A 54,583-nucleotide genomic window follows, 5' to 3' on the forward strand; every position below is an offset into this window, starting at 1 on the left:
ATTAATGTAAACTCAACTTTTTGCAAACGAGCAAAAAAATGACTAGTTTGTCTTGGGGAACTTATAAATACCCCATCAAACTTCCCATTGAGAAGTTAATGAGCTTTTATTAGTATATCCACCAACATTAATTCTCAATCTCTTAAAATTATTCCTAAAGTGCATTTTTGAGAAAGTCTAAGCCAAAACATGCAAAATTCCATTTTTTTTCTCATACCATCTCTTAGCACACATCATAGTTAGACTCCAATATTCTAAATTGTCCTACAAAGGATAGAAGTTTGGATCTCTCAAAGGAGAAAATTTTCGCTCCAATTGAAAATGGTGTGAGTTTTTACCTTTCTTTGTATTTTTCATTTGTGATAGATTCATCGAGAACCTAGTTAAATTGTGATTGAAAGGGCCTTGCTAGAGCTAGAATCTGGCTAATTTCTTGGGAAGATTGAATTGTAAATCATGTATTTGAACATACAAATGGCTTAAAAGAGAGTCATAATTTTTTTCAAGTAATTCCTGCTAATATAATAAAATTTCCCAAGCACGGGTTCTTGGGTTGTGAATACCAATATCGAAAATAAAACATTTGGTATCAATATTGTGGTGTGTTCATTTCTAAGCTTATTGATCATGTTTATTTGATTTATTATTCCACGACTTAAAGTTTTTAAACATGTAATTCTCAATGCACCTTGAGATGCCACCTTAGCCAACAATTGGTATCAAAGTAGGACAAAACTTGATTTGAGTCAAAATCCACTTGATTTTGAAATTCGATTAAGATAACATCTTAAGAAAAATTGCTCCTTCCCGAAAGACAATCCACCAATCATCCCCCTCTATTCAGTGGTGTAAATTATGAATATTGGAAGATAAGAGTAAAATTCTTCCTCCAATCCATGCATTGGGACATTTGGCATGTGACTAAGGACCATTTTGAAGATCAAAAGTTAGAAAATGGTACTCTAGTCACAAAAGGACTTCATTGAGCTGACTAAGGAATACAATGAACTGCTCAAAACAAACTCCAAAGCCATCAACTTGTTGATGTGTGCCTTAGGACCAAATGAGTTTAATCAAATCTCCTCGTGTAAGATTGCAAAAGAAATATGAAAAATTAGAGGTCACACTTGAAGAAACCACTAGAGTCAATGGCTCTAGGTTTATTTTGTTGATTGCCTAATACAATGAATTCAAGATGAAACCGGACGAATCAATTGCTTAGTTGAACTCTAGGTTCACTCATATTATAAACGAATTGAATGAGAAGATTTCCCTCTATATTTTTTACATAATTTTTTTATTTTACTTTGAATTATATTAGAAGACATCAAGAAAAACAATATAAAATTTTTGTGAGGGCGACATAGAGATGAACTCTAGGTTTAACGAAGATAAACCTTAATCCATGACTTAATCTTCCTCTCCAATAAATTAAATTAAACAGAAAAACCTAACTCCTTCCATTAATAGGGATAATCCCTAAAGTGTAAACAAGACCCAACGTTGGCCGATGATGCCACGTAAATAGAAAAAATCGTGTTTGTTATCCATTGCAAGTTGGATTTAATCCGCTTCCACCCTGTTCGATAATCCAATGCTGACGTGACGTGGTTCTATAAATAATGCTCGTTCCCCTTCGTCCCCACGGAGGCATCGACACCGTCTTCCTCCAGAGAGCCTTTTCTTCTCTGCATCAGAAAAATAAAATGGGTAATTTCTATGAGGAGAAGGCTCTTGGGGACGAACCCTTTGCGAGCCTGGAAGAGAAGATTCTGTCATATTTTTCCGGAACTCTCGATACGGACCGTTTCGTCGACCATGCCGACGAAGATGATGTTGAGGAGAACGACGGGCGATCGACCGATGATTCCTCCGAAAATTCTTTCTGGAAAGATCAAGAGAGCCTGCTCCAGGTAACCGTCTATAAGATTATATTTCTTTGATTTCTTGCGCTGAATTTCGAATTTTCCGCTGGTTCTGGAAAGTGAATCGTCCAAATTGAATGCGTTGTTCTTTTTTTTCTACTTTGGTTGCTTGGTTTTGACGATCGACGTGATGCATTATCCTTTTTGAAGAATTGTAATATGTTAAGGTGTTTGTTGAAGGATTTTCTGGTGCTGTACCTTTCTGTACTAAAACATTACGAAGAAATTATTTCTGATCTACTTTTGTCGCAATGAATTCTCAATGAATTCAGAATGAATGCACAATAATCGAGCTTTCCAGGTTAATGACCCTTTTAAAAATTTAAAGAGATCCAAGAAAGAAAAACAAAGAAATTTGATTCAATTTTAAACATACATATATACGGATTAAACAACTAAATAATAAAAATAGATTAAACCTAACAAGTTGATTAACGGACCTGAATAATTACAGGGTTACGAGAACTTGCACACAATCTGATTATTGATGAGGTTGAATCACATTGTGATTATTAAGTTTTTTCTATCTTCTTCGTTTCCATCCAACCTTGTCTGTGAACTACTAACACGAAGAAAGTCTGGAAAGGCAAAAGAAAAGCGAAAAAAAGGAAAACACATTGAAATGAAGTGAATTCTTACCGTCTCTTCTAACTTTTTCCTCAGGAAGTCTTAGCTCGAGGTAGTTCGATAGAATCAAGCCTCTCACGAGCCGTAAGACAGGCCAAAGAAATGGTAACGGAGACGGGTGTATGCCACTGCAATACTCTAAACCCTAATAGTTGTGATGGCTGCTTGCGTGAAGCTATTATTGATCACCTTCGTGCACTTGGGTATGACGCTGCTTTCTGCACTTCTCTGTGGAAGGCCTCAAGGGACATGCCTGGAGGTGATTATATTCTACAGTCACGTGTTGAATTAGAAGAGGAGTTTTATTCATTACTGAGAGGAGTTTCTTACAGTTTAACTTTGTTTTTGTCAGGTAAGCATGAGTTCATTGACGTCGTCATCCACGCGACGGAGAGGAAGAAGGAATCTCGGTACGTGATTGAACCAGAGTTTCGAGCAGAGTTCGAAATGGCAAAAGCGTGTGACCATTACAGGAAACTGATGCTAGAGCTGCCGGAGTGCTACGTCGGGAAGCCGGAGCACTTGAGTGCGATGGTGCGATTGATTTGTAATGCAGGCAAGAGATCAATGAGGGAGAGAAAAATGCACATGGGACCTTGGAGGAAACGGAAGTTCATGCAAATGAAATGGTCAGGACCTTACCGGAGATCATTTTCAGGTCCATCTCCGGTTATTAGACAAAGATTTCCCACGGAAGTAAAATTTTCTGCTTCAACGTGCGACTCATCTTTCTGTCCTACTGTGACGATCGCAGTTATCTGAAAGGCCACACGTAAGAGTTCCACCCAATCTACTTGCTGAACATCTCTTTAGGGCTCTGTGAAGATTTTGCTCGTGGATGTTAGTGTGATCTACCTATAGACACTTTGGTATTTCAGCTAGAGCAGCTCTCTCCTCTCTGGTTGCTTCATAAACATTTGTTATTGTAAAATCCCCATTCAGAAAGGCATTGCTAGTATCAAATTGAGAAAAAGAGCATCATTTTGATATAATAAGAAAACAGCTGGTGTAAAGGTTTCATCATAAACTAAATTGACAACTTGACAATGGCCTGGGACAGTGAATCGTGCTTTGAATTTAACCAAGGAGTTATCAGAAGCTTTGTATGAAAACCCCATTTTGAGCCTAGTAATATGAACAACCGGTGTAAAGGTTTCATCATAATCTAAATTGACAACTTGACCATGGTCATGGCAGGTCTCATTTCATTAACACTTGTTATTGTAAACCCCTATTCAGAAAGGCATTGTTAATATCAAATTGAAAAAGAGAACATCATTTTGATATAATAAAAAAATTACCGGTGTAAAGGTTTCATCATAATCTAAATTGACAACTTGACGATGGCCTTGGGCAATAAATCGTGCATTGAATTTAACCGAGTGATCAGATTTTAGCTTTGTATGAAAAAAAACCCATTTCAAGCCTATCAGATGCATATTAGGACTATATGAACAGCCTCCCATGTGTGATTAGAAAGCAAATCATTATATTTATCTTTCATGACTTGCTTCCAATGAGGAAGGAGGCCAACTTTATATAATGTGGGTTCTTGAAGACTTTAATGAAGTACCACCCCAAGTTTATCTTGGGTGGATATTTGTGGAGAGGAAAGGATATAGATGAAGGACTTGGTATAGAGGGGGGACAAAGACGGTGGACTAGGGCAGTGGGTTAAGGGTGTGTCATCCAAGTGATGAAGAACAATGTCTTCAAAAATAGGTTAGGATGGTGGTCAAACAATTAGTGAAACCACAGTAAATTTATTATAAAAAATCAGTGAGTTGTCCCAAAGGAAGAAGAGGGAAAGAAAACTTCGATGAATCGGTAACCACACCCATTATTAGGGTATGTTGAATTTAGGACCCCATCATTAGAACCTCGAGCAAAGTAAGAGAGAGAGAGAGAGAGAGAGAGAGAGAGAGAGAGAGAGAGAGAGAGAAGAAGAAGGGAAGAAGAGGAGAAGAGAAGAAGAGAAAAAGAGAGAGAACTCAGGTATAGAAAGGAGAAAGAGAGAAAAGAGAGAGAGCCTTTAAGCTAAGAGAACTTGGACGAATTTGGAGAAGGGGAGAGAGACTTGATAGAAACCCTTCAACCAAACTTTTCCATTACATATTTGGGGAAACTCCTCAATCAATTAGGATTTCTAATTACATCAATCAAGAAAGATAAATTACATCAATCAAACACATATGACAAAGAAGATCACCAAATCTTCTAGCTTATATGATGACTTATCTGTTAGGAATTAGATGCCCTAATTCAATACTAACGAGAATAATAATAATCATAGAAGAAGAAATAATCAAGCAAGAAAACACAAGATTTATACAAGTTCGCCTCAAGGTGAGACTATGCCTTGTCTACTGCCGCTGCAATAATTCATTATGATGATGATGTAGTTTATAAGAGTCATCGTACACACGCAAATATTTTTCTCTAACCTCTCTCTACAACAACTGATGATCCTCAATGATAATCCCAATAGTGATGCCTTCAAATATAAAGAGATGTTCAATTTATAGAAAAGAGAAAAACTTCATCGACTTGATGTAATTAGAGTACATAAACCCCTATTTATAATAGAGGCAAGTAGTAGAGTCCAATTACAACCTTTGTCCCAATTACACCCAAACTCTAATACTTAAATATAAGTCCTAACATAATTAAATAACCCAATATAAATAGAAGAGTAACATGACTAAAACACCTTTAAACTAAAACTCTTATGTGAGACCTGCTTCCATACAAATTATGGCTTTGTTAGACTTCTTATTGTGTAAGACTTTTATGCTACCTCACGTGATCATGGTGGGTCCATATCTTATGGGTTTGGACCCATCTTCCAACTCTCTAAGATAAGTGAGCCTTCTTCGGTCTTATGGGCTTGGGCCCATCTTCCAACACACTTGGATATATCGGACTTCCTTGGTCGTGTGGGCTTTCGGCCTATCTTCCAACACTCCCCCTCAAGCTGGGGGTAAGAGAACATCATGAACTCCCAGCTTGCTGCAAATGGTGTATAGGATCTTCTTGTATAAAATGAATATCCTCCATATCTTCCAACACTCCCCCTCACACTGGTAATCTCTTCCATGAGGCTCAGCTGGCATAAGATAAGTGAGAGTAATATCACTCCAAACCATATGACATCACTCCATACGTTAGTCATAACTCATGCTGGAAGTAGGGCACACTCCTATCATTCTCAGAAGTGTAGTAAAACTACTCCATCTCTGTGTTCCTCCACAGGACAACGACTCTCAAGTGGTAAGAGTAATAAATGTCAATTAAGGGGGGTAACATATATGTAGTAATAAGATCCTCCATCACGGTGTGCCAACCCGAGCACTGACTCTTAGAGGTAGAAATAGGTGATAAGTGGGTAATATCTGTCATTCACAAGACGGCGATAAAAGATCCATGGGTATATATATAAAAAGAGCTCAATGGACTTAAAACATCCGTATATATGTACATGATGGACTTAAAATCCCAACCAAAGCAACACTCAAAAGATTGGCCCAAAGGTATGTGAGAGTCAAATAAAGGATGGTAGGAGAAAGGCAACCAAATAACCAATGGATAATGGGTAAAGAGGAAGATAGGATGTTGAGGTCACCACTTATTCAATAATAAGGTCTCATCCAAAGAGACATAATAGTTGCAACTGAAATGGGTCTGGGCCCATATAACACGAACCAAAATAATAAAAATCCATGTAAAAAGTCCCATGAAATAATCTGATGTGAGTATGTGCACCAAATAATATGTTGACCAAGGAATATGTTGCGAATTGATGATAATACAAAATGTTATATTTTTATCCCTTTTTATTAAGCTTTTATAATTATTTGGTGCCTAAATATACTCATTATTCTTATATTTTGATTTAGGATGCAAATGGAGGCGTTAAGTGCAAAACGAAGTTAATTGGGCGATTCTGGACAGTTTTGACATTGCTTCATAATCTGGGCATAACTCTCTCATTGGAGCTCTAATGGAGATATTCAATATGCTATGGAACACCAAGAAAATGTTCTACAATTTTTATACTTAGAATTTTGAGAGATATTGGCTGCATCTAGGTCGAATCCAGGCTTGAAGTTGCGACATGTGCATTGTGACCCAGACCGGATGCACGAAAAGAAAAACCCTAAACCGGGAGAAAGAAGGGGAATAAAAAGGAGGCACAAGGAGTGTTTGGGAGGACACCCCCTCTTGGTCCCTTCTCCTGATTTTCATCCTCTTTTCTCTAGTTTTTCCCTTAGCTTTCTTCATGGCCCTACAAGGCTAAACTTTCAGACTTGGTCAAAGGAAATTGAAGCCATCAGAATCAATAAAACTGTGAGATCTGATTAGTTTTCATCGTTCAATTTATGTTTTGAGTATCTGATCTTCTGTAATTTTCTCTCATGATTGTCTCATTTAATCACTAGGAGGCCTACTAGTTTATTACACGTTGCAATCTATTGCTAGGTTAGATATCAAATCTGTAATTGTTCGATCCCTCTAACCTATGAAACAATTGAGATTTGATGATTTGTTGCGTCAAGAATTATTAGATCTTGAGAAGAACGTTGGACTAAATTAAATGCAGCTGCTTGTCCTTGTGTTGTTTAGCTTCATCGATCTCTCTAATTCTTAAGGTTGCGGCTAGATTAAACCCATAGCCTTTGTCTTGGGTTGTTTAGTAGTTAGGGTTAATTGGATCACTTGTTTTCTAATTAACTAAAAAATGAGAGATAGGAAGATAGTTCCAACGGTGAATATTCTAGTGCGAATTGATATATGCTTGCATCGATGATCAGTTGTGAAATTTCGATGGTGGATGTTGACTTAGACCAAGGTTTGTTCTTTTGATTGATTTCAACTCTTTTAATTTGAATTATTTCTAAGTTGTTTTCGTTATATTCAACCCCCCCCCCTCCCTCCGTCCTTGTTCATAGATCATAAAAGTAGACTAATCACTCTTAGTAGGATTGATCCTTACTCGCACTACTACATATATTTTTAGGAGTATAGGTTTTATTTTTGGTTGTCTGCGATAGCACACCATGAATACTTCAAAATAATAATCCAGCCAGAGAAATTGAATCGAGTTGAGCCAAGTCAGGTATCACCAATAATTACCACAATTATTATTGCAAGTCGGGATTCTTGGTCTTCATTTTTCTTTGCTTTTTCTTGTACTACTTCTCCCCCTCAAGCTGGGAGGTAATAGCAGTGATCCCAGCTTGAACCAAATAACATAGATGTAGAAAATTTGTAATAGGATAGCAGTAGATAACCGGTAAACGATGAAAGTCCTTAATATTAATAAGGACACATGAAATAATTTGGCTTCAATTCGAATTTTTCACTGCAACATGATACCAGCATGACCTTTGATTCTTCCAATGCAAATATATCCCTAAATACATATCAGATTGACATGAAATTTTCTCCTTCTGAAACTAGACTTAAATAAATTTCATCCAAGTATAACTTCTCTTCATAAAATATACTTCTATTGAGTTATATAACCAGTGCTTGCCAATGAGTAAGTTGTGATTTGTGCATATATTGACTCACCACACTTACTACATATGATATATCTGGCCTTGTTACATAGAGATAAATGAGTTTCCCCCCACAAGTCTTTGATGTTTGTCGATATTCACATCTTCTCCAATGCCTACAAATAATTTTGTATTTGAATCCATAGGAGTTTCTACGGTCTACACTCATCATTCTTGTCTCCTCCAGTAGATCAAGGACATACTTCCTTTGAGGTAGTATAATCTGATGTTTGGACTATAGCACTTCAAAACCTAAAAAGTATTTAAGTAATCTAAGATCTTTTGTCTTGAACTTTTCACATATATTTTCCTTGGTTTTTTTAATGCCCTCGAGATCACTATTGGTTAAGACAATATCATCAACATATCTATGGCCAAAAGCACTTTCCTTTAAGTGTGTTTTTAAGAAACACGAAGTGATCTATGGAGCATCTGTGAAATCCTGCCTGTATCAGTGCTTGGCTAAATTTATCAAACCAAGCACAAGGAGACTGTTTTAGACCATAGAGGGATTTCTTCAATCGACATACCAACTCCCCCTCAACCACAAATCTAGGTGGTTGTTGCATATAAATTTCTTCCTTTATATCCCCATTGAGGAAAACATTTTTCACATCAATTTGATAGATCGGTCAGGAAGAATTAGCAACAAGGGATAATAAGATACGTATCAAGTTCAATTTGGCCATCGGAGAAAAAACTTCCACATAATCGATCTCATAGCATTGAGTATAGCCTTTGGCAACAAGGTGAGCCTTAAGGAGAGCAATTGAACCATTCGGATTATGTTTAACCGTATAAACCCACTTACAACCGATGTGTTTCTTACCTGAAGGAAGAGGAACTAGATCCAATGTCTGACTGTCATAGAGTGCTTGCATTTCTTCTTCCATTTCCGCCTTCCACCCCTGGATCTTTCAGAGCCTCCTAATAGGACTGTGGGACAGAGATGGAGGAGATAGACGCAAGAAATTGACAACATGAAGAAGATAAATGATGATGAGACACAAATGACAAGTAGATGACCTAGTGCAAGTTCTGGGTTCTTTCCTTAAGGTGATTGGTTGAGTATCTTATTGTGGTCCAAAAATAATAGGAGAAAATGGACTTACCTCAATGGGATCTGCAAACCCCGCTAGTGTGGTGTCAGCCAATGTGTTAGGGGTTGAATAGTTACCACAACACAGGGAGAGGTTGGTAAAGAGGAGACACTTGGAGGGGCATTTTATGAGTAGTATGAAGAGTCTTTGAAAAAAGTCACATACCTAGACACAAATAAGCTTTGGAGAGTGGGACTGTAGCAAACATAACCCTTTTGTGTGCGAAAGTATCCTAGAAAGATACACTTGATAGATTTTGGATCAAGTTTACTACGTTGTGGTGAGGTAATATGAACAAAACATGTGCACCGAACACTTTCAAGGGAAGAGAAAAAGGATTAACATGTGGAAACAATAAAGAATATGGGGGTTTATGACCAAGAATGAAAGAGGGAATCCTATTTATAAGAAAGCACACAGTAAGGATAGCATGCGGCCAGTAAAATTAAGGTACTTTCATGGTAAATAATAAGTCATGAGCTACCTCGAAAAGATGACGGTTCTTTCGTTCTGCTACACCATTCTGTTAAGATGTGTAGACACAAGATGTCTACACATAATGCCATTTTCTTGAAAATAAGTCAAGGTTAGGGGTGGCATCGAACCAAGTTGGTTCACGAATAGCTCAAGCTCGGCTTGGAACCAATTCGGTTCGGCTCGATTCAAAAACATTTCGAATCAAGTTGAAACAGTAGATCATGCTCGTTTAAGTAACCGAGCCAAACTCGAGTGAGCCACGGTTCGTTTCACAAGCTCGCGAGCCAGCTTGGTTACTAAATAAAAAACCCCCGCCTTTTGGGACTCGGCAGCGACGGGAGTTGGGAAGGAGCTTCGCTTCGAATTTCCATTTCGAACTCTTTCGAAATCGAAATGAAAAGTCTCAGAAACTCTCTTCCAAAACCGCTACCAGGAATACTAAAGGTGTTTCGCTTGATCCATGAGATTTTTATCTATTCATCGCACGTCTGCTTGTTTATTTTTTGTAATTTATTCAATTTTGATGTTGAGGTGTTGTTATCTCTCTTGTTAAACTATCATTTACGAATTTATTATATTTCCCCCTTGTTTTGTCAAAGTAGGGATGTTGATTTATTGATTCATGATTTCCTTCCCTTGCTTAAAGGATTTCAGAACAAATTGAGCAATTTAGCTGATTTTTCCTATTAAATCCAGATTAGGCAAGGAATTGTGAGTCTAATTGGTGAATTTCAGGTGAGTTGAGGAGAGATTTGCCTAGAACAAAAGCGGCAAGTCTGATCCTGACCTGCTGAGTCGTAGGTTCATTTTTTTAATAAGGAAAAACACTGATATCTACAAATTGACAAGATAACAACAAAAGGAGGTAACTAAAACCACTATATTCGGCCCAAGACTTCAAGCAATTCCTATGATACTTTTGCTGCAAAGTTTGCAACAAAGCATTCTCCTTGCTCTCTCACTTCCTTCATTTTCACCAGAAGACACATGATTAGGAGCAGATAAACCTTGTTCTTCTCTGACAAAGTCTTGACTGTTGAGCAACTTCTCCAGAAACTTCCTAAGATAACAAAAATAAATGTTGCTCAAGCAAAGTTATATACAAAAAACAAGAAAAAAGGTGGAAAAAAGTGGAAATTGAAGATTTTCTTTTGCCCTTGATTAGACTTACTTATGAACCATTTGTTGGTTATGAATATATCTGCAACTTCTGAATTTGCATAACAATACCTGCTAATGTGAGTATACTTTTATGATGATGGAAAAGTCACCATGTGGTGGCTATTATGTATGGTTTAGTCTCTAATGGTTGTATCTTTGTAATAGTGAGATATTGTTCTAGTTGACCTACGAGAGGGGCCAATCAATAAAATTTTCAATTACCCTTTTACATCATTAATTTGGCTATGTGAACTATTTCTGGGACAAAATCATGCTTGGAATTGTGACCTACTCTATTACTATGATTGTATGCTATTCATTTGAAAGTTAAAATCTCTTAGAGCCTGCACTTTCGGATACCTTTTGCATGGGTATGGTCATTTGGATCTTTTATTAACTTTTATCAGTGTGGATTTTATTTCGGGAATGGATAGTTGGTCAGATGTGTGTTGTATCACGTGGTTGTTGGTTGCTATTGGATATACTAGATTTGTAGTTTTTTTTGGGTGATTGTAAATTTGATATTGAAATTTCTTTTAAATTTGTGTTTGATTACTAAATAAAGTTTATACATAATATTAGGCAGTGTTTATAAACAATTTTATGCAAGGTTTATGTACAGAGGTCATGCCCAGTTTTATGTAGAGGTTGTGTCGAATTTTTTTGTAGATGTCATGTCCAATTTTATGTAGAGGTCATGTCCATATTTTAGTAAAATTTATGCATAATTTTATATACAATTTATTTGACATGTACTTTATGCAAAGTTTTAAATGTAAGTTAGAGCTCAAACTCGACTCAAACTCGGTTAAAATTATTGGACTCGAGCTCAATTCCAATTTTAGGCTTGAGGTTGGGCTTGGCTCGAGCTCGAGTTTGAAATATTTAAATCAAACCCAGTTCGAACATATGCAGGTTTGAGCTCGGCTAGACTCGATGTCATCCCTAGTCAAGGTCACAAAAGATATATTCTTTGTCATTATCTAACCGAAGTACTTTTATTTTTTTACCGAATTAAGTGGCTAACATAGCATGAAAGAATTTGAAGATTGATGATATTTTAGATCTCTCTTTAGAAAAAATAGGCATGTGATACGAGTAAAATTATCAATGAAGGTAATAAAGTACTTAACTCAGGAAATATTTGAGATGTTCAAGGGTCCCTATACATCTATATGAATAAATGAAAAGGGAGCAACACCTTTAAGTTCAGGTTGAGGAGAGTATGTGGTCCTCTGGTATTTTCTCAGTTGACACACATCACAATTTAAACTTGACTTGTTTTTAAAAGTAGGAAACAAAAGATGAAGAGATTGGGTGGATAGATGTCCCAAACGATTGTGCCATAGACCCACCTCGATGTGCTTGGCTGAGATGGCATTGATTTGAGGCACGTCTAGGTAGTAGAGCCCCCCTTGTTCATGGCCACCACCAATCATCTGTTTCGTTGTAAGATCTTGAAACACACAGGAAGTAGGTGAGAAGGTGATGGAGCAATTAAAATGTTGAGTAAGCTGACTAACAAATCAAATATTCAAGGGAAAGGTAGCAACAAAAATGATATCTGTGAGTGAAAGTGATGGCATAGCAGAGGTGGATCCTTTCCCAAGAACTTTAGTCTGGGATCCATCAACTATGGTAAAAAAATTATCCGAGAGACAAAGAGAGACAAAGAAGAGTAGACTTTTGTTATCTATGAGATGCTCAGAGGCCCCTGAGTCAATTATCCAGGATGAAGAGGAGGAAGTGGCAGAGAGCATACCTGAAGCGGTGGTGGTAACAACAGTGGAGGAGGAACTTGGAGGAGAGACCATCAGATTTTTCATTTTCTGGAATAAGTCATACCCATTATCAGTAAGGGTCTTCTTTTCTATTGGTTAGGCGTACATTTTCTCATTTGTACCACTTGCTGAGGCTTGATTAGCCTTGGCCCATTCTAGGGTGCCATTGATTTTCCAACACTGATCAATAGGGTGGCCATATCTCCCACAATGGGTACATTCCTTGCCTTCTATTCTGGAGGAACCATTCCTTCCAACTCTTCCTCGGCCTCCTCTATATTTTCTTCTACAACCTCGACCACGATGAGTTGATGTGCCCCTATTACCGGAATACATAGTTGATGATACTTCAGTAGGAGAAGGGGAAAAAGACTTTGGAATGCGGAGTAATGTGGTACATACATCAAAAGTGGGAATAACAGATGCGCTAAGGGGGGTTAGTCCACAATGAACTTGAAATAAAGTGAAGAATTTAATTCATCTTAAATGAATTGATTCAACTTCAACTCATCCTTGGGTGTTAGTGTAGACGATTTCAAGTTCACTGGAAAACAAATTTCAGTGTTAGTGTCCCCCAAATGAAAAGTATGATATAAAAAAGAGAATGAGTAACCTTTTATAATATACTTAAATATAACATATACCTAAATAGATAATTAACAAAAATAAACATGGTTACTACACTTATAAGTGATTTAACGTATAGTATTAGAATATATTAATATCCTAATTAAAGAAAAACTATATTATATTAATTAATAATTATAGTTTATTATAAATCAATACAATAATTACATGTGACTAGAATAAATTAATAAAAATAAAAAATAACATAAGCGAATATAATAAATATATAAATTATTTTTTAATAACATAAGCTATGTTTTAAAATTAAAAACCACTAATTTAATACAATAATAAAAAAATATAATAAATATATATATTTATCAATAACATAATATATATTTTAATGTATTATTAATTAATAATATATTATCACAAAATTTAAAACCATTGGTTTAATTAATTATAGCAATGGGACAATTAAACCAAAACAAGTTATCAAATATTTATTTTAAAATTTTAATTATGACTATTAAATCACTAATTTAATATAGTAATTATAAAATGAAAATATTAAATAAATAAAAATAATTATTTTATAAATAAAAAATATAAATTATTATTCTTATTACGATGGTTTAATTTTTCCTTAACTTAAGAAAAAATAAACAGTCGTCTTCCTCACGGCGCGTATCGTCTTCCTCACAGCGCGTATCATCTTCCTCACAACGCGCATCGTCTTCCTCAACGGCAGGAGACTACAGCGACAGAGGCAGCGCTCCGACGGTATGTCGAGAGGGAGGCTCCCGTGCTCAGTGACGGAGTTAGAGAGGGAGAGGAGAGGGAGGTCGAGAGTCTCGGCCTGGGGGGGGTGTGAAGGAGCAACGCGCGTGTGTCCCACTTGCATCATTTTTTTTATTCGCAAAATAGGTTAGAATCCAAATTACCCAATTTTTGCCTGAGAGAATGAATTGACGTGATTCACTTGAAGAGTAATTCATTGTACACTAACCCATTTATCTAATGAATTAGGTAATGCAGGGGGGATTCATTCCACTTCATTTTGGACTAAGGAGTTGAATTTTAGTAACCTGGAGATACGGTTTAATATTTGCTAGACAAATGGCAGTGGCTAAGGCTTCCTTCTGCTTATCTAGGACAGAAAGATCAGCGGAGTTGGGTTGAGGTAGCTTCCATTTTTTAAGAAGGCCTTTGAATCGAGCCAAATACTCGTGAATATTTTCTCCTTGTTTAGTATTAAAATGCTTTGGACAATATCATAAGGCCTTTGAAAGTTATATGAGATAGAATACAACTTAACACATGTGTCCCATACTTGTTTGGCTGTATCCAGGTAGACTACATTATTAGCTACTTTCTCTTCTATGATATTGATGAGCCAACTAACCACCAAGGTGTTATTTTTTTACTTATTGCAAATGTGATCAATAGGTCAGTTTGGTTAGATGTCCTAGTAGGTCTTGGGTAATAAGATACTTTTTAACCGATTTGGACCAGCTCAAGTAATTGGATAAACCTCTTAAGGGTATAGTGGTAGTCCTAAGAACATCGTTCTTATGTCCAATATGTTCTTCAGTCATGGGAGGCAAATAAAACTTGTAAAGGATGAAGGGAGAAAGTAATTTTCAAGCTACCTGAACCAAATCAAAAAGATCCCAAGGAAGTGTCAACTTGAACCAACTTGGCTCAAAGAAGAATTTGAGCCCAATCTTCCAATTTCAACCGGAACTCAATGATTGACATTAGTCAATTAATCATGCACTGAATTAATTAAACTCTTGGCTGGCCAAAAAATCATAACTTTCTTAAGAAAGTGAGAATCAAAGTATCCACCAAATCATGATCTTTAGAAGATCTTTCACAAATCAGCCACTTCCAAATATAAGTATGAAAACTTTCCCTCGTAGTATGGTACCATTTACCAAAAATTAATATTTCCTTGATTATAATACTCAAAGATATCAAATTAGATTATTTTAATTTTTCCAATGACCAACAAATCTCAAAACAATTGTGGCTCGCCAAAGGAGGTTATAAAACAGGAAGTTTCCTTCCTTGAATGGTGAAAAAATAGCCTTTCTTGCCTTTTTTTTTTCTTGAAATCCTTGGGCAAGTAAATCTCCTATGATCTCCAATGTGGGAGGGAGAGAAAGGAGTAATAGAACTTATGTCTTTACCATTAGTTTTGAATAAAAAAAATGAATAATCTTGGTTCTTTAAAAAACAGCTATTCAAAGGAGCATTGAGTGAGGAAGAAAGTATCATGCTTTTCCTCAAAACTTCTCAAAACTTCTCAAAACAAAAAAATATCAAAATTGGATCATAAAAAGTATGAGATAATTTATTTCAAATAGACAAATCTTGCATGCATGAACAGTATCTTCTCATGCAAAAAAAAATCTCAACATAATCGATTTCAGCCAAAAACTTGCAAACCCACTGAAAAAATCCAGCCTTTACAAGCTTCTTCCAAACCGAGAGATATGAATCTCAATATTCTCATAGAATTATGAGGATAACCTATAAAACATCTTCCATATATAAAAAACCGGGATCAAGTAGCCATCAATAGATAATAATAACAAGAACAAGAAAGCTTCAATTTTGCTTCACAAGGAGCCTTGCAAGAGTAGCTTTAATCATAGAACTTTCAGAGCATCATCTTCACGTGGGGATCCTAAATTCATTAATCTAATACCATGTTGAATTTAAGACCCCATGATTAGAACCTTGAGCAAAGTAAGAGAGGGAGAGAGGGAGAGAAGAAGAGAAAAAGAGAGAGGAGTCGGGTAAAGAAGGGAGAAAGAGAAAAAAGGGAGAGAGCCTTTAGGCTATGAGATCTTGGACTAATTTGGAGAAGGAGAGAGAGACTTGATTAAAATTATTTAACCAAGACCCCTATTTATACTTTTTCCATTACATATTTAGGGAAACTCCTCAATCAATTAGGATCCCTAATTACATTAATCAATTACATAAATCAAAGAAGAACACCAAATCTTCCACCGCTTGTGATGACACCTCGTGAAGATTTCAGTTCATGTGATGACTTTGTCGGAAGATGGGCCCTAGCCCACATCACCAAGGAAGACCCACATATCTAAGAGTATAATAAGATGGGCCACACGACCAAGGAAGGCCCAAAAAATAGGCCCAAGCTCATAAGAAGTAAGACCCACCATGATTACCACAAGTTGGCATCCTTATCACATAAGTTGGAAGATCAAGACGGACTCACAAAGGCATCTTTATCTTAAGGTCATATCCTAGAAGAGTTCTAGTTTTATCTATATTGAGTTATTTAATCATGCTAGGACTTTCTTTAAGTGTTAGAGTTTGGGTGTAATTGGGACAAAGGTAGTTTTATTATAATTGGACTCTACTAACTTCCTCTATTATAAATAGAGGTTCATCTACTCTGATTATAATAAGTTAATGAAGTCAATGAAGTATTTCTCTTTTCTATAAATTCAACATGGTATCAGAGCAGGTTCTGTGAGTTGACTTAGTCAACCCACAGAGATAATGAGATCCTTTTCTCTAAACCCTAAACCCTAAGTCTAGGTTCGTACTTAATTTTTTCAGTCCCTACACCCGTAGTTTGATTTACGTTTTTCACCTTTATACTGATATTTATTTTTTAAAATTATATAAGGATGGAAAGATATTTGAGTCTACTTGCCAATGAATTTTTTTTCCAATTAGAGTTATCTACAAAGATATATTGATATTTTAATGAGTGAAGGTCAGATTGCAAAAGAAGTTCGAGCAGCAGCAAAAAACTTCAACCTCCCATGTATTTTATGCTATCAAGAAAGACACTTTATATGGATAATTATATATCAAAAGAAATATCTTTAAGTCTATTTTCTTAAATATTCAACCAATTCTCAATATGAGTATTTTATAAGGATATATTGATCTTGGAAGAGTCAATGGTCATGCAAAAAAAAAGGAGAAATAATGCTTAGTTTGGCCAGATGACAGAGACCAAAATCTATCAGATTATTTATCTTCTTATAATTATATTTTATGAAGATAAGTTATACTTTGATGAAAGGTATTTAAGTCTATCTTCATACAAAGAAAATTTCATGTCAATCTGATCTATATTTAAAAATATATTCGTATTGGAAGAATCAAAGGTCATGCTGGTATTTTGTTGCATTGAAAATTCCGAATTTAAGCCCATTGTATTGTCACTTTTTGAGTTGATATACCAGGAAAATATCTCACTTCTCCCTGGTTTGAGGGCTTATTTATACATCTCTATTATTTGGGTTTATTTCTACATCTATGATATTTGGTTCAAGTTGGGATCACTACCATTACCTCCCTGGTTGAGGAGGAGAAGTAGAAGAAGTACAAGGAAGAGGTATTTTATTCCATATGTTGTGGATAAATTTTATGTGACCAAAATATTCAAGAAATAGGGAGCACAAAAGATGAAGCTTATACATCTAAGAAAAGATATTTATATTAGATTATGATTATTTCATTGGTCCTTCTACAAGGTTTATTATTTTTGTTCGTGTTATATGTGTGGAAGATGGTCGTGTTACATTACAGCTATTGCTATTATGTCTCTTTGGATGAGGCGTTATTATTGAAGAAAAGGTGGCTTCAGTACCTTTTCTCATACAATAATTTATTTGACTCTCAAAAATATCACGATTGGGACACCATGAGAGTCGGTGCCCGGATTGGGACACCATGATAAATTTAACTCTCAAAAATATCACGGTTGGGATACCATGAGAGTCGGTGTCCGGATTGGGACACGATTATAAATAAACCCACTACCCCCCTATATTGGTTTTTATTACTCTTACCACTTGAGAGTCATTGTCTTATGGAGGCACACGGTGGTGGACACTTCAGAGCAATGTCGATAGACACACTACCTACAGAAGACGAAGTGTGCCCTACATCCAACATTAGAACTAGAGTATGGAGCAATGTCTTACCGGCTACGAGTGATTTTTATTCTCACTTATATTATTCCAGCAAGGCCTCATGGAAGGATACAACAGCGTGAGGGGGTGCTGGAAAATGGCACATATTGGAATATGTGCCATTTTATACAAAAAGATTCAATACATCATTTGCTGCAAGCTGGGAGTTCATGATGTTCTCTCACCCCCAGCTTGAAGGGGAGTGTTGGAAGATGGGCTCCAGCCCACATGACCAAGGAAGGCCCACATATCTAATAGTATTATAAGATGGGTCACACGACCAAGGAAGGCCGACAAGATAGGCCCAAACCCATAAGTAGGACCCACCATGATTACCACAAGTTGGCATCCTTATCACATAAGTTGGAAGATCAAAAAGGACTCACAAAGGCATATTTATCTTATGGTCACGTCCTAGAAGAGCTCTAGTTTTAGTTATGTTTGTCTTTTATCTATATTGAGTTATTTAATCATGCTAGGACTATCTTTAAGTGTTAGAGTTTGGGTGTAATTGGGACAAAGGTAGTTTTAATGTAATTGGACTCTACTAATTTCCTATATTATAAATAGAGGTTCATGTACTCTGATTATAATAAGTTAATGAACTCAATGAAGTATTTCTCTTTTCTATAAATTCAACAGACTCATTTGTTGATGAATACTTTTAGAGTTCAAAATGGACTCCCATTGATCTTACTAGAGTACATAGTTTTTGAAAGCTATATGGGTATGTTGAAGATAGCTTTAAATCCCATAAGACCTATCAGAGATCAGTTGAAGATAAACATCTCTGTTGATTCGATTTGATCTCCATAATTGTATAAATATGGTATTGGTGTACATAATAAAATCATCAGAAAATACTAATCCTGAAATCGCCGGTAAACAGAGACTCAACGTTTCTAGAATTTTTTTCACCGACAAGGATTCCTTTTCACCGTGCGACCTCCTCTATTTTCGACTGGTGGACGTCGTCAATAGGGAAGGATTTGTTTTTCCTTCTCTACAAAACACACAGACACTGAAGTGTCTCTTTCAAATTTCGATTCACAACGGCCTTCCGGACCGAAGGATTTTATAATTCGATGATTCGTCGTGGACTCTGACTCCGGATGTCGATCACATGCCGGTCTTCCCTAGTGGCCTTCCGGTGCCCCGACAGAAGGGAAGGAGTCTGTCCGCAGCCAAGATCTCCGTCCTCTGTACTCTGCCGGTGAAAATTTTATGGAGTAGAAACACCAAAAAATTTCTGGCGAGATGCCTCGGCATGGCAATGGCGTCAAATGTCGCCCGTTCACAGAGAACGATGGAGGTGGCGGAGTCGGAAGCTAGAGTGCCCGTGACGGAAAGGGTCGCGATAACAAGGAGAAATGAGTTAAGTCGTCCCAAGCGATAGACCCTTCTGCGCATCTTCATCCGTCGGCAATTTTTATTAATTTTTTTTGAAAATAATAATAATTAAATTCTTTTTTTTTTTTTTTGGACTTTTATACTAACTCGAAGTCTCTCACCAAGGAGGAGGTTTAGTTTAACTCTTTAGGACCGACCACAAGTAACTGACGAAGCAAGAGAGAACCTTCAGCGAAACTGCTTCTGACACCGTTCTTCAACCAACCGAAAGTAGTAATCACGACATAGTCCCATGAAGTGAAACTCGTCACCTCCACTGAATTCTAAGCCACGTGCGTCTGTCTACTCCGTGTGGACCCCGGCATTTATTTTGACGCCGCTGGTCAATCTTAGTGTTCGCGGCTGTACCCAGGAAAACCTACCTGAAACTGATCTTAGCTTCGTCAAAAAACACCACCTCCACGCGCTCTTCCAAAAGACAGAAGCCGTAAATGACTGAAAAAAATTATAGTAAAACCACGTCTTGGGTGGTTCGCTAACAGTGTCTTCCAATTCACATCCGACACAACTCAGTCCATCTCGGCAACTACTCTATCCAAATAGAAAGCAAATTGAGTCCAGTCCCTGGTTAACTCAGTGCAGCCAAACAGTCTTGTTGCATGATGCAGCTCAATCTATGTACTAAAAGGGTTGTTGCATGATGCAGCTCAATCTATGTACTATCGCATTATTCAATTCATCTCCTGATGTCGTTAATGGATCACCAGAATTCAAGTCATCTAGATGATTAAGGAAGGGTTAGTACACATGACTCAGGACATGATCTTTATGCGCATTATGCAGTTCATGTCCTGGTGTCGTTAGGGAGCGCCGAAATTCATGTCATGTACATGAACATACATGACTCAGGAGTTCATGTCCCAAGAGTAAACGGCGGAAAGTGCTTTCCACCCGATTTTGAGAATCATCTACATGACTCTCGCGAGGCTCTCTTTGCCGCACACCCTCTCTGCCATTTCATTCCCGCAGCCCTCTCTCGTCTCCACCGTCCCTCTCCGGTCTCCCTCTCTACGACGTCCATCTCGCTGCGAACGTCCTTTCGGCATCTTGCTCTCCATCTCGGACTTGCTCTCCCTCTGAACCTCCTGCTCGATTTTGACATTTGGGCTTTGATTTTTTTAATTTCTACTTCGATTCATCATCGATTTCCCCATTTGGCTTTGATTTCAGCCATCAGCTTCGGTTTAACAGCCATCCTCCCTCTCCTCTCCCTCTTGACCTCCGTCGCAGAGCATGGGAGGTTGAGCATCTGTTACAGAGCTTCTCGGCCTCCCTCTCTTCTCCCTCTCGGCGTACCGTCGGAGCGCCGCCTCTGTCGGCATTGCCCACCACCGTCGCCTTTGCCTACTAGCCCGTCCTCGTCGCCATCCCTGTTGCCTGCTGGCTCGCTGCTAAGGAAGACGAAGATGGTTTAATTTTTCCTAAGTTAGGAAAAATTAAACTATCTTCATAAAAATCATTATTTTATAAGTTTTATTTATAAAATAATTATTTTTATTTTACAATTATAATATTAAAATAGTGATTTAATAGTCATAATTAAAATATTGTTAAAATAAATATTCGATAAATTGTTTTGGCATAATTATCCGATTGCTATAGTTAATTAAACCAATGGTTTTAAATTTTGAGATAATATATTATTAATTAATAATACATAAAATATATTGTGTACAAATATATAGTGTTAAAGTTATAATTAGATCAATTTTTCTCTTAAATTATTCATTTTTAGGTTAAAGTATATCATATGTTATTAATAAATTAATAACTCCACGTATTACTTTCGTTTTTTTATTTATAACGTTATTTATTTATTATTTGTAATTAATCATATACGTATTTCATTGGCTCATGTAATTACCATATTAATGCACAATCAAATATCTAATTCAATTAATAAATATATTAATATATTTAATTATACATTAAATAACTTATTTGTGTAGTAATAATGGTTGTTTTACCTAATTTGGGGTTTAAGGATTATGTTGTAATTAAGTACATTGTAAAGGTTTAGAGATTCTCTTATTTTTTATGTTTTTCTCATGTTGGAGCACTAACACTGGAAACTGTTTTCCAGTGCACATGAAGTCGTCAACACTAACACCAAGTGTGAAGATGATCTTCATGTTGGACATGAACTTGAACTTGAAAAATCTATTTGGGGGACTAACCCCCCCTAAGATGGTTTCTACTAAGGGGGGGTTAGTCAACTTGACACAGGAGATGATCTTCAGTCGCATTATTCAATTCATCTCTTGAGGTCGTTAGTAAAACACCAGAATTCAAGTCATCTAGATGACTAAGAGGATTTCAAAAATCATCTCCACGGCTTAAGCGACGGAATTTGGTTTCCACACCATATTGTGAGTCATCCAGATGACTCTGGCGCCGCGATTCGAAACCTCGTCAAATTTTTTTAGTCGATCTCTCTCCAGCACCCTCGCTCTCTCGGTCTCCTCCTTCTCTCTTCTTCCTCCGAAATTTTTTTCTCCCTCTCTCGGCCTCCATCTCCCTTCTCCCTCTCACCGTCGGTGCCCCTTCCGCCGTCGCCACACCTAATCCTTCCCCCCGCGCATCACCTTTTCTGCCTCTCATCATCGTCGCCCTCGCCCTCGCCTCGTCGTACCCCAGCCAAAGTAGCTGCTCTGAACCCTCTCCTGTCGTCGTCACCCCCCTACCACCGCCTGCTACCACCGTCAGATCATCCGGTCACCGCTCTCGCCGATACGGCACAGAACCCCCTCGGATACCTAAGTTGAGGGGGAAAATTATTTTTCCCCCTCGATGCCCCCATCCCACACACCGTGCGAACTCGTACATGCGATTTTTTTTATAAAAAAAAACTTGGAAATCCTATTCTCAGCTTGTTTTTCCTCTGGACGATGCAATTTCGTCTGCCCCAATTGGCTCTAATACTACTTTTCCTCCGGACGATGCAATAATACGTAAAAATATAGTGTGTTAAAGTTAACATTTGATCAAAATTTCTTGTTTATTTATTTATTTTTTATAATTAATTACGTGCACAGTTAATTAATTAATGTACAATAAATTGTGATCATTAAATAATATAATATCTAATTTAATTAATTAGTATATTAATTTATTTTAATTATACATTAAATTACTTATTCGTGTTGTAATCATGTTTGTTTTACCTAATTTGGGGTTTAAGTATTATGTTTTAATTAAGTATACTATTATAAGTTACTCATTTTCTTGTTTTTGATATTTTCTCATTTTGGGGCACTAACACTGGAAACTGTTTTCTAGTGTACATGAACTCGTCCACACTAACACCAAGTTTGAAATTGAATTTCATGTAGATGAATAAAATGAATTTGAAGTAGGAGATGAAAATAAACTTCAAATTTTAAGTTTGTTAACTCACCCCTCCTAAATGTCGTCCATAGTGCAAATGTAAAATGACATTTTATTTTACGAGTTTTTATTCTATTTTTTAATGTATGATATGTATACACTACATGCAATATGGAATTCAATTTTTCGCCCATTGTAGACAGAGAATTCAATCGTCAAAATTAAGATCCCAATCAATGGTTCAAATCATTGACATTGATGGTCAAAATCAAACTTCTCGAAGATCAAACTATGGAGATTTGATCATATCAAAGGGTTGATCAATGGTTAAAATCAACATTTTGGTCAAAATCGTAGTCAAATTACTGAGATCAAGACCTGATCGATCGTCATGATGAAACGGATTGTATTGGGCTACTACCAAAATTAAATTAAAGGAAAATATCACTTGGAAGCCTGAGCTAGGAGTTAGCACATAGGTGACACTTTGCTTTGCAAGGAAGTCTCAGCCAAACAAGGCATAACTGACATTTGGTGTCGTAGGAAAGCTCCACCTAATTAAAAGAAAAGTGGTATTATGGATAAGATGAAGTGTCATGCTCTCATGAAGAGTCGAAAGAAATTTGGCACATGTTTTTCTCCTTTTGCAAGTGTATTAGTGTAAGGGTGTAGGAGAAGATTAGGAGGAGAAAAAGGTGGGGAAGTCGAACTACCCTATAAATATAAGTATCCCTTGAGAATTGGAGAGCTTTTGGTTGCAAAAATTGTTAGAGAATTTTACTTCTCAAAATCTATTCGAACTCCATTCTTGATGTTGCAAATCTCAAGTTAGTTTGAAGTCCTATCGGATGCGTAGCAACAAGTAATTTTATTTATCACTACTTTGTGACCACCTTTGAAGTCGCTACATACGATACAAAATCAAATCTTCTTATCAAGCATCGAGGTGAGGGGAACTCCAAATCAAGGCTAGTTAACCAAGGAAGTTCTAGCACATCAATCTAAGTGAGCAAAGTTTGAGTTAAATTCATGCATGAAGATCGATTGAGAAAACTAAGCCATTTTAATTTTTAATTTTTAATTTTTTTATGACTGAAATATGCTCGTGGAATCCAGTTTCGTAGAATGCTTATTTTTAATGGCGGATTAGTTTTTATTTTCCTGGTAGAAATTTGAACTTTTTGCGAAGTAAAAACTAAAATTTACCATTAAAACTTGAATTTATCCTAGCAGGAAACTGCATTTTGCCGAGAGAAAATTTTCTGGACGAACTTTACAGATGGAATATTAGCTGTAGAACTTCCGCCAGAGGAATCGGTGAAGATTTTTTTTTTTTTTTTTGAAAATCATATGAAAAGAAAATCGTGGGACATTCTCTACGTTTGAACTCGGTCTGCCTCAGTCAGAGCTACCTCCGATCCTGCGACAGTTTTGTGTTCCGTTTCGAGGGATCTTTTTCAATATATTTGGCCTGTTGGGTCGCAGCAGGAGGTAACCGATGACCGTTCATGGCGTCGCGTACGGACATCATATATACGAGGAAGCGTTTTCTTTAATTTCTTTTGGTGGATTCGGTCAAAATCTCTACGCGGAATGCAGATGGCGACATCGGAGACTTCAACCCGCTTGCCTTCATCACTCGGCAGACTCCAACGGAGTGGATGGAAGCCAGTGAGGGAAGTAATGAGCTCTGCCCTCTCCAGCTGTATTTCATCTTCTTCTCAGAATAGCAATTCCCTGGTCTTCTTCAACCATGCAGCTCCTTTGAGCATAAACTAAAGCGTTCTGTGATCTGCTTTTCCTCTCATAAGTTTCCGTTCGCAGCGGAGCTACCAGGAAACTCCCCTTTCCTCAGAACTGCCCGCTTTCCCGCTTCTCTCTCTATATATATGTACGAAGACAATGCCAGGTTGCAGTCCTTCAAGTCGATCTCAGTTGTGGGTGACGCATTTAAACAAACAGTTGAGCTGCAGGTGGAGAATTCGGTCGTGTAGAATGGAGGCTGGATCAAGCCGGGGCGAAGGGGGGCGTGTCCCTGGGAATTACCGCGGCGTCCGGAAGAGAAAGTGGGGGAAATGGGTATCAGAGATTCGGGAGCCGGGGAAGAAGACAAGAATTTGGTTGGGGAGCTTCGACACACCAACGATGGCCGCCACTGCTTACGACGTGGCGGCATTGCACCTCCGAGGGCGGGGGGCGAGGCTCAACTTCCCCGAGTTCGCCGACAGGCTTCCACGCCCCGCGAGCTCCGACCTGGATGACATTCGTTTGGCAGTGACGGAGGCTGTCTCCTGCATCAGCTACCTGCATGAAGAGCCACAAGCGGGTACCGCATTGTGCTCTTTCCCGATGACTACTACTCCTGTCACATCGACGAGTGCTCAGCCCGTCGAAGCCTTCGACGAGTCGCTGCTGGATTCGCCCAAAATGTGGACGGAGCTGGCCGAAGCTTTGCTTCTGTCACCACCTCAGTTTCTTCCCTCGGACATGAATTACTCTGAAGACATGGACGACCACCAAGATTCACTGTGGGATTAGGATTTAACTTCTCTTCAACTAACTATTTCTCTGATCTGATTTAGTTGAATGGAGTAGGCCTCGGAGTAGCAGCGCAAAATATATTTCATTGCCGCTACTAAGCTTTACTTCTCTTTTCTTTTCATACGTTTCTGTAACGAGAACTGTAGATGCAGAACATCCCTGAAGGAAATTCTCAAATAACGTTTACATGAGACCATGTAATACTGGGTGATATTATATCTAATTACGAAGCAGATGATTTGCGGACAAGAAATTGATCTCATTGCAGAAAGAGAAGAAGAGGGAGATTGGTTAAGATAAGGAACTCTGAACGAGAATCCTTGCCAATTTCACCTCAAATCCAAGAGAATTCTGTTTCCTTCTTCGGATTTTCTGAAAGTTTTTTGCCCAGAGTCAGATTGCGAGGCAAAAATCAATCCAAATTTATGCCAAAACTACAACAGTTGGAAGAAAACAATCAAATCAAAAGTAATTACCAATTAATGGGAAGGAGGCATTGTCGCTCTACCCTGTAAACCTCCCCTCCTACCCCTTCGTGCACGAGAACTTCTCTCCTGGCTTACCAATTCAACTATTGAACTGGTTGATTGGCCAGATCAACCAGGTCTTTTTGATAAATCGGTTAATTCTTGACATGGATCGGATTTGGGTTCTCTATAATATCGAACTGACGACATGAAACGAAGACTTTTCATATGAAAAAATTCAAACAATCCTCCATTGACCTATGGATGAAGAGCTTACCAGTTTGTGAGTGTTCATGACTCTTTAATTTCATTCACTCACAAGTTCTTTCTCGGGTGAAGTGGGATCCCCAGGGAAGTTTTTAGTAGTGATTAGCCATGAGTAATCAATTAGAATCTTCGAACCAGGATCTGGATGTTGTCTCTTCTACAGAAACAGTCTTTTTACTTCTCTTTTCATGACTGAAAGGAGGGCTAACTCTTGTTGGGACTTCGGACATAATAAAAACAGTAGGATTAAGCGGCTCGTCTGTTCTAATTAACATCACCACCTCACTTCTATATAATTGTCACAGTTGGCTACCGAAACAGTGCTGGGTGTAAACGTTTCGGATATTCCTGTTGGATAATTAAAAAAATAGAAATATAAGAAATGCTATGCCTTTAGTAAATTATAAAACATGACTTATTAAATTATTTATTATATTTTTAAAAGGTAATTCGTAAATTTATTGATTTTATTCATGTTCTAAATAAGACTTTGTTGGGTGCCATGAGGGACGAACATAGGGAGAGTTAGGGGTGGCATTGAGCCGAGCCGAGCCCCAACCTGCCTGTGTTCGAGCTGAACCTCGTCTCGAACCTAAAATTGTTATCGAACTCGAGCCCAAAAATTTTGACCGAGTTCGAACCGAGCTCGAGCTTCAACATAATATATATATAATAAATTGTATATAAAATTATGCATATATTTTACATAAAATTGGGTATGACCTCTACATAAAATTGGACATAACCTATATATATATATATAAGATTGGGTATGACCTCTACTTAAAATTGAGCATAATCTATGTATATAATACTTATATAAAATTCGACATGACCACTACTTAAAATTGGGCATAATCTATATACATAATACTTGCATAAACACTCCATAAAATTGTCAACACTCCATGAAATTGTTTATACACTTCATAAAATAGTCTAAACACTCCATACAATGCATAACATTATGAATAAACTCCATACAATAATCAAACATAACAAAATTAAATGAAATATCACTATCAATTTACAATCACTCAAATAAAAACTATAAATCTTTTAAATAAAATCCTATTACTATTAGAGACTTACTAGAAAATTAAAAGAAATATTTTAAATTTTTCTTAGGAAAGTTAAATGGACCTCTTATTACCTTTTCTAAGGAAATAAATAAAATTTAATAATTAATCTAATATATTATTATACTTATCGATAAATTTTTAATCAAATAAAATGACAAACACAAAATTGCTATGAAAATTGCCTCGTGCTAAAAGGATTATATCACCAACTGTCAAATACTTATTCAAAAATTTTCTATATGGTTTTCTAACCCATCTTGGCAAGAAAATCTTACTTAGAAAATTATATAATTTTTAACAAGAATTTATAATTAGAAAAATATTTTCAAAAAAATGAGGCACTAATGGTCCCTATATTTCTACTAAAAATATATTTTCAATATTTATTAAAAAAACCACTAATAATATCTAGAAACGTATTTCTACTAAAATATCTTTTCAATTTCTTCAAGAGTCATAAGGAAGGGACAAAGAGTTTTTTTTTTCCTTGTTTATGATCTCGCACGTAGGGGTGGCTTCGAATAAATTATATCTAAAATTATGCATAAATTTTAAAAAAATAATGATAGGGGAGGTTCAGGATTGAATTCCAATAATGGATTAAAATGCACCAATATTAATCTTTTTTACTCCAATTGTTGTCTAGTTTGTTTTGTAATTTTTGAATCTGGCCATAAATTTACTATGGCCTCCTTAGTGCCCCTAGATGAAAATTTATATTCTAGGAAAAACTGGAAATATTTTTCATATGCTACATATTCCCAAAAAAACCTTTAAATAAAATCCTATTACTATTAGTAACTTATTAGAAAATTACAAGAAATATTTTAAAATTTTCTTAGGAAAGTTAAATGGACCTTTTATTGCCTCTTCTAGGAAAATAAATAAAAATTAATAATCAATCTAATATATTATTATACTTATTGATAAATTTTTAATCAAATAAAATATCAAACACAAAATTGCAATGAAAATTGCTTCATGCTAAAAGTATTACAGCATCAACTATTAAATACTTATTCAAAAAAAATTTATATAGTTTCCTACCCCATCTTGGTAGGAAAATCTTACTTAGAAAATTATATGATTTTTAATAAAAAATTTCAATTAGAAAAATGTTTAAAAAAAAACATGAGACACTAATAGTTCATTGAAACTTATTTTTATAAAATGTATTTTTAATTTTTTTCAAGAGCTATGAGGAAGGAGAGTTTAAGGAAATTTTTTTTTTTTTTTTTTTACTTTATGATCTCGCACATGCGAAATCATCTTTGTGCGATGGAGGGGGGAGATTTTTTCTCCCCTAATTTCTCCCCTAAACTTACTGGTTCAGGTTTTCCGTCGAGACGACGCGAAGAGAAGGGGGTTACGACACCGGGGAGGACCTGTTGTCGAGGATGACGACTGCGACGGAAGTGATGGTGACAGAAGCGGCAATGACGAAAAACAGAGGCAACGACGAGGAGTTGTCGACGATGGTAGAGGCGGTGACAACAGCCGACGGGAGGGGCTCGGCGGTGAAGAGGGGAGGAAAAAATCCCATCCCCCTCCCCCCCCCCCCCCCCCGCTCTCTCTCAAGCTCACGCTCCCGATACCGATCCCGACTCACCTCGAGCCGACTCAAGAGCCAACGAACTGAACCTGGCTTCGGTCAAGCTCGGCTTGTTAAGGTAAACGAGCCAATTTCAGAGCTCGACCTCGATAGATAACGAATCGAACCAAGCTGACACCAAGCCGAACTTGAGTCACTTGCGAGCCGGCTTGGTTCGAAGCCACCCCTAGGGAGAGTGAATTGGATTGTTCACTTTTACTATGAGTTTTTTTTTATCTTTTATTACTTAATTTATGTGTGTTTTTTATTTTGGGTGATTCAATGTATAATATTGATTTCATGCGTATGCAATGGAGAGGATTTGATAAAAGAGGAAAGATTTTTTCAGAGTTTGACTTACTCTTTCTCACAACAACACTTAAGGAAGATTTTCAATGGTTTGAGGAGAAAAGCTTGTGGATATGCAAATAAATGCTTATTAACTTCTCAATAAGAGGTTTGGTGGGGTATTTATAAGTTTCTCAAGTCAAACTAGTCATTTTTTCCTGTATGCAAAAAGTTGAGTTTACTTTGATCGATCAGTGTAAAGTGGATAATCGATCAATTGAGTGTAATGGCTATTTTTTTGTCAGAATGTGTTTTTTTGATCGATGGTAAGATCGATCAATACATATTCTTTGGGTCTGATATTTTAAGTTGATCAATCAATGTTCATGGTACAATTGATCAATTAGAATTCCCTCTAGCAGTGCATTGCAAGTATGACGATAAATGATGTTCCTATGATCAATTATTGTTTCTGACTGGCAAAGTTTTAAATAATCAATTAGTCTTAGAGGTTGATCAATCAATAAGCAAGAATTTGTTATGCCTAGATAGTACTAATCGTTCAATCCAAATGAATTGATTGTTCATGTTTTATAACACAGATTAGCCATGTTCTCGATGATCGATCAATCGGCTTAGGTTGATCGATAATGTTTTATAATTTTGTCCTATACACTTCTAGTTGATCGATCATTCCAATGCTAGTTCATCTTATAGAATTTTAAAGTATGGGAATGAATGATCCTAATTGATTCTAACATGTATGGAATATGTGTATGAGTTTGGAAAAATATGTTTGAATGCAAAATATGTTCCTAAAGCTCCAAGTTTGCATTGTACCTCAAATTTTGGAAAGAGTGGACAACTTTCTTTACATGGACTGAGTTTTTGATATTTCTTAGTGAATCTTCATATTTTAGTCTTCAATTTGTCTTCATCTTCTGAGGGTGCTTCTTCAAGAGTTCTTGACTTTCCATTTAGTCGAAGGTCTTTGAGAAGCTTGTATCGATTTGAATGCTTTAGACCTCAAAGTTGATGTCTCTTGAAGGAAAAATATATGAAATACTAGATTTGCAATTGCCAGCTCTATTAAGTTTTGTTATCTTCAAAATTAGGAAGAGAATCACACATATGGTAAAAAAAAATTCTAGCAAGGAATTTTCTAAGCTATTAAAATTTCAAAGTAAAAGCTCAAAATATTGAGCTCCTTCAAAAGTGGTTTCTCAAATCTTCAAATTTGAACTCCAAAATTGAATTCAAAGTATGAAAGTGCTTAGGAGTGGTTGTGGGACCCTAGACAATTAAGAGTATAAAATTTTGGGGTGAAATTGACTTAAATAAACAAATTATCAATGTTAAAAATTGTAGTCGTTGAGTTTAGAAAGGGAATTTTATCCTTTCGCAAAACTTATCAAATTCTTGACTAAAAATTATGAGAAAATACATAAAAGGTTCTTTATGATATACTAATTACATTGATTTGTCACTTACAAATTTTGAAAACCTTTCTTGGTCGAATCGAAGCGTTCAATCTGTTCTCACAACTTTTTGGAATGTGACATTCAATCTTTTGATGTTTATTCGAATGGCCTTCGTTAAATGCATCTTCTCTTTTCATAGTGCTGGGTGATTTTCAATCCTATCCTTATCTTTGATCTAGGATGAGTGACCTTTTTGGGGGGCTACATTCTCTCCTCCTTACTGCCTCTTCTTCATTTATGGGCTTCTCCCCCCTTTTAAATCACATCATTTTTTTTTGTTAAGTCCTATTGAACTTTCTATGATATCATTTTCTTTTGGTTATCTTCTTCACTCTTACCATTTCTTTCTTGGTTATCTTCTGATATTTTGGCACTCTTGATTTTATTTTCAATTTTCTTGTTCTTATGTGACCTCTTCACCCTTCCATCTTACAACTTTTCTTCTTCTCCCAATCTCATTTCCATCACTTCATCATGTGCTAGTCTCTTTCTCAATTCCTTATTAGGCTTCTTAACTTTATTTATTTTTCTTATACAATATTCAAGTGGGATTTAACTTATGTGAAAGTTTTAACTCTATCTCATTTTTTTATTCATTGCTTCTAATCCAACTTTTTCAAAACCAGTGCCCTAAGTTGTCATAGACAAAAGGATGCATAACAAGCATAGTCATACTCAAAACAAATAATTCATGCAAGCACCTATGTAGATAGATGTAATATTAGATTTCAAAGATTCAAAATCTATAATCATTACATCAAAATTAGTCTCATCATGAGATCGAAGGCCGACTACAACTTTACTCATAATGACAATCCTCCACATAACTAGACAAATAATAACTAACCTATAGCTATTCCTTTTCTTCTAGTTCCATCGCCTTCTCTTGTTTCTAGCCCATGTTGCTTCTTCATCGTCAATCTCTATGAATTCAAGAGGTTCCAACACATTGGAAATGCTAGATGAATCACTTTTTAACTCTTCTTTTTCATTCTCTTGCTCTAACTCTTCTTCCTCTTTATTGGAATTTAAAGATAAGATAATAATTAATTGGTTGTATAAATTGAATACATTGGGTCCCTAATTATAAAAGAAAGAATACATAGAATCTAAGTTAAACAAACTACCCATGCCCTAGTTATATCCATTGCTTGGGCATTTTAAGCTATTATTAGTGTTTATAGGCAAACTTGAGCTTGAGAAGCTACAGTCAATTAATTGGATAGCTTCTGTGATGGGCAACTCTTGCTTTTTGGTTCCTTCTATTACCATCTCAAACTGAATGATGCTCGGGATTATCTACTAGTTAAAGTTGTAGCAGCAGAATTACCACATTGAACTAATGTAATTACTGCTAATTAGCATGCTTCAAGGTGCCATGTTCTGTCACAAGCATTGAGGGCAGCCAACTGACATTCCAGATACATCATCCAAGGATGCCATTGAAAAGCTCATCATCTAGATAGGCCTTGGTATAGGCTCCTTATCTAGTATGCTATGTTAATAAAGTTATTTATTTGCTTTGAGGGGAGATCACATGAACTGATTTGGCTCAGGGTCACTTCTCTAGTTTTGGCTTACTTGTCCACATTGATTGCGTAATTTTCACTTCATAAACTCTAAAAAAAATTTGGTCACCCCCCCAGAAATTTTCCTTAGAGGCCATACTTGTTCAAATTTGTTACAGTTCTACCATTACAATCTTCTTCTTAGTATCATGGTAGTTATTTCTTATTCCTTTAATCATCACACAACCTTTTTTATTGGTATCTTTCTTCCTACCATCCCTTTTTTTACTCTCGCATACCCTTATGGGCCAACCTCTTGTGTGTTGTTTTGGTTGGTTCCTCTTATATATATATATATATATATATATATATATATATATATATTGATATTTTAAGTCCATTGAGACTTTTTTTATGAGTACCCTTAAGGTGGTTTTTATTGTTGCCCTTTTAGTGATAGACATTACCCCTTTTTTATTATAATGACTATTGATTTCTAGGGCCAACACATAAACAAAAAATATCTCAAGGGAATAAGAGGAGAGTGGAACTCTAACTCTTGGGAGAGAGGAGAAAATAAATTGAGGGAGAGAAAGAAGAGGAAAAGAGAGAGGTATAAGGATGAATTTGAGCAAAGAGGAAGAGGCTTGATTGCTCTACCCCATGCCTTGAAGCTATATTTATAGTTGTGAAAAGGTTTTTAAAATGACTACGATACCCTTAAGGTTATATGCTTCAAAAGGAAAAAGACATAAGATGACATACACCAACTTGAATAATTATAATTATTTATCATCTCTATGGAACTTCTCCTTATTTATTAGCCATACCAACCCTACACGTGTAGCTATCTTTTAATACACTCTCTCAAGTTGGGGTTTGTAACTTCACTTTGCAAATAATCTTGGTCGAGAAACTTGTATGCTTGAAAAGAAATTCCAATATTATGTAGCTTGAAAAAGAAATTTGCATTGCCTTGTTTTGGCTCATCTAGTTTTTATTCACATCTTGCTTACATCTGGTTCCCATCTTGTTCTCTCCCTTACTTAGATATTCTAGTTACATAAAATTTGATTACCACGACACGTGAAATTCTTCATTGTAGATAATATTTCTTCTTCTCAAATGATTGTAACACCCATATTTAAATTTGGAAGGAGGTGCAAACTCTGCTACACTCAATTTCCAATCTGAATTCTTACATGTAAAGAACATAAGAAGATGGCGTACACCAAATCGATGGAGTAATGAATGTGACTAGACTTGATTCAACTTGTAGAATCCTTCATGGCAGATTTTGTCACCTACCCCATCCTTCATACTTCTCTTTTTATTCACCCCTCAAGTTGGGAGGAAAGGGCAATGCTCCCAGTTTAAAACAAAAAAAATAGTTGTAGTAATTATCTCCTCCATCAAGTTGTCCTAAGGATAAGTACTCAATCTGACACAAACTTTCAAAAAGTAAACAACATGGGTGACAAAGCAGAAGTCAAAACCAAACTCAAAGGATTTCAAACAAAATTGTGATAATAGTCACTAAACAAGGTAATAATGTCTATCACCCAAAGGACGGTGACAAAACCCCAAAGGGTACCAATAAAAAAGTCTCAATGGGCTTAAAAACACCCATATGTAAAAATAGTACCAACTAAAACAACGCACCAAAGGCTTGACATCAGAGGGTAAACAAGAGTCTGAAAAGGATGGTAAGAAAAAGGCAACTGAGTAAAAGGGTTAAAGGAAAAGAAAATAATCACCACTATAACAATAAGGTGATTGTAATGGTAGTACTGAAATAACTAATATTTTGTTTACCAAGTATGACCCAAGAGAGAGATAAAAAAATAATTTCTCTATAAAAATTATGATTGAGGAAATTTAAAAAAAAATATCCAACAAGAAAGTTTTGAGATGGAACATAATAAAGGAAACTTTATAAACATAGACTTTTCATATAAAGCAATTAATTTTTAACACAACTTGACCAATTTGGAAAGAAAATATTCAAGATATAAATTCTAGAATAAAGGAGATTTATGTCACTAATATTTTGAATTTTGAATAAGGAAATAAGACTTCTAATTAAAAAATTTTAGACTTTGTCAAAAAGGAAACTAAACTCATATAGGGAAAGACTTCTCTTAAGGAAACTAATGTAATGTGAGATCAACGAAAGAAAAATTTTGAGTAAGGAAAGATACTCAAGTTGGTAAGATCTTGATAAAAATTGGAAAAACAAATAGGAAATATAACCAACATTAGAAACTCAAAAAAGTGAAGCAAAGAAATTGGCTTATATTTGGATTTTTGCATGCAACAGGCTACTAGTTGACCTTTGATTCTTCTAATGAGAATATCTTTGTCTAGAAAGATTAGATTGATAAATGGTTTATTGGGGTAGAAAGTATACCCATATAGCTTTATTTTGAGATTCTCTATATAAATACTCAGTTATGCTAGTATAAACCTTTCAGAAAATTAAGACCTTTTACTGCTACTTGAAACTTGATTGTTGCTTGACCTTTGATATTTCATATATTGATTTATCTTTTTAGAAAAATCTGATTAAAAAAATATTTTTTAGTTGGAAAGTAAACTAAAATATCTTTTCAATGGTATATAGTTTTTTATATGGAATTTATGGTATGAGAGCAAGAAATCCAATGAACAACAGGAATTGGGAAAAAAAGATTGAAGGGAAAAATGATAAACTCCTCTTTTTTTTTTTCTTCTTCTTCTTCTTCCTCCCTTTATTCTCTATCTTCTTCTCCTTTTCTATGTTAGATCTTTGCCCATTCTGATACCATGTTGATTTCTAAGGCCAACATATAAACATAAAAAATTTCAAGAGAAGGAGAGAAGAGAAGAACTCTAACTCTAGGGAGAGAGGAAAGAAGAAACCAAGGGATAGAATGAAGAGGGAAAGAGAGATAAGTGTAAGGATAAATTTGAGGCAAGAGGAAGAGGCTTTAATGCTCTACCCCATGCCTTGAGGCGATATTTAAAGTTGTGAAAAAGTGTTTACAATGGCCACATGCTTCAAAAAGAAAAAGACATACGAGGACATACACAAGATTGTATAATTACAATTCTATGCCATCTTATGGAAATTCTCCTTATTTACTAACCATACCACCCCTACACATGCAGATATCTTTTAAAAATGACTATTTTGTTCAAAATTCTATGAGGTTGGTTTTGAATCTTTTTTGGCACCCATGTTTCTTATTTTTTTAGTCAGTGTCTAGCTAAGTACGTATCCTTGAGACACCTTGATGGAGGAGATAATTATTACAAATATTTTTTATTTTTTTTAAAGTTGGGATCACACTAATACCTATTAGATTGATGGGGAAAATAGCAAGAGAAGTATGAAGGATTTTTTACAAGTTGAATCATGCCTGAAATACGATCTAAAGAAATCCACGTGTTGTGGTAATCAAACTTTATACGGCCCAAACATCTATGTCAGAGTGTGTACAATATGAAGAATTTATTTTTGAAGAACAAGAATATTTTTCATCACAAGTTGAAGTTATAAACTCCAGCTTGAGGGGGAGTATTGAAGAAGAGGTATGAAAGAGTCTTATATAACTCTCACAGTAAAAAGTCTCACAAAGTTAGAATTAATATGGTGGAGTCTTATAGGAGTCTCATAGGAGGAGGTGTAATAGAAGAGTCTTATTTAAAGGTGTTTCAGTTATATTAGTCTTCTATTTATGTTCAATTACTTAATTATCTTATGACTTATCTTTAAGTGTTAGACTTTAGGTTTAATTGGGACATGGGTAGTTTAATTGTAATTTGATTCTTCTTGTTTCCTCTATTATAAACAAAGGACTCAATTATACTAAAGTCAATGAATTGTTTATCTACTCAAGAAATTCAATATCAAATATAGTGAATTAAGTCTGAGGTGAAAATATCTTGGAAGAGGATTAACAATCCAAGATAGGATTGTAAACCACTATAAATGTTTTTTTTTTTTGTGTGTGTGTTTCATTTGCTTGTGCTTGCTCCTAAGTTTAAAATTGATATTGTGTGTTGAAATAACTGAAATTGTGAACACTCTAGGCGAAGTAAAAAGAGTAAAAAACTATAGTAAAAGCTACAAGTGTTCAAGTTGGATTTTATCTTCTATTGTTGTTTGGTATAATCATTGCCTCTCTCTCTCTCTCTCTCACACACACACACACACACACACAGGCGAAGTAAAAAGAGTAAAAAACTATAGTAAAAGTTACAAGTGTACAAGTTGGATTTTATCTTCTATTAACCCCAAACACCACACCCCCACCCCCCCCTACCAACAAAGATACATACACATGCACATAAGCACACACATATACACACATAAAACATTTTATCCACAAATTAACCCACAAGATAGAAAAGAATGTGGAGGGTCTTGTTTTTATATTTTTGAAAATGATAATAAACATTCTTCAAGGTGTAACCCAATGTTATAAAATCTGATCCAACGAGGCAATTTTGCTTGAACCTGAGTCAACCAGGTTTGATCACAATTGATTTTAAAATAACATCACATGATGTCATTAAAATTTAAAATATATATATGTGAGGAGGGTAAAGGATCTCACTCTCATTATTTAGAGAGAAGGGGTATTTTACAGAAAGGGGGAGGGTCATCATCCTCCACTTGGTACCAAAACAAAGGGAGAACAGTGTGCTCTATGCACATGGAGGCGAACTTTCATTGCATAACAAATGACCCAACTAACTTCGGTCAACCATTTTCATAAGTTGAGTTAGTGAACCCATCTTGATCAATCGAATTCTAAACTTTTTTTGTGGCTTACAAGATGAAGATCAAATTGATTGAACCCAATTCAACTTGCTAGTCCAATATAGGTTCTATAACCTTGATGTGAATCAACTAAAAAATATTGTATATAAAAAAGAATTGTGAAGTTCCAATAATTAAAAATTTTGCTATTCTCTTATTTGTAACAGATGTACATATTAAAAGTTATTCATAAATAAAATACCAAAAATATACCTAATTTTATTTCAAATGACAAATCATTAATTAGAAGGCACTAAAAGGAGAAGGGGGAGAGGTGAAAGGAACTCTCAAACAAACAAACAAGATGTTGGCAACATGTATCTCCTTAATAAGAGAATTTGTTAGAGCATTAGCATATCTATGTTATTTCCAAACATTTCTATAAGGGCTTACAATGTCATATACAAGAAATGCTTAAATAACCATTTTTTGGGTAAAAATGAGTTTCTAGAGGGTATTGTTGCCCAACCATTTCTTAGAAAAACATATCTCCCTAGAAAATTATAGACAATTTCTACCTGAAAAATAAGATCATTTTCAAAGGAGAGATTACCAACCTAGAGGCTAGAAAATTGACACTTTGGAAAATCATCATGAGAAGGATATTCTCCGTCTCCTCTTTCTTCTCCCCTTTTCCCCTTTCCCCCTTCCCCCTTTGTTATGATCCTAGGTTAAATGATTGGCTTTCCGCTATCTACCAGGCCGGTCTTTTGGGTAGTATTGGCTAGGTGCTTAATATTTGGTATCAGATCCACTACTTACGTTACGCGTTCAAGTCCCTGAGGGGGCGACCTAACAGTGTTGCTAGAGTGGGTCGTCGCTAGAGTGGGCCGCCGTGGATGTTGGCTCGTAACGAAGGAGATTATTGAGCGTCAGCTCGTAAGAGCTTGAGGGCAAACTCTTTCTCCAAGGGGTGTGTGATGTTATGATCTTGGATTAAGTGTTTGGCTTTCCGCTACCCACCAACCGGTCTTTTGGGTAGTATTGGCTAGGTGTTTAACACCCTTCTGTTACGGTCCCGGATCTGACGCAAGGATTCGTTCAGAGGATCTTGGATCTACCACGGGTTACGAGTCTGCCATGCATTACTGTAGGGATAGTAGGAAGACATGAGGAAGACGAAGATCAATGGAGGATGAGATAATACGTGGGTTTTTTAGGAAAACCCTAACCTCGAGATCAAGAAGGTGATCTCAAGCCTGTTTAAGCTAGATTTAACCTAATTCTCAATGTTTGTCTTTCTCATTACTCTTACCCCTTAAATAGGGTTCACCCTGTTAGGGTTTAATATAAAGTATTACAAAAATACCCTTATAAATAAAATATTCCAAATATACCCTTGTGGCCTAAACTGAAATAAAATAAAGTAAGTTAAAGAAAAATAACTAAAATAATAATGTTATTGCGTGCTTAACATTACACCCCCTGGAAGAACGAGCTTGTCCTCAAGCTTGAAAGTAGTGTATGTATGCCAACGTCTTCACCTATGGCCGAGTAGCATCCGTGATCGCTCTGTTCGCCCGCTAGACTCCCAAAAGTGGAGCTATTATTTTATTTTATTTATTTCTTCACTGCACTTGCTGTAGCATACCCCAATATGGGAAGAAAATGAACAACTGGTGGAATTGTTACTTGCGCCAAACTGGTAACTGCTGGGGGAGCTGCCCTAGCATTTGCCGCATTGGCAAAAAACAACATATCCTTGATAACCTCATTCTTTGGATCCAATCCATGTTCAGCCAATTGCCCCGCATACTCCACGAAAGTATCATGGCTGTAACACTGAGCATGATGTCAACAACAGTGAGGTCACCTGCTTTGTCAAGATCCACCAATTCTAGGTTGGACCTTTGTTGAAACCTCTCGTCCCTATCAAGAACATGTGCATGCCCCCTCGCATCCCTGAATCTAGCTAGACATGGGCCTTTACTGCCCTCAACCTCCTGACAAGCTGAGACGGAATGTCCATCAGGACCAGCATGTTGATAGCCTCCATTGTTTAGCTTGCATCGTCCATGCCCACTTGTTGCACAATGGCTATAACCATCCCCCCTGAATTGCACTCCTTCTATCCAGGGACACTCACTGACTCTACCATGGAAGGTGTCCTTGCAAGTTGTTAAAATCATCATTTTATCTCGTAAACAACCCCCATTGATGCTCAAGCATTCATTGTGCTGAATATCATTACCCAAACCAGCAAAAGCTTCAAAAGTTTCTTCAAACCCATCACAACTAGCCTTCATTACAATACCTTCCTCTAACGTCCCTAGACACTGGCTATTATGAATAAGAAGTGTAGGCAGATTGGTAAAATAACTCCTGGAACTCATACCAACTTGAGCATCGTGCACTTTGTGCAACACCGGATTGTCAGCAACAGCATTTGCATCACCCATCCATTTTTCCATGTTCTAATTATCAAATCCAAGAGAAGTGATACTGTATCAGCACATTCCGTTGGGTACTTTTTGTCCTTCATAGGGCACCCAATTTGAAAGTCAGTCACATTCAGTTCTGCGTGGTCATCCTCAAGATGTTCCAAACTGTCAAAAAGCTTGACTACGTCATTTTGCACCATGCCAATCCCAGAGTGACCAACTTCAACACCTGCCCATAGAAGAGTTCCTGCAGATGGTAGGACTGTTTTCTGCAGTGTCAAAACAGCGTTGTACAATCCAGGAATGCAGTGGATTGTGCTGAAACAATAGGGAAAACTACCATACTTCCAATACACATGGTTATGTTGCTGGCCTAGCGATGGATCAATAAGTTTTTTGGGGTCTATTGTGATCAGTTGAGTCCATTTCTGCACTGTCAAAGCAGCAACACACCACAAGTTGTGGAAGAACTTAAAGGCTGCAAAACCAGTAGCTGCCTCCTATTTCCTCCCCTGTTGTTTTGCCCTCTCCTTAAAGACACGCAGTACTTCCCCAGCATTCCTAGTGTGGCAGAATCTGACTATCATGGCATGCCCAATATTTGATTCCTAACCCTTCAAAAAGCTTAAATATTTTGGAAGAAACTCATCAAATTCATTTGAGAGGAAGACTCGCCCATACAACTTCAAATTGGCTTTGTTGGTAGTGTAGTAACTCTCATACAAATCAGGTGAAGCCTGAGGAGGAACAAACAGGACAACTTTGAACACTACATCACCTTCAGCAATGAAGTGACTCCAAGCCATTGGCATTTCATCACCAAAGTCCTTTGCAGGAGAAAGGTAAAAATTGTAGGACTCTTCAGCAATAACCTCTTTGGGATTGCGCAGCCATATGGCCCTCACATCATGCAGGACTACCAAGCCACTGTGCTCATCAATAGTGAAATAGAGCCCTCCACAAAAAAAATTCAGCATCACATTAAGCACAAGCAGAGTTGCCTCGCCGATGTCTACGAGGAATTGATCAGTATCCCCACCAATCTGGGGGTCGCCGGTGGTTGCCTCAATGTTTCCAAGCAACCCACTGATCCTTGCAGTTTCAAGCTCATGGAAATAATTGTGGTTTGATAGTGTAGCATGGTTACACGCACGGTTGAGTTTGAGTTCCCCTGAAAGATCATATTTGAGTAGAAAGCTTGTTGTAGTAGCAGCAATGCCACACTAAATCTCATCCAATCTTTCATTTTGTTCCCGAGGAGCACTTCATCATCAGTATGCCATGTAAATGCAAGAGGGTGTGTGCTAGTAGGACCCTCAAACTTAATTTGGGGAACATTAGGGAAAAATCTACCTTCCCATTCATCCGAAGCTCCATCATCACATCTTGCATCAACATCAGCAGGACACGTAGGTGGCCCTACTGCAATAACGCCCAGGAAAGACAAATACAAACAAAGGAGTAACAGAAGAATTTTTCTAGCCTCCATTTTTTTGCACATGGAAGATATCTCAGTAAAAAATTCACCAAGAACCAACAAATACAACCCATTCAACACACAATTACCCCAAAAATAACCCAAAATCGCCACATTGCTGCTGTATTTCTTCACCACAATCGAAGACATGCCATTCAGCACGAATAGGGCCCGAGCAGCATACAAATCATCCACAAAACAACCAAGCCACCCGAAAAAAATTTCGAAGGTCCCCAAAATTTTTTTCCAATGGATCCCGGCATTCTCCAAAAAAATTCAGCTCGCACTGCATACCCCCAATTCGAAATTTCATCAATTGGCCATTGATTCTCTGCGTCACGACACAGAGAACCTTCATCTCTAATTTTCAAGTAGTGTTGCTGCTGCTCAGTCCCTTTGAGCTACATCAACGCCCTGAAAGACATGTTTTGATCTAAAAATCGAGGGAGTTTCCGAAGCTTACCCCTAATTGCGATGAAGATGGTTCCCCGTTGGGGTTTTGAGGCCGAGGTGGAGCAAAAATTTGTCCGACGGAGCCAACGGAGTCTCCCCCTTCTCAGGTGGTGAACAACAGCCCTTGGAGGCTTCGCCGCATGGAAATTTTCTGAGACAGAGGGCTCTAGGAAATATTTACTGGTTGGAACAGTGGCCAAAAAATTTTCCTTCTCCCGTTCGGGACGGAGTGTGGCTTGCCCTGAGCAAGGGAGGTTTGATTTCAGAATTTCTGGGTCCCATTGCCCAACTCAATATATTTGTGTCTGACGTATTTCCAGCGCCGACGAGGGTGTAGCAGAATAACTCTCTGATTTTGGCTTTCCTGGGTCCTTCTTGGAGATTTGCAAGGTCCCTGGAGTCGGATTCAACGATTTGGCAGAAAACCCGTCTAATGTCCTAAAATCTGATGTCCTGCCGTCAGATTTCGGAAGTGCTGAGGCTGGTTTCGGAGTTGATATTGACTTCGATTTCGGAAGTTCAGGGTCTTGCTCGTCAGATTTCCATGATCCAAAAATCAATTTTGACGGGGCCGTCGCTGGAGTTTCCTGCTTGGAGATTTCCCGTTCCCAATTTTCTGACAAAGGTATATGCTGAATACCCTTCCGTTTTTGGAATTTCTGAATCCCCACGGTCGGATGGTGTAGCCGCCGGAGATACAGAGAACTCTTCGAGTTCTTGCGTCTTCTGTTCATCCGGATCTGAGGTTGCTCCCAAATCCTCCGCAGAGACTTCGAACGTACGTTTTGATTTTTCCAGCCCGTGGTTTGTTTCCCCGTCCAAGACTTCTGTTGCTTTCCCGTCTGTGCTTACGCTTTGCTCGACTGGAACAACTTCTCGATCGACTGCCTCACGTTCCTCCATTGATAAAAAAATACTTCACCCAGGCTGCACGCCATTTCTGTATTTGTTCCGCTCCAATGCCTGCTACAGCCATTTCTCTGATTTGTCTGTGCATCGCCATTATTTCATCTTCTTGGTTCATTGTGTTCTCGCTCTGATACCAGTTGTTACGGTCCCGGATTTGACACAAGGATTTGTTGGGAGGATATTGGATTTGGCACGGGTTACAAGTCTGCCATGCATTACTGTAGGGATAGTAGGAAGACATGGGGAAGACGAAGATCAATGGAGGATGAGAGAATATGTGGGTTTTGAGGAAAACCCTAACCTCGAGATCAAGAAGGTGATTTCAAGCCTGTTTAAGCTAGATTTAACCTAATTCTCAATGTTTGTCTTTCTCATTACTCTTACCCCTTAAATAAGGTTTACCCTGTTAGGGTTTAATATAAAGTATTACAAAAATACCCCTATAAATAAAATATTCCAAAAATACCCCTGTGGCCTAAACTGAAATAAAATAAAGTAAATTAAAGAAAAAAACTAAAATAATAATGTTATTGCGTACATAACACCTTCCCCCATTTTCACTTCATTTCCTCCTTCTTTTCCTTCTTCACCCCCATCATGTGCCTTCGACAAATGATCTAGTTGGTAGGTTTCCTATCGCCGTAGGATTTAAACCCCTTTTGTCATTGAAAATAGAGAGGGAAGAGTGGGGAGGGGGCATCAGTTCCCTTCTCCCCTTTGTTTTTTTTACCTAGCTAGGAAAAGCCTTTGCCCTCCCTCCGCCCATGTGGCTTTTACATAGTGGTGAGCATCCTCTTTCCCTATTTTTCTATTCGAGCAAGGGCTTCTCATTCAGTCGAGTGGGAACGAATTGGGGGCTATTGCCTCCAATCCTCCTCCCCTCCCCCCCACTTCTGGGGGTTGGTTGGGTGGGAGACATCTGCCTTCTCACCTTCTTCTTCCTCAGGCTCGTTGAAGCCCAACTTTTTTAAATTATTTATTCATTTATTTTAATATAATAATAAGTAAAATATTTTAAAATTTTATGCAAAAAAAAATATTATATATAAAATATTTAAAATTACGTTATTTTGTATAATTTATATATTATATCATAATAAATTTTCATACATATTATATTCTGAATCATAGTATATTAAAATTCATACTAATGCGTTATAACTTGTTGGGATTACCAAGTTGTTCTTCATGCTAAGTCTCCAGCTTTTGTGATCATGAATGAAGCGCCTAAGCATATCACAAATGAGAGGCTTACTTTGAGGATGATAGAGTGCATGGAAAGGAGAGATAGGGTACCCAAGGAAGATTGATACACAAGAATTTTGCCTTTGAATGGTCTAATTCTTGTTCAGATTTTTTCTTAAAAAATATCAAGTGGGAGAGCCATCGAAAAGCAAGAAGAAATCAACAAGATGTCAATGTTGGATTTAGAAGCAGTGTGAATGATAAAACTTAAAAAAAGGAGAGGCTACTAATAAACTGCATAAATTGATAGAACCCTAAACCCTAAACCCTGAACAAGAATACAAAAACTAGAAACACAATGGGCAATGCATAAATAAATAAAATAAAAAACTAGAGAAAAAGAGGGTAAAATTGAAAACAATTAAACAAGAAAACTAAAGACGAAAAATCAAATAGAAGAATAGATCCATTGTGTTTGTGGGTTACGATCAACTAGCGGACCTAGATGACATGCTCTGATATCATGATACATTTTTTAAGAGAAAAAGATAGGAGAGCTTAGGCTTTAACCTCTCTCCCCTATTTATAACTTAAATAATATTAAAAAAATTATTCATGTCTTTGTTCCCCATAAAACCTAGAAAATTACTTTCTACAAGAAAATTTGAGAATATACAAATTAAACATATATTTAAAATCTTTTCTTAAAAATTATACTATATAACTACTTATAAATACATACTAAATTTATTATAAATTTCTTATTAAGACACTAATAATTTTTAAAATTAAATACTTCTAAAATTAATAATCATTTTTTTTTACTTTTCTTGGGGTGCACTTTTCCAACTATAGGCACTAAAAGTGTTTAACATTCAATAATAGATAAAAAAATTAGCAAAAAATGATAGAAGCATAGTTTTTTTAAGTTCTTAAAGTTGAATGCAAATCATATCCGAATGACTCATTGTTCAGATGTGCAAACGATAAATAAATATGTGACATAATCACTTTCTTAGTAGGGGATGATTTTCTATCTTCTCTCAAATGTTATCTCACTAAAAAACATGTGACATCTATCTATTAATTGAAAGGCAATGTTTTGTAATAAAAAATAATTTAAAAAAACAAGTGATTTAAATAAGTAGTGATTTTATAACAAAAAAATGATCTCATTTTTTTTAAAAATACCGATTTAAAAAAGTTGTGCTTTGTAATAAAAAGTGGTGATCTGAAAAGCATTGATTTTATAATAACAATCAGTGATTTAAAAAACATTGATTTTGAGAAGCACTAATTTTAAAATAAAAAACATTGATTTTGAAAAGAATTTATTTAAAAAAGTAATGATTTTATTATAAAAATCACTTATTTTCACATAAAATCATAGATTTTTCAAAAAAATCACTAATTTTTGTATAAACTCTCTAATTTTTGTTAAAATATCACCGATTATGAAGAAGAATCACTGATTAAACCATAAAAATCAACAATTTCCTCAAAATTTCAGTTAATTGTCCAGAAAAACATAGTGACTCATTGGGTGATTTGAATTAGAATTTATTTTTTTACTTATCTAAATAAATAGTGATTCGGCAAAAAAAAAAAAAAAAGGTAACTTGATGTCTCTTTTGTTCCTTCTTTTAAAAATAATAAAACAAAAAAATGACTTAACATCCGGATTCCATAAATTTTTCTCCATTTATAGGGGGATAATACATATGCGTCTTGTCCCATGAATTATATAATTTACCCAATTTTATAAAACTTCTTTTTCTTATTTACTAGACTGCCACTACTTGAACGGGGCCCACGGTTCTGAACATGCGATTCTGAGGTTAGGGCCCTGTCGGGTAATCTTCTTTGTCGATCCGCATGTGGTTGGCCTGCCCCCCGGATCCACGAAATCGATTTCCGATTGGTCGGGAATCAAATATCGCGATAAAATGGGAAAGTATCGTGAAAATAAATATATCGTGATATTTTAACCATTTTTTTACGATTTAATATTTATTGCCACCTAAGTTTCGCTAGTGCCTTCTATACCTGCCTCCGTCCCTCTCCCTCTCCATCTCCCTCTCTTTTTCTCTGTAACCCTAAGATAATCCCTTTTCGTTCGAGAGTTCTTTCTATTTGACCTGGGAAGGGAGAAGAAGAAGTGCATCTCCACTTCTATCAGGTAAGGACATTTTTTTTTTCTCCTCTTAGAAGCCTTTTATTATTTTGTTTATTGACAAAATTAGCGCGTGTTTTTTTTTCTGTGCACATTTTCCCTTTTTGTTGTGAAAAAATTGGATTATATGTGTTAGGGTATTTTATTTTGATTTTAAATTTCTCTCTGGTGCTTTTGATTAATATAGCTTTTTATCGTACTATTTGTTTGATCTGCATTGACGTTCTTCAGATTTTCTGGTTTTCTTTTGATGTCAGTAATTTAAAAAATGTGATTTATTCATGTTTTTTGTTCTTTAATTTCTCATTTCCGTTTTTTTACGCATTTGAGGATTCCTGTTGTGTTTTTTTTTTTGTGCTGAATGATTTTTCTTGCAGGTTACAGGGTAACTGTTTTTTGTAGTTGAAGGTAAGGCTTTCCTTTTCTGTATTTGACTGTGCGAATTGTGTGTTTTTATGTTTTCTTCATACTCGGAAGACGTACAGGGTAACTGCCAAAGGGGTCACTGACTTTATTCCTAGCGTAATGTATTTTTATGTTTACTATAATTCAAGGAACTGGAGAAGAAAACAAATTATGGACCTGTACCTTGTTTGAGTGTTGGAGGGTTTTTTATGGTGGTTCATTTATGTTCAGCTTCTGATGGAACCCGTTTTTATGTTAAATATAGATCTGTATTTTTTATGTTTAATATAACTCAAGTCACTGGAGAAGCAAACAAATTATAGACCTGCATCTGGTTTCATTGTCGGAGGGTTTTTATGGTGGTTCATTTATGTTCCGCTTCTGAGGGAACCAGTTTTGAACTTGACTAGAGTAAAAATGAACTGTAACCTCTTCCATCTTCAACCTGAGAACATGCTTTGAACAACCTAAACTAGTGACAAAATCTCAAGACCAAAACACTATGCATGTGCTGGTGATCATGGGTAGTTATCTAAGGTTCACAGTGGCCAATTATGAGCATTAGGTGTCCAATCGTTACTTAGCTCTACTTTGGTGGGAACATCATTACAGGTCACATGATACCCTTGTGTACAGATTGCTTGAAGGGATATGTTTAGGGTCACGTTTTCTTTTTAATACTTTTCACTGGCTACTTACATGAATGTTGACCCAATAATATCTATGTACTAAATTATCATGACCTTTCTCCTGTAAGCCTGATGACACATTACTTCCTTCCATGATCTAGCTGTGGAACCAAAGTCAGATAAAATTTCATTGTCATTTTACTTATGAATTTTTTGTTACCAGTTGATTAGCAGTTCTCCAGGCGGGATGGTAAAACCTCTGCTCTATGAAGCAATAAAGAGAATTCATTAGTGCGATATATATTTTTACTGGCCATTGAATTGGATGCTAGGAAACTTCTTGATCTAACTTCAAATTTGTAGTTTCTCTCGTATGTCAGATACTTCTCGCCGATGCCAGCTGTGGCTGACTTTTTTTTTGTGTTGCCCATCAACTGCTGTATTTTTGTTTTCTATTTTTTTCCTTTTGTTTTTTTACTTGTAAACATTGAGGTCCTGTCTCTTAAAAGAATTGCTCAATTTCAAGATAAAAAAAAAGAGAACTTCAGCTTGGAATTTTTAATTGAGAGTTTCTTGCTCTTGTGCAGTTTGGTGTATATTTATTACTAATTGTTCTTTTGTCTCTTGAATTTTTGTTGCATGTACAATGTTTCTCCTTGTTCCCATTTTTTATTGTTTTTTTTCTGTGTTGTTTTACAGCATGTTCCTTAATTTCATATTGAAATGCATGAGAAATTTGAATTGTTGTTGCTTTTTGTTATTTTTTGGGCAGGTTTTCTTGTATTTAAGCTAATGGAAAATTCCAAAGGGACAGCAGCATACTATAGAGCATTTACAGGGAAACAATCTCTTCTTCCACCGAAAAGTCCCTTTCCTAGTGTTACCCCATCATATCCAGATTACAGTGCAGGCTTTTCAATTGGATCAAAAGCCATTGCAAAGCAAAGAGATGGATCGAGGGTACACCAACGTACTTCCTCTGAGAGCTTTCTCATTGAGGAGCAGCCATCTTGGCTTGATGATCTTCTAAATGAACCCGAGATGCCTGTGAGGAGACCAGGTCATAGGAGATCATCAAGTGATTCTTTTGCGTACATAGAAGCATCTAATTCTGGCAACATATGTCAAGAGGAATACAATTATGGTTTAACATCTGTACCTTCATGGCGCTCTCTGGATTTTGAACATTTTAGGGAGATCCAGCAAGCTTCATTACGCGCTGAGGCTAATTCTTTTGAAAGACAGACAAATAAGGGACTTGAACATTCTTTAAATTCTGGGTCCTACTTTGGCGTTCTTCCATCTTCAAAAGATAGAAACGCACTCCAATGTGCAGGGTTGTTATTTACAACAGGGGAACCAGATGCACTGCCATCAACATCCACTGAAAAGCAAGAACAAGAGGAGTATTCTTCACGTGCCATGAAAGGGTCTGAAAGAAGGGATGGATCTCATGTGATATCTTCTTTATCTGAGGCTGACCCAAAACGAGCTAAGCAGTAAGTTGCCATTGTACTTATTCTCATTGGTTTTCAACAAACACACATAAACACCAAAAAAGAAAAAAAGCACTCTTAGTGAACATCCAGAAACATTGTTAGGGTGAAATCTGAAGTTAAAATGTTAAGATAAGAGTGCACAAGTGAAGATTGATTTATATGTTAGAGTTGGTTAGCAAGCAAAATTAGCTGGAGTTTATATGTTCCCATTAGATCTACAGACATCCTACCATTTGTTTTTCTTTCTTGAAAACTTTGGTTGTGAGTGTAATATAATCTTATGCCTGTAACCGAGTTCCCCCCTTCTCCAATCCGTAATTGTTCACTCCCATCCATAATTTTTTTTACATTAATTATTATGGCTTTTAAGGAAATTGATTTATGAATTGTTACGGTAACTTTCTTGAATTGCTCGTGCTATCATTCAAGCTCACATCTCTTTCTTGTACAAGCAAAGAGAAACATGACCTCAACTCCCTATGTTTCAAATTTATTCTTAGCATAGTGCCAACATCTATGGAGACCCATTGGACTGTTTGGGTAATTTCATTGTTTTGTTTCCAAGCATTCTATTAATCTTATCTGGACAATTAGTTCCATTTACCGTAGCTTACATTTTTTGTACTCCCCTTCAAAGAAAAAGGAATGCCAAATCATAAAGTTCATAGAAAACTAATTAACCTAAAGACAACATCAAATGTTTTGGTCATCCTCTGAAAGCCATGGTCTTGTTTTTCTCTCCTTTGTTTTTTCGGTTTTTCCAATCCCTCTTATTGTATGCATGCACTGCCCCGAAGTGATCTACTCCCAATTAGTTTATAAAAAATTATAGTGAATGGTACTATTGAATTTAGATTTTCCCTTTAAAAATCTTTCTAGTATGAAATCAACTTGGATAGGCCTGATCATGCTCTTCTCTATTTCTTTGGGATTGATTTTCGTTGAGATGATGGTGTTGAATTTCTGGAAAAGAGAGAAACTTCACTAACTTGTTGTAATTTGAGTACATGAGCCCTTATTTATAATAGAGGAAAGTATTAAAGTCCAATTACAATTAAACTACCCTTGTTCCAATTACACCGAAAGTTTAATACTTAAAGATAATTCCTAGCATAATTAAACAACTAAACATAAATAGAAGATTAACATAACTAAAACACCTTTTAACTGAAACTCTTCTATGAAACTTTCTTTCGTAATAATTTTGGCTTTGTAAAACTTCTTATTGTGAGAGCCATGTAAGACTCTTCCATATCTGCTCTTTAACACTCCTCCTCAAGATGGAGTTTATAACTTCAACTTGCAATGAAAAGGATTATTGGTCTTTATTTTTTTTATTTTTTTTTTTGCTGAAAAAATTTCTTCACAGATGCAATTCTTCATAGATGCAAAAACTTCATCTTTTGTGCTCCCCATTTCTTGAATATTTTGGTCACATAAAAATTACCACAATATGTGGAATAAAATACATTTTTCTTGTACTTCTTGTACTTCTCCCTCTCAGACTGGAAGGTATCGGTTTAATCCCAGTTTGAAACAAAAACATAACGGTATTTATTATCTCTTACATCAAGGTGTCCCGAGGATAAGAACTCAATCAGACTCCCTCTCAAAAAATAAGATGGGTGATGCATGTATAAAAAAGGTCGAAACCAACCTCATAGGATTTCAAATAAAAGTAGTGATAATAATCTCTAAAAAAGGATGACGTCTGTCACTTAAAAGACGACAATAAAAACCCACTTAAGGGTACTCATAGAAAAGTCTCAATGGACTTAAAACACCTATATGTATATAAAAAGAGAAACCAACCAAAGCAACACACAAGAAGTTGGCCCAAAGGGGTATGCGAGAGTAAAAAAAGGATGGTAGGAGAAAGGTAACCGATAAAAAGGGGTATGTGGGGAATGTAACGAAGGAAAATAAACCTCCTTGATAATAAGGAGATTGTAACGATAGAAAAAGTAACTTTACAAATTTGACCAAGTATGACTTCAAGATAATTTTATAAGGATGAGCAAAATTTTTTGGAGTTGACGATGTAGAAGATATACAACCAAGTAAAAAAACCACATTTTCAAGATCCCTCCAATCCCTTATTGTTAGGAGTTTGCTCTGATGATTTTGTCATGTTTCCTCTTCTTGTTTATATATACATTATTTAAAAATAAAAAAAAATAAAAACACACAACTTGAGAACAGCTGTAACTATGAAAACTTTGATAATTGCATAATTTAACTTACAAGTTTCTATTTCCAAATCAATCAGTCCATATGAGGAAAATATCTAATCAAATACTCAATGAATTCTTATCTGGAATACTTTTGAGATTTTGCATAATCAAAACAAAAACTTTCCAATGATAGACTTTCCTGAATTAGCAGCACTTTCCTAAATGAGATTTTCCAAAGATAAGAGATTTATAGGATTAAAGAGGTTTCAAAGAAGAAGATAGTGTTGAAGTTAGACCAAAACTCTCTGATTAGAAGAAAATTTGGCTAAAAAATTTTTAGGAGAAAAGGAAACTCAATTCACGTCAATGCCCGAAGAGATAATAGGGGATAAAATAAGAAGAAAAAAGATTTTTGACAGAATTGACCTTTGGTACTGCTGATATCAATATCTCCAAAAATATAGCTCAGAATTACAAATGGTTTGTTTCCCAAGAAACAAAACTCAAAAGCTTTAATTTGACACCAAATTTGACACAAAAAGATCCATTCTTGAATCTTTTATGGCCTCTTGATTCTCTTTGTTATGTAGATTGACCCTTCCCGACTCCAATGTGAATATCTCCTTAAATATAGATCAAATTGACATGAAATTTTCTCCTTTTGAAACTTGTCTTCGATAAATTTCATCTAAGTATAACTTCTCTTCATAAAATATACTTATTTTGAGATAAAGAATCTGATATATTTTGGATTTTGTAATTTGAGAGAACTGAATACTCATTCTTCTTTGGTAGATCTTTCTTTTGATATATAATTTTTCATATAAAGTCTTCTTGATGGCATAAAACGGCTTGAAAGTTGAAGTTTTCTTTTGTTGCTCGAACCTCTCTTGCAGTCTGATCTTTGCTGTTTCAATATTGATTTCTCTTTGTAAAAAACTCCAATTGCCTAAATTCGTTTTGCGTTGGAAAGTAGACTTGAATATCTTTCCGTCAATATATAATTTACAATATGAAAAAGTCATTATGGAGGTACGAACACCAAGAAAACAATGGGTAATGGGACTGGAAAGAAAAAAAAAAAGATAGAAAAGGATCACATTATTTTTGTAGGTTGACCAAGTCAGCTCACTGAACCTATTCTAATACCATGTTGAATTTCTGAAAAAGAGAAAAACTTCACTAACTTGTTGTAATCTGAATACATGAGCCCCTATTCATAATAGAAGAAAGTAGTTGAGTCCAATTAAAATTAAACTACCCTTGTTCCAATTACACTGAAAGTCTAACACTTAAAGATAAATGATTAAACAATTGAACATGAATAGAAGATTAACATAACTAAAGTACCTTTTAGCTGAAACTCTTCTGTGAGACTTCCATCCATAATAATTCTGGCTCTATAAGACTTTTATTGTGAGAGCCATGTAAAACTCTTTCATATCTGCTCTTCAACAGCTAGAATAAAATAGAGGATCTATCTCTAGGAAAATAGTGGAGAAGAATCTAATTTTCTTTTGGATATTACTTTTATGGATCTTGAAATTCACTTTGAATTAATTTGGAGTTTGAAACATGCTTCATTGTGTGTTTCTAATTATTATTTTTCTATTTCTGTCAAATTCTTATCTATTTCCAAAACAGTAAAGCTGACTGGGTGAAAAGGTTCATGTAACTGAGCCATCATATTGGGACAAGGAGTCAATGTAGAAGTAGAAGAAGGATTTCCTTTTTATCACCTTATCTAGAAAACAGTGAAGCAAGAAAATGTGAACTTTATCTTGGATATGTTTTTTGGTTGCATGGTGAACAAAGTGAGAGTACCATTCACATAAATGTAGTAATTATGAGATAGCTTGCTGTGAAAATCTGAAAGTCATTCTCTTTTGCTAATTAATATTACAGTCCCTTGAATCCCTGTTAATCAACAAAAATGACAAATGCAACGCTCAAGTGAAATGGGTGGTTGAAAGAGCAAAACAAAATTAGGTGGATTTTGCTAAACATATCTAACAAATGATTTGCCAAAAAAAAAAAAAAAGAGATTTAAGAAGGGTCATTGTAATAGAAATGATCCAAAGCCTCCTAGCTGCTGTTCATTTTATATGATCCCTATCTGAGGATTTCTTTTCACAATAAATAAATAAATAAATAAAACAGTAGATTGAGTGGTAATGGATGCTGCTTATACATCTAACTTATTTTGATTGCCCCTTCAATAAATATAATATTTGAGATTCATAGCATATTTTTTGTGAAAAAGGACATTCAAATTTCTATTTTCAATCTGTAAAAATGTTATGATGTTCTATTGTAGGCAATTTGCTCAAGATTTACAAAGCTTATTTTTGAGAAAAAGGACATTCAAACTGCTTCTATGGCCAATCTATGAAAATGTTGTGTTGTTCTATTGCAGGCAATTTGCTCAACGGTCTCGTGTTCGGAAACTTCAATACATAGCGGAGCTGGAAAGGAATGTCCAAGCATTGCAGGTGGGCCCCTCTAAGCAGTCACTGTCACTCTATGCATTGAAAGTCAATAAATTGGCATACATGTATAGTTTGAATTGTCATTGCTTATGATGTCTACCTCTTGTAAATAATCTGGCGTGAGCTAATTGGGTTGTTAATCAAAAATTGTCATCAACCACATCTGTTGCTGTTCTGTGCTTATGATGTGATTATTGGTTCTTTAAAAGACCTGTCTTTTGGTTTAACTGTTTACGCTAGATACCCTGGGGTAAATTTGCATTATATTTTGACTTATTGTTTATTGTTTCTGGTGTTGTGCTATTGCAGGCTGAGGGGTCTGAAGCTGCTGCTGAGCTAGAATTTCTGGACCAACAGAATCTCATATTGAGCATGGAGAATAAAGCCCTGAAGCAGCGATTAGACAGTTTGGCTCAGGAGCAACTAATTAAGTACTGTAAGTATTCCATGTCATGTTGATATCAACATACATTAACAAATTTCTTATTCTCTAGGGAAATAAAGCCCTGTTGGTAAAGCCTATTAGTGTTGTTGTCTGTAACAGTAAGTTTGTTTTCATTAAGACTGCACACAATAATCTTTCGCTTTTTTTTTTTTTTTTAACTTTTTCCAAGGGTGCAGAGTATGGGCTTACATCCTGCCAAAGGGTGGACCTAATAATTTTTTATTTCTACAGAAGTTTGAATATTTGCAAATTTTGCCAGTTTTCTTTGTTATAATTCAGTATTGCCATCATTCCATTTTATTTTTTAGTGCTTTAAACTCAACTAATATTGACATCAAGGATTAATTGAGAGGGCATTGGAGAAGCGTAGAAGTCGAACAAATTTAGTTTTAATTTTTGGATTTCGATCTATTAGGAAGACACTTTGTTTTAATTCTTTGGATTTGGATCTATTTGGAAGAGCTTTAACTAAACTTTTGGATTTGGATCTATTGCCAAGTTTGGAAGGTGCAGTATTGAGGTCGATTAGGCCATTAGCTTAATAGCCTCATTGAGGGGAGGGGAGGGGCACAGTTCTAGTGTGTGGTTTTGGATTCAAGTTTCACTAGTATATATTGTTTAACTTGTAAATTAAAATAAAAATAATTTTTCCGTTCTTTTATCCGAGATAGTAGTACTTAGTATTAGATATTATTATCTGAAAAAAAACCATATATGTCAGTTCATATATGTTTTCCTCATCTAGCCAATCCATTATGTTTCAAATCATCTTGCTAATGCTGGGTATCATTTACTGAAGTGGCCTTAATCTAATGTTGGAGAAACTTAATGTCTTCTGATATGGTTATGCAGTGGAGCAAGAGATGCTAGAAAGAGAGATTGCTCGACTACGAGCTTCGTTCTATCAGCAGCAGCAACCACAACCCCCACCTCTACAGTCACAGCTAAAACAGCATCAGCAGCAGCACTCTTCTAGCCATCATCATAGGCGCAGTAGCAGTAGAGACTTAGATTCCCAATTTACCAATCTTTCTCTGACACAAAAGCAGTCTAGTTCAGGCAGGGACTCTGTTAATGGCCCTCTCCACATTTGATTCGATGGGGCTGTGCCAGTGTTCTTTCTGCTTGTAGTATTCCCTTTCTGTTTCTTTTCAGCTGATTCCAATATCTAATTCATATCCAACCCACGCACCTGGTGAGCCACTGCAGAAGATTCACGGTTCCTGCTTGTGTGATTCATCCGAGGTGATTGGATTATCGTGTTTTTATGTTCCTTTCGTTCTGTCTACCTAGTGATGATTCTATTGTTAATCTTATTCCTTTCGTTCTGTATTTTAGCTCATTCCTAATTCCCATTTTCTTTGCTCAATGGGGAGATTGCTGTCCCTTTTTCGGCCGAAGGGAGATTGCAGTGCTGTAATGT

General features: G+C 36.1%; 3 protein-coding genes across 5 annotated transcripts in view; all 3 read left to right on the forward strand.

Annotated features, from left to right (window-relative positions):
- The first annotated feature begins 1,706 nt into the window (after positions 1 to 1,706).
- LOC137949441 (uncharacterized) lies at positions 1,707 to 3,314 on the forward strand. Its single transcript, XM_068795496.1, has 3 exons — positions 1,707 to 1,913; positions 2,589 to 2,811; positions 2,905 to 3,314. The coding sequence occupies exons 1-3, from the start codon at positions 1,707 to 1,709 to the stop codon at positions 3,312 to 3,314; spliced, it is 840 nt and encodes a 279-aa protein (XP_068651597.1).
- A 21,506-nt stretch (positions 3,315 to 24,820) lies between these two features.
- On the forward strand, positions 24,821 to 25,505 carry LOC137950847 (ethylene-responsive transcription factor ERF021-like). The gene has a single exon (XM_068797493.1). It carries the CDS (start codon positions 24,905 to 24,907, stop codon positions 25,445 to 25,447), a length of 543 nt encoding a protein of 180 aa, XP_068653594.1. The 5' UTR covers positions 24,821 to 24,904; the 3' UTR covers positions 25,448 to 25,505.
- Positions 25,506 to 45,410: 19,905 nt separating this feature from the next.
- LOC137949837 (uncharacterized protein At4g06598-like) overlaps positions 45,411 to 54,583 on the forward strand; it is a 9,326-nt gene continuing 153 nt past the window's right edge. Inside the window, exons 1-6 of one of the 3 annotated variants that reach the window (XR_011111898.1) lie at positions 45,411 to 45,525; positions 47,326 to 48,052; positions 52,643 to 52,718; positions 53,025 to 53,151; positions 54,013 to 54,405; positions 54,499 to 54,583. The exon at positions 54,499 to 54,583 is cut by the window's right edge and continues 153 nt beyond it. Coding sequence is in view for 1 of the 3 variants with exons in the window: in XM_068796041.1 (XP_068652142.1) it covers positions 47,346 to 48,052; positions 52,643 to 52,718; positions 53,025 to 53,151; positions 54,013 to 54,254 (1,152 nt within the window). In the remaining 2 variants the exon portion in view is untranslated. Of the gene's footprint in view, positions 45,526 to 47,325; positions 48,053 to 52,642; positions 52,719 to 53,024; positions 53,152 to 54,012 lie in introns of all 3 variants that reach the window. The other 2 variants (XR_011111899.1, XM_068796041.1) reach the window with 2 other exon arrangements.

The sequence above is a fragment of the Aristolochia californica genome, unplaced genomic scaffold, assembly GCF_029961685.1.
Source record: "Aristolochia californica isolate CCGP_79_NKW_82.1479 unplaced genomic scaffold, dmAriCali1.0.hap1 SCAF_14, whole genome shotgun sequence".
Lineage (NCBI taxonomy): Eukaryota > Viridiplantae > Streptophyta > Magnoliopsida > Piperales > Aristolochiaceae > Aristolochia > Aristolochia californica.

What these genes read in the sequence shown, in the direction of transcription:
- LOC137949441 (XM_068795496.1), top strand. Translation starts at nt 1,707, where the DNA reads ATGGGTAATTTCTATGAGGAGAAGGCTCTTGGGGACGAACCCTTTGCG. An exon ending in ATCAAGAGAGCCTGCTCCAG is followed by an intron (nt 1,914 to 2,588) that starts GTAACCGTCTAT and finishes CTTTTTCCTCAG; the next exon opens with GAAGTCTTAGCTCGAGGTAG. An exon ending in CTCAAGGGACATGCCTGGAG is followed by an intron (nt 2,812 to 2,904) that starts GTGATTATATTC and finishes TGTTTTTGTCAG; the next exon opens with GTAAGCATGAGTTCATTGAC.
- LOC137950847 (XM_068797493.1), top strand. Translation starts at nt 24,905, where the DNA reads ATGGAGGCTGGATCAAGCCGGGGCGAAGGGGGGCGTGTCCCTGGGAAT.